Source organism: Hibiscus syriacus, unplaced genomic scaffold, assembly GCF_006381635.1.
Source record: "Hibiscus syriacus cultivar Baekdansim isolate YM2019G1 unplaced genomic scaffold, ASM638163v2 tig00013386_pilon, whole genome shotgun sequence".
Classification (NCBI taxonomy): domain Eukaryota; kingdom Viridiplantae; phylum Streptophyta; class Magnoliopsida; order Malvales; family Malvaceae; genus Hibiscus; species Hibiscus syriacus.
In genome coordinates this window covers 916,890-971,753 of record NW_024062302.1, presented here as the reverse complement: position 1 = coordinate 971,753, position 54,864 = coordinate 916,890, and the positions used below count along the sequence as shown (strand labels likewise).

General features: G+C 33.7%; 4 protein-coding genes, 1 long non-coding RNA gene and 1 pseudogene across 5 annotated transcripts in view; 3 read left to right on the top strand and 3 right to left on the bottom strand.

Annotated features, from left to right (window-relative positions):
* The first annotated feature begins 11,664 nt into the window (after positions 1-11,664).
* Positions 11,665-12,692, top strand: LOC120206167 (autophagy-related protein 8i-like). Its single transcript, XM_039205890.1, has 5 exons — positions 11,665-11,742; positions 11,917-11,976; positions 12,272-12,324; positions 12,380-12,498; positions 12,604-12,692. Exons 1-5 carry the CDS (start codon positions 11,665-11,667, stop codon positions 12,690-12,692), a joined length of 399 nt encoding a protein of 132 aa, XP_039061821.1.
* A 4,034-nt stretch (positions 12,693-16,726) lies between these two features.
* Positions 16,727-18,569, bottom strand: LOC120206166 (annotated as a pseudogene).
* Positions 18,570-21,244: 2,675 nt separating this feature from the next.
* LOC120206182 lies at positions 21,245-22,811 on the bottom strand. The gene is made up of 2 exons (XR_005524085.1): positions 22,724-22,811; positions 21,245-21,787 (listed from the first exon to the last, which is right to left on the bottom strand). It is a non-coding gene; the product is annotated as an uncharacterized LOC120206182 (long non-coding RNA).
* A 5,690-nt stretch (positions 22,812-28,501) lies between these two features.
* Positions 28,502-29,272, top strand: LOC120206165 (protein FANTASTIC FOUR 2-like). The gene has a single exon (XM_039205889.1). It carries the CDS (start codon positions 28,502-28,504, stop codon positions 29,270-29,272), a length of 771 nt encoding a protein of 256 aa, XP_039061820.1.
* Positions 29,273-51,920: 22,648 nt separating this feature from the next.
* Positions 51,921-54,864, bottom strand: part of LOC120206162 (transcription factor BHLH42-like) — a 10,972-nt gene continuing 8,028 nt past the window's right edge. Inside the window, exon 10 of the mRNA XM_039205887.1 lies at positions 51,921-51,968. The gene's annotated coding sequence lies outside the window, so the exon portion shown is untranslated. The remainder of the gene's footprint in view (positions 51,969-54,864) is intronic.
* The window catches only part of LOC120206163, a 3,002-nt gene continuing 251 nt past the window's right edge, over positions 52,114-54,864 (top strand). Inside the window, exons 1-6 of the mRNA XM_039205888.1 lie at positions 52,114-52,812; positions 52,882-52,971; positions 53,045-53,203; positions 53,366-54,344; positions 54,593-54,719; positions 54,839-54,864. The exon at positions 54,839-54,864 is cut by the window's right edge and continues 251 nt beyond it. Of these exons, the coding sequence (XP_039061819.1) occupies positions 52,114-52,812; positions 52,882-52,971; positions 53,045-53,203; positions 53,366-54,344; positions 54,593-54,719; positions 54,839-54,864 (2,080 nt within the window). The remainder of the gene's footprint in view (positions 52,813-52,881; positions 52,972-53,044; positions 53,204-53,365; positions 54,345-54,592; positions 54,720-54,838) is intronic.

Genomic DNA, 54,864 nt, shown 5'->3' with positions numbered 1-54,864 from the left:
CTTATGTGTTGTCGTAAATGGTGGAACTATAATCGAATATAAAATTAAATTGTGATCCATTTATCGAACATTGATTAATTTGCTTCGAATTAAATTAATTACAGAAATTCTTTAAACTCGAAAAGAAATATCAAAATTAATAATCCTCCATCGGGGAAGCTAACTCGACTATTTCTTGTCAATAAAGAATATTCCCTCATTGATAAATATGCAAATCGAATATAAATAAAATTGACGTTTGCATTCGAATAAAAGGAAATAAATAGTGAATTAAAAATAACACATATTGCATTATTAAATAAATTAATTAGTAAAAAGAAAATAGATCTATTTAAGTTCGTATCTGTTCGAATGTCGTATTGAATTACATCACTTCGATCAAGTGGCGCTTTCCACCCCATTCTACAAATATTTTCTCGAAGATATTCGAATAAATAACATAAAATGTTGACAATTAGATTTAACAAATTAACATAAATCAAATTAAATAGCATGGAACAAACATTGGTAATATATATGAAAAGGGTAAAAATAATTTATAATTTATGTATATAGGCATATATGATACAACACTGTATGTATGAAAAATAAAAATAATAAATTAGTACATGCACACAGACATGTGAAACAATATGTACATGCATTTATACCTAGATTAAAATGAAAACATGTAAGCATGGCAGACCCAATAGAAAATTTAAAAAAAATATATAAAATATAAATAATCATATCACAACTTAATAAGAAATTAACCAATTAACCAAAAACAATTAATAGTGTAAAATGACTAAAATAAAAAAAGGATGAAATTTAAAGTTTGAAGTAAAAAACCAAAGTTTCAATTAAGGACTGAAATAAGAAAGTAAAATATCATGATAGTAAAAAAACTTCCAAAGATAAAATAACATAACAACGGGACTAAAATGTACTAACAGAAACTTTAGGGCTTAACCACAATACAAATAATCAGATCCCTAATCAAATACAATAATAAAATGGGTACAAAAATGAAAATAATCCAAAATAATATTAAGGATTAAAATAAGATAAACCAAAACATAAAGGAACAAACAAGCAAATAACCCAGAATAAAACTAAACAGTGACTAAAACATACATCAGAAGATCTCATGAACTAGATACGTAAATTTCTATTTCCATACATAAAATAAAGGACTAAAATATAAGGAAAGTAAAACATATACCAGGTCTCGGTATTTAACCCAGAATACAAGGACAATGACCACAATGTAAATTTTATAAACACAGAGTACAATGTTTAAATGTACAAAATATCAATAATACTGCCAAGTGACCAAAATATAACACTTACAAATGTGAGACATGAAATAAAACAATTAAAATATATCACATGATTATAACACAAAGTTACGAAAACTCCAGGCCCCATTACATAGGTTACCCACACAAAACATAGAAATGCCCCCCTTTTTCACGACATTGTTTAGTGTTCAGCATTTAACCCCCAAAACCAAATAACAAATTAACATTCTCATCACTCACACCGTTCCTTTTTCTTCTCACCAACAGGGAAACCTAAAGGTCCTCTCAAACTCTCATATTCCCTTACGCCCAGACCACCCCTCAATCAGCTCCGGTCACCGTGGTTTGGTGGCCGGAAATAATAAGACCACTCTATGTTAAACCTCACTAGCTCACTATAACCTAAAAGTTAACTCCTCACTCACAAACCCATATTATTTTTAAACAAAATCATTCTTTTCGCAACCCTCACAGCTTTAAAAAAACCCAGATCTATGGTGGAGAAGGATGTACCTTCAAGGAAAAAAGATTTTTGTTTCCGATGAGATGGATTCTCAACTTCTAAAGGGTATGAACCTTCCTTTCTTTTCTTTTTTTTTCGGTTTCTTTGGCTTATTTCTGGTTATTTAGCTAGTTTTTTTTTTTATTCCGAATGATTTCTCTCTAGTTTTCTCTCTTCTGTTTCTCTCTGAAACCCTAATGCTCCCCTTTCTCCTTCTATCCTTTTCCTTTTATCTTGCTTTGCATGATTTGTTGATGGATGTGAGGCCTCAAAAATAGGATAATAATATCCTATATTTCTAGGATAATCATTCTCTGACTTGATGTTGATTCTTTTCACTGTTGGATGTATGTTGTTACTGTTTTGGTGCAAGGAAGGACGACGACGGCGTCAGAAGCTGTCAGGTGAAGCTCGGCTGGAATCTGAAGAGTCACACGGCGGCTGGAAGTCTGAACGGCGGCGGCGGCTGAGTATATGAATAGAAACCCTAAAAATTAGGGTTTCATAATGGGCCGGTTTGGGTATCCAGCTGGGTCTGGTGGGCTGCTTGTAGTTGAGTGGGCTGAGTGAGTGGGTTCATTTGTTGGGCCTGATGTACTGGGTAGGTTTGTAGTGGGCTCCGGGCCTGCAAAATATTGTAATTGGGTTGCATATGTTTTGGGCCTCGATTGGCCTACAAAATGTAAAAAAAATAAAAAAATAATAAAAATAAGCATAATAATAATAATAATAATAAAATAACGATAATAATATTTAAAAAAGACTCGGACAAAAACGGGTGTCTACACCAGGGTTCCGAAACTGAGGTTGAAAACCTAAAGAAGGAAAGTCTAAAGGGATTAGGTCGATCAAAGACGTTGAAAATTTATATGAAACATGGATTAATACTTTCGAGCCATGGTCATCGAGATGATACTGAGAAAGCAAACAATTCTTTTGTTTATTTAACTGATTTAGCACTCTTATGGTGGTGACGTAAATGCATCGAGATGACACCACCGTTAGAACCTGGGTAGAATTTCAATCTGAGTTCAAAGAATAATTTTACCCTTATCATGTCGAGAACGAGGCACAATCAAAACTAAGGTATCTTAGGCAAGAAGACTCTTTAAGGGAGCACATTCGATAATTTGTCGAGTTAAGCCTATAAGTCCCGAGCCTAATTGAAGAGAATGTGTTCTTCACCTTTATGGATAGATTAAAGCCATGGGTCAAAAACGAGTTGGAAAGAAGGGGTGTAAAGAATTATATAAAGTATTGACAACTGTCGAATTCCTCATCGAATTTGGTGTTAAGAAACTCAAGCCTTTCAAATCAAAAGCCGAGGGTCCTAGTAAGAGAAACCAAGATGAATGCAAAAACAAAGCCTATCAAGTGATGAGGAGCCTACAAAAGGCAAATCCTACTGACACAAGTCAAAAGAGAAAGGGAACATCTTTAATTTGTTGTTTCAATAACCATGAACCAAGACACTAATTTGCAAGAGATTGCCCCCACACTGAAAAACTTGTCGCCATTGTCGAGAAGACAACACTTGAGAGGAAGAAATATGTAAACTTAGCTCAATACAATTGTTAAGTTGAGGTAAGTTCCAAGCGACGAAAGGATCACCTAAAATATTAATTACAATTGCCGACGAAAGTTACAAGTGTTTGCAATTTTGGTTAACATAATATATTACTTGAGATTTTAATGATAACTTTTTAGGTTGTAATTAGAATAGTTATACAAATTATAATTTGTTACGAAAAATATATTTTTGATTTTAACCTAAAATATTAAATTAAGTCTGAAGAGTTGCACATTCGATAGGTTTTTAATTACAACGGATGGCGGCCTTTTTTTAATTTTAGATTAACTTATTATTTTTTACTCTTCCGCAAATTACATCACCTGATGTGCTCATATGGGAGAAGTAGTCATTTAGATGTTGAAAATCTTTTTGGGTGTGAGGAACCAATTTTGGGGGTTTCTTTGTTTATTTCTACTTAATAGCTTTAAAAAATTAAACAAAACCCATTAAATGATTGCAAACCCAGTTTTCTCTCTCTCTCTCTCTCTCTAGTTTGAGGTTTGACTATATCATTCCCCTTTTACTGTTCCATTCAATCATTTTTAATTTCCCAACGTAAACTGCAAAAGTTGCATGTGCAAACCACATGGATGAAACTGGTCATCTTCCTTGAATAACATGCATCGGATCCTTGGTCATGGAAGCACTTGGAAGCCATGCAGGGGCGGCGGGATCGTGTTTCGATAGACCTCGTGCACCCTCTCTACACACTACTGTCGTGTCGATCTTCTAATGGCATGATCATTCAGACACCATAAAACATCAAAAGCTCAATGGATTAGAGATTAGTGAACCCTTGGTTAAGCGAGTGATTATATTCGAGGTAGTTTGACTGGCAGGATCTTTAGGCTTTTGGGTCTTAATCCAACAGGCATTAAGTCAAACTGCAGCTTATGGGAGGGTATCTAGATTCAAAAGAAAATCTTGGTCTTAATTAACCAAGTAGCCCAAGATTCCCCCCAAAATTAAGCTGACCTGATTGGAACTTAACGATACAAACAATTCAAACATATTTGTTTATACAATGATAATAACAAAGCACTAGTATTAATCACAAGGGTTATTTTTTTTTCTTTTTTATGGTGGGGTACTTGGTAAAACATAGTGGCTTAAGCAATCAGCAATGAGGCAGGTGACACTGGATGGAACGGGGTCACGTGGTTGTGGAGAAGGGGCTGCCATGAAATGGAGGGTCCAATGCTGTAGGGTTTTTGATTGATTTAGATATAAGATGACAATGATAAAGTAGAAAGAAACGATAAGATTCTTGAGCAGTTAAAATGGCAGCAAATGGTCGGGGTATATGCATTGTATCAAATTGCGGTTGTATATTTTATTACGGAAGCAGTTGCGGTGTTGTTGCGGACGGTATGGACATTAAGTAACGTGTTGCAGCTGTTGCGGGCGTGATTTCTTCCTCAAAAATCACAATACGTCTAAAATATTATATTTACATTTTACAGTTATCTTTTAATATACTAATATTAATATACCCTTTTAATATTTTATTTTGAAAATAAAAATTTAATTTCATAGATAAAAATTATTAAAAACAAATATAAACCATAGAAGTGTTATCATACTGGATAATGAGTAATAACAATTATAATTAATGAATAACATATAAACAATATCACTAAAATCATATCGAATTTTTTATATTGTAACATAAAATGTTCATTTTACATAACATAGAAAGAAAAAAACATAATTACAAATATAAAAATTTTATATCTTACAGTTCACCACCAAAATGAATGTGGGCGAATCTAAAGTATTTTCATCTTCGTCATTGTCTTGGTTTTCATTCTTTCCTATTCTATGTGAAGGAGACATCACATTATCTGCATCATAAGATGCATCATTGGCAAGAAACATGTTGTATGATAATGACGAAAAAATCCATAACTTGGATTTTGTTCAAGGTAAGGTGGATAACATGAATTTGGTTGGTAAGAATGAGAACCATGAGATGATTCACTAATTTCATTATCATTTGTAGCTGAACTATATGATGATGAACCTACAAATGAATAATAAAGTGTCTCCCATCCTCCTATGAGTTCTATCATCACCATCTCTTCTATTTGTGATGCATTTGTTCTATACAAACCAAATTATCATCGTAAGGATATCTGGACGTACCTTGATCTCCATGAAAGCAGTAGAATAAATTGTTCATATTCTGGTTGGTACGTACCTTCATTATCGCCAACATGATCATCACAACCACCAACATGATCATCACAACCACCATCATCGTCGTCGTTATCATCATCATAATTTGACGTCAATAGTTGAACATTTTCCTCATTAGATGGAGTAGGTGAACTGTTCACATCTTCACCTTGAGTTTTTCATCAGTTTCATTAAGTAACTCATCAGGCAACCATGAGAAATTTTGTTCACTATCAAGTGTAGCATTATCTCTTTCTTCAATCCATGCATTTAGTAGGCCATCTTCTTCAAAAATATTTCAAGATTAATCAGATTAAAATTCATTTCTAATTCTTGTGCCTTTTTCTTTGTATGTGTCTCAGCTTCAACATCATATTATAATGGACATAAATCAATTTTTGAAGCTTTTTATGCTTGAGTTTATTTCTCTTCTTTGTATGGATCAACTAAAAGTACTCCAATTACACTCACAATTTGAAGACGAAGTTGTTTGACTCAAAACTTTGACAGCGATGCGTTGATATTGCGGTGCACAATTTTCATAATTAATCTACCATTCAACTACAAAATACATAAATATTAAGATATAATCCATAAAGTATTTATAAATATCTTTATTATTTACAAAACTATAGATGATAATTTTTTTGTTTATCAGGGTTAGTCTTCAAAATTGCAGCTTGAGCTAATGGTGTTCCATAAGAATCCATTTTGTCTCGATATAGCAACAACTAAAAAATAAAAATTAGTAGTTTAAAAATGAAATTTATGATTTTTCAAAAAATTTAAGTATATAAATACATACATGGTTCATTGCAAGAATTTGATCATTCAAGTTGGGTTCTAACCTTTGTATGACATTTCTAACTCCATTCATAGTTGTATAAATCATTCACTTGTGTAATGCCTCCGTAAATTGTGAATTTAGAAAATATACTACATAAAAATAGCATAATAAATATCTAAACAAGATATCACAATTTGAATTTAAAAGTTTTATAACGTACTAGTAGAATGTAAATCATTATGAAGTTTTTTACTTTATTGTCTATCAATTATTTCCCAATATAATAATAAATAAACATATAATTATGATACTTAATGTTATATAAAAATTTAACTTAAATTAATCACGTCAATTTTATATAGAAAAATTCAATTTAAAATTAATTTTAAAATAGCGTTAATAAATAATTTAATTAATTCAAATTAAAGTAACTAATTTTAAACATAACTATTACGATATTATTAATTATATATTTATAATCCAGTTTTAAGAATTAAATTAGTACAATTCATATATGTAATTTTATATTTGAGATTTAAAGTTTGTTGCGGCATTGCGGCGTAATTTATAGCGTGTTGCGGTTTATGTAACGGTTTTTACCGCAACAATCGTGATGCGGTTCCTTTATTTGCGTTGCACCGATAGTGCGTCACGGTAACCTTAAAAAACGTTACAATGCAGGCATTAAGCTATGTTGCGGCCACAATTTAGTACTATGGGTATATGAGAATCTTAAAAAGGGGTCAATGTCTTTTAGAAACCAGCAGGGGAAGGTTCTTACCTATCCTTGCTTTTAAATTACATGGCTTTTTTAACACCCGCCAAGAACTACTTCTTGTGCACGTTGAATTACAGGTAAAATGGTTAACTTCACTGCAGTTTTTGCAAGTTCATTTCGGTTGTTTATTTATACTTGTAATTGTCCACAAGTTTTATGTCGAACGATGGTGATGAATTTGAACATATGGTGTTTAACACTTACCATAGGCATGCATGGTAGATTATTTGAATAAACTCTATAATACATAAATATCAGCGTTGAACCTGTATTCAAAGCTTCATATCAAATGTTAATATACATGTTGGTGTTCTTGTACATTCTTTTCCAGGTTCGAGGCTGGAATAGTTGGGTATCCAAATGTCGGGAAATCATCTTTAATTAACCGTTTGCTAAAGCGGAATATGTGCCCTGCTGCCTAGACCTGGAGTTACAAGAGAGTGAAGTGTGTATTCTGTTGGTTTTCGTGTCCTAACTGTCATGTACATGTGAAAGTATCACAAGTTCTAGTCTTGCTCTGTGAAATCCTAAGAACAGAGTCTCGTCATCATTGACTGACAGTTACTGCAGTTTAGTCTTGTGCTTGCCAGGGATGAAAACTCGATACATGGTTGATGTGGATGGTCAGAGTAGTAAAATGCATGTCTCGATCTGCCACTTTATAGTTGAACTTTAAAAAGCCAAATGATTCCTTTTAGGAAGGACAAGCCAACGAAATAAATTAACAAGTAGCAACCATTGCCATAATAAGCAAATAAAAACCCATCTTATGCACACAGGAAAAGGATGTAATTTAGGAAGTTTCATAAGATGCAACTCCTCCATATATTTCCTTTTACCTGAATTCCTGATTGGTTCGGTGTCATCTTCTGCGTTTTCAGATTTTTAATAAGTAATTTATACTATAGTGTAGCTTTTACAAGCGTAGATGTGATATGTTACAGTGTCCTAAAATTTTAGAGTCCTTAACTTAAAAAATCTATTAATAAAAATTATTTTCCCAAAAAAATACTATCATTCCTTTATTAATTTTCATGATAAGATTTAAAAAAATCTTTTAATTTTCTCCTTTATTATCTCAATAATGAATTATAATCATTTCTTTCTAAAAAAAACTCCACAATAAATGAATTATAATTGTTTCTCTTAAAAAACCTACTAAAATCATGATTTCTAATAGAAAAATATATATTTACGGGTCTCATTTTATAATTTCGTTTTATTATAAAATATTTTAAAGACTTCATTTTAAAAAGTAGCACGGGACCTACATCTTTTGGGACAGCTGTATTTTGTCATTCAGCATCTCATCATGTATTGCAATTACATGTAAAATATTCCTTTCTAGTGACAAGTCCCTTTGTCACCCATTCTATCATTTCTGAGAATTGAACTGCAATACAATGAAAACACATGATTTTACCTTTATCTCAAGTTAACGCTAAGGGGGCTAGTATCATTACAATATTTTTTAGTTTTGTTAAATATTAGAAATGTTTTGGATGTTTATGATTATAAGTTTCTTTTATGTTCTAAATCTAGGGCTACTTTTAAACTATCTTTGTAACCTTAATATTCCTTTTATCGTCAAAACTATTTTTATTAGAATAACGTGGATTGGTTTCAAGAGAAATGAGCTAAACAATCTGATGGAAGACCAAATAGAAATATCCACTCGTTCATGGACCGGAAACATCAAATTAGGCGGAAAGGGTGGATGGATTGAACAATGTTGAAGGCAAGGGCTTACCCACGGTTGTAAACCACAAGCAAGCGGTTCAGATGGGGACAAACTGAAGATCCCTGAATTTTAAGCGAACTCAAAATCTTCTAAGGGAAGAAAATACAGATTTCTACAATTACTCCAAGATAAAGTCAAAGACAGTGCTGATCAAACTGGAAAAAATGAGAAAAAACTTTCTGTGGGGAGGACCCAGAAAACTACTAGAGTTAATTGGGGCACAGTATGCTTGCCAAAGAAAAATGGTGGTGCAGGGTGACTAATATAAAACAAAAACTTTGTTAGCAAAGTGGGGTTGGTAGTGCATCTTGGAAAAAGAAGCTTTATGGTGTAAGGTGATCACCTCTAAGTACAGAGATCTGATCCAAAGCTGGCCGATAGGATATATCACATAAAAAATGTCGCTTTTTGGAAAGGAATTTTGCTCAATATTGCTCAGAAGGATGTGAAAAAATGGATAAATAAATTGGCATTCCGATGGAAACTAGTGGATGGTAAATCAATCCGGTTTTGGGAAGACCTTTTACCTTAGTTTTCCTCGGTTATTTAGATTAATGAAACGATCACGGAACTAGCCGAGCATAGGAGCCTTGATGAAATGAATTGGTCTCATAGTTCCCTAGAACCCTTTTTGATAAAGAAAGAAAATGGGAGGAATCGTTACTTAAATGCTTTAAAGGAGAAAAGATTAAAGATAAATGACGATTTAGTAGAACCGTCCTTCAATTTGACCAAATCTGGAAACTCAAGGTACCTCTAAAGGTAAAAAGTTTCATTTGGATGGTGAAAATTGGCAGGATACCAACTAAAGATTTTCTTTTAGCTGAATTAAATTAGATGAATCTGTGACATTCTGCCCGTGGTGTAAGATCGGTCTAGAAACTGCATATCACTTGCTTATCGATTACATGTTCAATTATTGTTTAGGAACTCTGTAATTTGTGGTCTGTTGGTTGTTCCACTCCCTGCGAGCATGGATGCTTTTTTTGAATTTTGTCTCTCAGTTCCATGGTCTGGTTCAGTGAAATCAGTTTGGCTAATCGCCGTGGCAGAGGGTTTATGGAGAGTATGATTGGTGAGAAATGATGCAGACATGCAGTTTTTGAAAATAAAAATATCACAGAAGATCTGTTGTTTTTTTTTTTGGTTTAATGAGAGCTCTCATATGGATTAAAGCAATAAACAACGCTCTAATTCTCTGCGAAGTTGACTAGTGGAACAATCCTAAGGGGTGTCTATCTTCAAAACCAGATATCGTAGAGTGGCTCCCTCCCTGGGCATGTTAAATTCAACGTTGATGGAGCCTTCAAGGTCAACAGCAGGGTGTGGGGGTGTATTAAGAGACAACATTGGTAACCTAAAAACAATCTTCTCAGAGCCGGTTGAAGCTTCGAATTCGGATCTTACCGAATTGGCAGCAATTAAAATGCTTAGAACTCTTCCTGGAAACTGGTTGGCATGGTCGTTGGAATCTGATTATTGAATCAGACTCACAAACAGTCATGAACTGGATTAGCTCCATATCCTTGAGACCCTGACGATGGTGGGATCAGTTCGACGAGGTTGATAATTTGTTGAAAAAGATTCCTCAAGTTACATTTGTATTCGTTTCGAGGGAAGGAAATGGTTTGGCAGATCAACTGGCAAAACAAGGGTTGTCTCGTTCTAATATATTCAAAGCTTGGTGGGATTAATGGCAGTCGACTGGCCTCATACTCCCAGGAAAAGTGTTATTTGGTAAGTTCCTCGTATGGGTCTGGGTTGCAGCTAATTTGGAATCCCCATTTTGTTTGTAGTATACTTGTTCTTTAGTGGCGCTTTTATATAAACGCCGTTAAATAATATACTTTAGTGGTGTTTTGTATAAACGCCGCTAAATAATGTATTTTAGTAGCGTTTCAAGCACAAACGCCGCTAAATACTATACTTTAGTGGCATTTTAAGCACAAACGCCGCTAAGTGCTCGTTCTTTAGTGGCATTTTTGTATAAAACGCCGCTATATGCTATACTTTAGTGGCGTTTTAAGCACAAACGACGCTAAGTGCTCGTACTTTAGTGGCATTTTTGTATAAACGCCGCTAAATATTGTATTTTAGTGGTGTTTTAAGCACAAACGCTGCTAAATGCTTGTACTTTAGTGGCGTTTTTGTATAAATGCCGCTAAATACTATACTTTAGTGGCATTTTAAGCACAAACGCCGCCAAAGATTCGTACTTTAGAGGTGTTTCTATATAAACGTCGCTAAATACCCATACTTTAGTGGCGTTTTTGAATAAACACCGCAATTTATCAGTATATTAGTGGCTTTTGTAAATACAAAACCACGCAAGGTTACGGTTTCTAAGTCCCACTCCTTTTTTAACCCTTTTTCATTTTTTCTAGAGATGAACCTGGAATACAAATCCAATAAGATGAAACCCCGAGATCCAGCGAAAGAAGCCAAGCTACGTACCCCCAAAAACCTAAAGACGAGTACAAAAGGGGGAAATTTTATTCGCTTCGTCCTTCTCCTCCGTCTGAACCCTAGAAGAAGAAGAAACACCTAAAAGTTCCAGCTTTCTGCTTCTGCTTGCTTTAGAATTCTCTCAAACTTTCTCTGATCTACCATTTTTACCCTTTTACTCTCTTCAATTCCTTTCCAAATCCCTTCCCTTCCAACCTTTCTCTCTCGCCCTTCATTTTACTGCTTAATTTCTCTTCTTTTCCTTTTTTTGTTTTAAATTTCGCGAGGTTTTGGTTTTTATTTGAATTTGACAATATTTTTGTATTCTTTTTATTGGTAGAGAAGCGTGAGTGAGTTGAATATAAAATGCATGTTAGATGGAGGTTCGAGAGAAAGTTCAGCTTCAGTTATGCCGCGTTGAAGAGGAAACTAAACATTTAGCCATGATTCGTGAGGTAACTTTGAACAAAATTTTACCTTTCTCCCATTGTTTCTATATAGCTTATGTTTCACTGTTCGCGGATTTTTATCGTGGGTCTGTGTTTTTAAATGGAAAAACAAGCTTTTGGACTGTTAAAAATGGGAACTTTGTTGGGTTTTTACCATTTTGATTGTTTTTTTTAATATTTACAGAGCAACGACAAGAAGAATCAAAAACTATTTTAACCAGATACCCAGATCGAGTTCCTGTAAGTTTTAATTATATATTTGTCTTAATTCATCCCAAAGCATTACACTATGTGTAATTAAGATAAGCATATGAACTGCAATATGGTCAAGTCTATTGGAATCTCTGATCGAACAAATTTTGGTCCGGAAATTGTTTGTTGGTGTGTGTAACATCACACGAGCTAGGAATTGTTCTCTTCTGATGTTGTTGTGCCAAAAAGTGACTACTAAAGAGCTGCGCTTCGGCTCAATGACACCCAAAGAGATTGTTTATCACCTTTTGCCTGCCTGCCATGTGTTTGTTTATATCTCCAGTTGATGATTGAAAGATATTCAAGGACAAACCTCCCAGATATAGAGAATAATAAGTATTTTATTCTTCTTTTCTTGTCATTTCTTTGTTAATAGAGTTTGAACACCAAGGTTCCTGGTTCCTCGAGACATGTCGGTAGGTCAGTTCATTCACATTCTAACTAGGAGGCTGCAGTTGAGTCCTGGAAAAGCTCTCTTTGTGTTTGTGAACAACACATTGCCTCAAACAGGTAAAAGAACATATGTATTCATGGATGGTTCTTGCTTACCGATCGATTAATCAGAACTTGTTGACCTTTTTTTCATTTTATAATTTCGACCATTAACATCTGCAGCAAGTCTCATGGGGTATGTCTATAATTCTTTCAAAAATGAAGATGGGTTTCTCTACATGTGTTACAGAATTGAGAAAACTTTTGACTAAAACTCTCATCTCTATCTCTAAACTCCAATGTAAACATTGCCAAATATATATATGTACATGTATATCAGATCAAAGTTTTTAGCTTTAACTTACCTTAGTTAGCCTACAATAAGTGTCTAGTTGCTTCATTATCTTGTTCTATTGCAGTAAACATATATATATCAGTGAGATAACATTCGCTTCACATCTTTTTAAAGTATTTTATTCATTAACTTATTAGATTAGCATTCAAAATTAAGCCTAATTTAGAAGTTAATTGAGGATTAAGACACCTTTTGTTATCTTCCATGCTAGTCAATTTTTTTTATCATGTCAACCTATAAATAGTCTTGTTCACCTTAATCATAACACCAACATTAAAGGTCTGTATATAAATACAAGATTAGAGAAAGAGGAACTCTCAATCTATCATCCAGTTCGTCATAAAAAAATAACACTAAAAAACCACTGCAATCTTATTTCTCTTATAAACATTATATTGTTTCAACTAATAGTTGATAGTTTGCTTTATAGATAGCTAGAATAATAAAATCTTTTTTTCTTTTATGGATATGTAAATATTTTTTTAATCTAATATGACAAGACAACAACCACAATAGAGATGAAACAATAAATGCAATAATGGAGCTCCGAAAGGGTTCGTTTTTATACCTCTGTTGTAGAATCTTTTTCTGCCGCAATAAATGTTGTGTGTGTGTGTGCTTTTATCATCCATGTTGATTCCGCTGAACTTTGTATACTTTGGTTGGTATTCTTACTAAATTTTGTTTAACATTGTCTCTTGTGTCCATATGCAAATATTTTTCCTCTATTTGCAGTGCACATACTGATTGTATCGTTACAGAAGACCGGGAAACTACAGAAGTCTTACTGCATCAAGTCACAGGTAAGACCAGCATGTATAATATTATACACACATGCTAAAAAAAGAATAAGAGAGAAATCCCCAACAAAATTTATCATTCCAAACTTTAAACAGTAAATTTTCACTAGGAATTTATAATTTATTCTGAAAGTTATATGCTATTATTTATCTTGTTTTGGCAATTAATACAAAGGTATGGTCAAACGTTTAACCGGGGGAATGTAGTTTTTAAAGTTAGTGGGTTGATTTCCTTATATTGAATCCATATGTTTGAGGCTATTGGTGTTTTGATGTGTTCAATGCAAATATTAATCCTGGCTTTGCCTCTATTTTGCATTTTGATCTGAAAACAACAGTTAGATGATTACCAAGTTGGTTTTCATCAGATTTACTTCACATATCTTTTGCCCAAATGTCATATCTTTTGGTATTAGTGATATGATTGTTTTAATATAAATAAATTGTAGAAAATATGACGAAAAAAAATAATTGCTACGTTGGAGAACTATCTTTGATGTGAAAGTTAGCATTGGAACTGTAAGCTGCCTGTTAGTTTTACAAGTGTGAAACAGAAGGGCAACAAAGTGTATAAGAGATGTACTTACCATATGTATGCATGCATTTTTAGTTTTAATATGTTATAGCCCTTCTACACTACGTAGCATGTTGCATGTAAATCTTTGTTTAACCTTTATAGATGTTTTGAGTCGATATTCATGGATATTTTCCTTGACTTTTGACTAAAAATTTGCAGTTTATGATGGTACATATTTCATGAATCATTACACATGGATCCTGAAGGCAAGAAATTTGGAGGAGGTAATATTGTTTAGAATCATGCTTTTTCTTCTAGTTTATCTTCTTGTAATATATTGTCTTTGAATCCATTGTTTTTCATTGTTGTTTGAATTGAATGTACATTTCTGATGAAAAGAATCAACTAAAGTTGCATGCCAAAAGGAAAATTGCGACTAGAAGATTGTTTTTTATTCTAGTGAACAATGTTTTTATTCTATTGAAAGAGAAAGAACCTAGAATAAATTCTAGTGAACAATCTTGAACTATGTTACATTTTATTTTAATTTTATAAAATTTGATTTATTTTTCAACATAATTGTGTCGTAATTAAATTTTAAGTTATTATTATTAGATAATGATGTAGAATATTAAATTTGCGTAATATAAAGTAGAAAATGACATATGCGAAATCAGTTAACTATAGTGGCGTTTGTAAATAAAAGCCACTAAAAGTGAGGTTCTTTTGCGGCATTTTATGAAGGAAACGCCTTTAATGACCACACATTTGCGGCGTTTTAGAAAATAAACGCCGCTATAAAGCTTGACCTTTTACGACGTTTTAAGAAAAACGCCGCTATAGAGTTTGACCTTTTGCGGCGTTTTAAAGAAAACCGGCGCTATAGAGCTTGGCCTTTTGTGGCGTTTTAAGAAAAACGCCGCTATAGATCTTGACCTTTTACGGCATTTTTCAGAAAACGCCGCTACCTTTTGCAGTGCTAGTTTTAGTGGCGCTTCTTGCGGAGTTTTTATATACGCCGGGAAAGTTTTTAGCGGCGCTTAAAAACGCTGCTAAATGCCTATTTTGCTGTGGATAGCTTTATTCGGGAACTCATTTTCCTTGTGTTAGCTATAGATAGTTGTGTGGAGCTATTTAGTCCGTTGTGTCTCGTTTGTAGTCCTTGTTGGACTCTTTCACCTACGCATTTGGGTTAGTTCTACATTTTGGCTTTGTCATTGGTGTATATCTGTTTGGTTCGTCCTTGTTGTTGTTTCTGTATCCTTGCCCTTGGCTCAGAGTTTGAATGTAATCTTTTCCTCCGTTTAGGTTTAGGTTTAGGAAGATTTTTAATGAGACATTCTTTCTTAGTAATCTTATTAAGTAAAAATCTTCTTGCTGAGCAAAAAAAATTCAATTTATCGCTTGGTTGCATGCCTCGTTAAAAACACCCTAGCTTAGATGGGGAAAGAATACATACAACTAAGAAAACAAAACAAACTGAAGCAAAATCCAATTTCTAAACATCATAACATACAAGCAAATAACATAACCACCAGGTAAAGCCAACGACTAGTCCATCTCCCTTGGCAGAACACAACAACAGTAGGGATAGCGATAGCTCCATCCCCTACCGCAGACTCTGATTAATAGCGATCACCGCCTAGCTTTAAAAAATTTTTTGCCTCGACAACTTATCATTATTAATTTCTTTTAATTAAAAGAAAATTAGAGGTTTTTTTTAATCTTCTTTCCTACTCGTTTGTTTAATCTTCTTTTGATTATTGTTGTTTTTCTTCTTACCTACATACCCTTATGCATGATATCTATACCTACCGTCTGTATGATCATTTTGATAGTTTTAATGAATTTTGCGAGCCTCGGTATCAAAACTTAATAAAACTTATATACTAAGATGGGATATCTAAGCATGCTCAAAACTTTCATACAAGGGTCTAGCATCTCTACAAATATTTGACTGTATGCACTTTTATAAACCTATGCAATTGCTTATTGTATTGGTATTTTTTTTTGCGTTACAAATATGTTCTATATATTAATAATTTTTATGTTTATAATTTATTTAAGAATAAAATCTAATATTTTAAATTTTTATTTTTTTCTAGTATTTTTTCTTATTTTTTGTTTACATTAACTCTGATGTAGGAGTGAGAATATAATTTTATTAATGTGTTGATTTCTACCTGTATAATTTTTAGAAGGACTAAATCTTAATTATATCATTTTATGAGTCCAATAAAAATTTTAACACGTTGGTTTCTAAAATTATATTTTTTTAGAGTTTTTTCTTCATATTTTTACCAATTGAAATAATATCATAATTCCATACAATTAAAGGGGAAAAATTAAATTTAGACATAGAGTTTAAAAATACTTAAATCTTAAAATTGACGAAAACAAAAAAAAAATCAAAAACCCAAGTTAGAAGAAATTATTTCCCAGAAACGTAGACATAAAACTTAAATAAGTTTAACAAACAAGTAGTGAGAAAATAAAAAAATATTTAATACGTATTTCAAATATTATACTATAAAAAACATTTACAAAAATCCTAAAGTTATCCTATGAAAAATGAAAATAATTTAACAACCCCTAGGCCTAATATGATATATATATATATATATCATCCCCCGTTCAATTTTCATCGGCTGTAAACTTTTTCCAGACACGGTGTTTATTCCAGACGGTGTCGACCATGGCATCGATGGGCACATTTTTAGTCTCAGGTAGCAAGTAATACACGAAGATTCCCATGACAAGTATCCAGCCCCCGAAGAAGAAGAATATCAAGGCGCGCATATGGCACAGCATCGACAAGAATGCTTGGGCTATGATGAAGGTGCAAAGCATGTTGGAGCTGACAGCGAAAGCGAATCCAGCCGTTCTAGTCTCGAGAGGGAATGTTTCACTAGGTATCAGCCACCCAAGAGGACCCCATGACCAAGCAAAAGCCGACACAAACAAACACACCAAAAACACGACCACAATTGCTTCGGGTTTTGATAGTGAATCCGTGGCGTTTAGGTCACGTTGAAGAATTACCCCAATTACAACCTGCAGGTATCATATATAAACTTGCTATGAGGACTCAACATTGGTGAAGATTTGGATATCTAGGTTAAAACTGATGGATAGATGCATACCTGACTTATAAACATCTGAACACAAGCTTGAAGGAGTAGTATCCTCCTACCAAACCTGTCGACCGAAACAACCGAGACGAGGGTACAGCAAACGTTTACGAGTCCAGTAATCACCGAGGACAACAACGAAGCATCGTTCTTGAATCCGACTGTTTGGAACAAAACGGGAGCATAAACATATGGCATTGATCCCTGTAAACTGTTGGAAAACTTGAAGCATGACGCCAATAATCAAAGGGGCATGCTGCTGCGGGTCAGGAGTTTCTTGAAAGGTTGCTTCACTCCCTGGGCTATTTCACTAGCTCTCTTAATCTGCTGGAACTCGACATCAACTTCCTTGACACCCCTAATCTTTTGCAGTGTTGTATACCCTGACGACTCCTTTCCATGCTCGACTAGGCTCGCTGGAGTTTCGGTGATGATCAAAGAACCTATGAACAATATAGCGGCTGGTACGCCGGCAATCCCCAAAGACACTCTCCATCCATAGGGGTGCAATTTTGATGTCCAATAGTTGACCATATTTGCAATTAATATCCCTATGGTTACAAATAGTTGAAAGAGAATATTGACGGCTCCACGATGCTGGACTGGGGCTATCTCCGACAGGAACAATGGAACAGCCTGCACAAGTAACTTTTATCAGTCACCGGAGCATGATCGAAGATAAAATTCAATAACATAAATATGTATGATTTGAATCCAATCTAACCTCATTCCCAAAGCCAACGCCAATGCCAAGGAGCACACGTCCGATAATAAGCATCCAGAGATTCGGAGCACCGGAACTTAAGGCAGCTCCGGCAAGGAAAAACAAAGAAGCCGCTAAAATCGTCGGCTTTCGGCCAAATTTGGTGCAAACTTTTGAAGCAAAAAAGCTTGAAACAAGAGCTGCTAGATAGAGTGAAGACGTAAAAAGCTGAAGATATTGATCATCATATTTGCAGTAATTATCCTCCTTTGCATGCATCTTTCTTTCATGGACTTTGGGAAAGAATTTAATCAGAAAGTCATCCATGGCTGTCACCCCACCTGCATATTTTTTCATATTCATTATTAGTATATGAGATCCAATCATGAACATCACATAGAAAACAAAGATTCAAGCTTAGATCTACAATATAACAGCGAGTCAATAATTGGACAAAGATTCAGGGTCATAATATTTTCTTCATATATAAAAAATTGGATATATATATATATATAATGAAAGAAGTTGGCTGACCTGAAATTCCAATGTCGTAGCCAAACATAAGGCCACCAAAAGCAGCAAGAATCCAACATATTCCGACATAAAGAGTGAACTTTGATGGGTAAATCGGATTTCCGCTCATCTTTTTACTTTCTCCTGCCCCAGATATCGAAGACGACTACTTCTGGTTTTCTTTATAGAAAAATTTGTTTGATTTTGGACTATTTATAACCGATCAATTAGTGATATAATAATCCCAAAATTCTTTCGCTGAATACATTAAATAATACTAATTACCCACGTATTTCATAAAAAGAGAAAATCGATAAGGATAGGGATCGCCAATTTCATTCCTCATCAATTTCTAATTCCTTATATTCTTTTCTTACCATATTTAATTGTAGTAATTATAAATTTAAATTTTAAAATATATTAATTATTATAAAGAAAAACTTTAAATTTATTTTTAAAATAAACTAAAGAGTTGAAAAGCAATGATATAAGTACTTTTCTTATATCTAAAATTCATATTAGTGACCAATTTTAATTAAAATTTAGTTTTGACTGAAGATCTTTTTAATAAATAATGAATTATTTTAATATATATTTGACTCACCAATTCCGAAATTAACATATAATAAATTTATATATAATATTTATAATGATTGACATAAGTTGTGAATGATAATGATTATTGTATTAACTCTTATTTCTCTTGAAATCGAAGAGTACAATGGAAATTATTTTTACATACAATTCAAATTATACTAATTAAATAGTAAATATATGCAACTGAAATTATTTTTACATACCATCAAAATTTTCCATTATAGCCGACCAAGTAGGTAACTTTTTTGTCTTGCCATATCTAGTCCTTTTCCTTTTCTTTAGTTATGCATGCATTAGGACGAAAGTGTATATATTCATTCTTGTTATTGAGATTCGGTACAATGTTTTTAATTATTATTATGTACAATGTTTTTAATTATTATTATTATGTGCATTAACAACTCAAATGTATATAAATATCTTTATCCATATTTATCAATAAAATTATCCCATGCCATAGTTTAGTTGGGTTTCAAATTTAATGGCTTGTCTTAAAAACATCTTAACGTGGCATAAGTTTTTATTTTCGTATCTTATTATAATTTTTCATCATGCTTACAATTCTACCGATTAATATATAAATCACTTTGAAGTTTCAATTCAAATGAATTATAAAAAAAATAATGTATTCGATGCTTCATGCGGATCTAGTTCCTAGATAATTTGGTTTGGTACCATTGTCAGCTATTTGTTATGATATTTATATGGGTACTATTTTCCTCTGTATAGGACTATGGAAGTTTTTAATGAAGTCCGTACTCATATCTTCTCGTGTATGATTCCCTTTCTTGATCATACCTTTCACCAAAAAAAATTAAATAAGCATTCGATCGAGTCGAGCAAAAAAATTAAATTTGTTGACTTTATAATTATTGTTTTATTATTCAATTTTTTTTATTTTTTTCGTGTCGAGATAAGTCAAATATATTTGTTTAAATATTTATTTGAATTTAAATATAATTATTTATAATATTATGATACCGGTTAATTCTAATTTAATATGAATATATTCATTTTCATGTCTAAGTAAGATTTGTATTATTATTTATAAATAAAATATAATCTAAAATTATATGATATATTTACAATGTTATTTTTTAAAGAAAGGATATAAATGGAAAAGAATTGATGTATAAAGGACTCGAAGAATTTACGAGAAGAAAGAATTTGTAAAGAATTACAATTAAAGAACAATGTTGAATAAAGTACATAGTTGAGGGATTAAAATGAAAAAAATAAAAAATTTGTTGACAAAAAGAGAATTAAAGTTATATAAATATTCTACAGTTGTAGAGGCGAGTATAATTCAAAAATGATCAAAATGAACTTAAAATAAATGATGAAATGAAGAAATAAGAAAGTCATATAAAATTAAAAGAACTAAATTAAGAGAGAGAGAGAGAAATTTGTTGTCAACAAAAGTAATTAAAGCTACATAAGTATTTCATTGTGACCGAAGAACTTGTGATTCAAATTTGATCGTAATGGACTCAAACGAAAAATGAACTAAAGAAACAAGAAAATTATAGATCAACTCTCAAAACAATCAAATAGTTTAATTAAATACCAAAATAATATCGTTTTAATTTCTATTTTTTTAATTATTCCAACTTTACAAATTTAAAGGGAACTTAAACTCAAAATTCAAACAAAATTTTGAATTGAATAAATAAATCAAATTATTCCTTTTAAAAATTCAATTTTATCAAGAGAAAATGATTTTTGCTCGCCCTAAATACATATGATATATTTTTTAACTTTTATTTATAAAATAAATATTTTTGTTCATCTATATGTACTATAAGATTAAAGCAATCTCTATGGGGTAACTTCTTGACATATAGCCTGACTTTTTTCTCTTGATAGATTTAATTTTTTTTTCGTACCTTTTAGTGTTTTTTCCTTTACATTTTTCTTTATCATGAACTTTTAATTTTTTTACTTTTGTATCTACTGAAAAACTTAGAATTATTTTAGGTATAATACTCAAAAGTGAAGATTGTGATTGTGTATTGTAGTTGACATCTTTTGATTTGAACAAAGAATCACATTTCATAGTTATTGGGCACGTGATCGAAGTCCATATTATTTGCATGGATCGTAAAAATGTCTGGCTCATGATGATTCATTGACAAGCGATATTCATTTTCGATTCAACATTTTCCCAAGGATGATACGATAAAGTTGTCAGAAAGTACCAATGTTCTCTGGAAACATCAAATCGCTGATCATTGATGGTTATGGTCTGTACTACATTTTTGGTAACTCCAAGCAAATTTGTTACAAATGAAGGATAACAACTCATTGTGAATCAAATGTACATAGCGTATCATCAACAAGATAAGCTCGCATACCTTGAAGTTTAAGTCACCTATAGTCCGTCGTTGTTCTTCAATTTGTCGTAAAAGATAGTCGGCTTTCTCTTCCAAGCTCTTCTGTGTCTGGATTGGCTGGTCCTCATCAAGTGGCAAATTATCCTTTTTACCTTCACTAAGAGTTCTCTCTTTCCATATCGTTCAACCATTAACCGATGAATTTGAATGCACAACTTTTTTTAAATAGAATAATTAATCCTTTTGCCTTAAATTGGTAAGAGTATGCATGGGAGTTTAGTTTCAAATAAATAAATGTGATCAGATTAGTTACAGGAAGAACAGATGGGATAAAGAATAAACTTATGCGGCAACAAGGATGAACCATACATGAGTAAAGATAGAGGCAAGCAAAATTGAAGCCACCTCCGAAAGAAGCCTAAAACGTAGAAAGCAACGCATGAATCAATACAATCAATATCACTAAATTGAATCACAATCACATGCGTGATGCTTTATGACTTGTACAAGTAAATTTTATCATCATGTGAAGTATAAAATTTTATGGACTACAATCACGGATGGACCGAGTGTTCTCACTCCCTAAGAATTTCAAATTCTCATATAATTATGTATTTTCTTTGGATTTCCTATTGATCTAATTTCGTGCCCCTGAAATTTTGTAATTTCACACTCCTAAATTTCTAATGAACTTATTAAAAGTTCACACCACTGAGATAAAATCATTAATTCATCCCAGACTACAATGAACCGCATGCTCAACTGAGCTAGCCCGGAAGTTCTAATTCACAAATAAAGACTCTAATAAGGTGAGTTCTAATTAAATAACCCTTGATACAGATGTTCAAAATTCAGAAGAAATCATTTTGTTTTGATGCTAGGAACACAGATTTCCTATCCCTTTATAATGCTTTAGCTGCAATCATTTGTGTCTGCGGAGATGTTAAATTAGGTTATAGGAATAGAAAATGAATCAGAAAGTACAAAATTCTGTATTCATTCAGTCAAACAACCCATCGGATGCTCGGTACAGTACAAATTGACTGCACCAGAAAAACATCGAGGCTGGAAACGGTCATAAGTACCTGCTGTACTTCATCACCTTCATTTCTATTCAAAAGTACCTCTTTATAAGAAAAACATTCCACGCTGCTAAGCAATGCTCATCACAAACATATATTAGTTAAACATTCATTAAAAACGGCATTCGAAGTCAACAATGAGGCTTAACATCAAAAGTTTATTCACATTTGAAATCCAAGACAATTAAACTTATTCCCTTATCCATGCATATCTATCTCTTAACACAAGAAACTTGACAACAAGGTGAAGCTTTTTACAACACATAGCTTACCAGATGCACGGAAAGTCCAACAGATTACTGCCGTGACCACCGGCTGGTCTGGCGAGGGGGCGGAACCAATTCGGCTGGTTATAAAATGATATGAGATGGTAAAGATAGGCTTTTAGGGTTTAGCTTTCTTTAATATTTTAAATAGTTGGGTTGGGTTGGGCTAGGTTTAGTTGAGCTAAAGCCGAACTTTTTGTTCGTTGGGTTGGACAGGATGGAGTGTATATTACTTGGATAATCCTAATTTGATTAATTGGGCTAGATTGAGGCGATTGCATATTCCTCCGAAGATGGTGGAAATCATGTGGAGGGCTTTACAGAGTCTGTAACCGTCAAAGGCTCAGGTTGTTGAGAGAGGCATAGAGGTTATCCTTACTTGCAATCGATGTGGGAGTGCGGAGTGGACGATTCCGGTCATGCTTTGCTGTTGATTGTTGAAATTTTTTGGGTGGGGTCAGGATTTTCCATTACCTGTCAGCTCTTTTGTTGATTGTTTTAAGACCTTGACAGAAAATTATTTCAACAACATTGTGGAGGAGTATTGCATGATCTGTTGTCGGTCCTGGTGGACAAGGAACGAGTTGGTATGGAATAATAATAGTGTTCATTCCTCGTTTGTTGTTAGTAAAATCCTTAGGGTCACGGAATGTAAGATTATCGGTGGGAATAAAAGATTATTAGGGAATAGAATTATTGGGAATGTATTTTGTGTTTGGTTGGTTTAGCAGGAATGTAAGATTACCGTGTTTGGTTAAAGGAATAAAAGATTATTGGAATACATATTTGATTAAATTGTCCTTATTATATATTTATTTTTTTAACAAGTTGAAAAATATTTATATATTATCTTTTAAAAAAAATTAAATTCATAAAATTTATATATTTTTTTTACAAAATTAAAAATATAAAAATGTTAATGAAATAGTAAAATTTTATTTTAACCCCTTCACTTCATATAAAATTTTAATTATAGACTTTTTTTTTATAAATCTAAAATAATTTAAGGATAAATTTGTAATTTAATCTTCGTAGCATTTTTATTATTCAATGACAGAAGAATAATATTTTTAAAAAAAAATTAAGGACATTTAATCCAAAACGCCGGTAATCAACAATACATAAAAAAAATAATATTCCCGATAATATATCCCAAACAATACATTAATAAAACTTCTAGTTAGACTCTTAGATAACTGTGAGTGTCAAAGCATGTTGCCTTGGTTTCCGCTTTAATTTATTTATTTTACTTACTTTTAAGGAATTTGCAATTATATAAATATACGAAAACAATGGAAAAAAGAATAGTCAAAAGTTACGTGCAAGAGAGCGGCTCCTTGGTCTAGGGTTGGATTGACATGTTTGCGTCATAAAGGGTTGGGTTGGGATGAAAAAATGGAAATGTGGTTATTGGGTTTCTCTCTCTCATTACAGTAGGCCCCAAAATTATTTAAAGAAAAAGTACTAGTAAATTATTTTAGGATCTACAGTATTTTTATAATGTAAAGGAAACTTATCATTTTAAGATAACGAGTTCTATGATATATTATTTTTATATTCGAGGATCATTATTTTAATATTTCTTGTCAATATGACGAGTTTTATTAAAAAGTTATTTTTTTCTTCAGATTTTTAATATTGAATTTAGATTTTTTAAAGATAAAACTCGTCACTTCGAGGTGACGAGTTCTAATTGTATTGTAAAAAATATCGTACATCCCGAAATAATTTGTTGGCACCCCTTTTCCCTAAATAATTTTGGGGCCCACGATAATGGCTAAAAAATCGGTTATTGGTGATGGTTTATATGCAAGGGTAGGGCTTAGCAACGAAATCGAGAAAATCGAAAAACCGAAAAACCGACACGAATCGAGTAAAACGGTTCGGTTCGGTTCGGTTTGGCTTTAAACGGTTCGATTTTTGGTTCGGTTTAAAGACTTTATTTTTTTGATTCGGTTCGGTTCGGGTTTTCCACATGGAACCCATTTGTTCCATATTGAACCGAATAGGCAATTTTTGTAAAAAAAATTATAGTTTCAAGTGATTTTTTTATTGAAAAACCGATAAACCGAACCGAACCGAACCGAAAAACCCGAACCGTTAAAAAAACCGAACCGAACCGAAAAAACCGATTTCGGTTTTTTCGATTTTTTAACTATTCGGTTTCGGTTTAAATATTGAAAACCCGTTTATTTCGGTTCGGTTCAATTTTTGATAAAAAACCGAACCGAACCGAACCGAATACACCCCTATGCAAGGGTGAGTATTTGGTCCACTCCAGTTGAATTGAATGAAAAAAATTGAAGTTGGACGTTAATATGCTGACTGAACTCGAAAAATCTTATTACAAAATGGTCACCAACTATTTATAAGTTCTAAACTAATCATTTTAGTTAAAAAATTGCCGACCTTCTAGGCTGGACAATAACATGCTGACTGAAACACGTTAAATCTTATTACAAAAACGTTAAATCTTATTACAAAATCGTTTGCGATGTATTTTATAGAACGAGTATCCATTTACATTATGTCATCAATTAGTGCTCGAAACATTATGTCATCGAGCTAGTGCTTGAAAGCAGCGACGGTGCCAGTAGACATCATTAAAATACGATTTTATAAAATTTCAGTCAGTAAGTTAACGTCCAACTCAAACAACCATTATTTTTTAACAAAAAAAAAAGACTAGTTTGGGATATATGAATAGTCAGATGATCATTTTGTAACTTTTTATAGTGAGGAGACTCAACCAAATTTCGTCTTATAACTGAGAGACTATTTTATAATTTTCAACAGTTAAAAAACTTAATAAAATAATATTTTATAATCAAAGGATTATTTGTGTACTTTATCTTAAATTTTAATCAATGTTAATATTTTCTTTTGTCTATATTAATCGGGACAGATAAGCAAACACGTGTCGGGGGATGTAACAAATAACCAATGGGAGGAGCATGGCACGTTTTCCTTACTATTTTAAAGAAAAAAGGTTTCTTTTTCCCGTTGATTGGTTGGCTACCCTAAAAAGAAAAATAAGAAGGGAGATTTTGAAAGCAATTTCAATGGTTAGGGTTATGAGTGTGTACAATCGGTACATGTTCTTTGTCGGGATAAGTTTAAATCAAATTATTTATTTAAATCTAGATTTTTATTGGTATATAAAATATATGATATATGTTAATTATTTAAATTTTAATATAAAAATAAATGTTTAAATTATATTTAAAATTATTTTTTGGTGTTTAAAGATTTTTCGTTAAAAAATAAATGTCAAATGTTTTCTACATTACACTTTTAGGGGTATGTTGTTAAAAAAACCGTTAGGTGAAACATGTCACGTTCAGTTTTTAAAAAATATATATATACTTTTAAATAATATTATGTTTTTTTTAATATAAATATGATACATGTCACTTAACGATTTTCTTTAACGGTAAGCACCTAATAATATAACGAAGAAAACAATGGGCACCTATTTTAAACCAAAAATTCTTTAAACATCAAAAATTAATTTTGAGTATAATTTTTATACTTATTTTTGTAATAAATCATTATTTAAATTCAATTAGAATTAAAAAAATATGTAGTAATATAAAGTGAAACTTTGATTCGATCTTTCACCATAAAACACAAAGAAATCTGAATTATAGTTTTCTTTTTGTTATTAGGCTGCTTATAGTTTTTCTTTTGTTGATTGGTTGTAGCAAACAGTACTATTTTGGGTAATAAAATCTGAATTATTCAAAAAAAAAAAACACACAGAAAAAAAATCAAGCTAAGAATATATAACTCTGAAACCCTATGATTTCCTTTTCTGTTGTAGGATTTCAGGTGGAAACCTTTGGGAGAAGATCATTGTACAAATGAAAGATCACTTGCAAAAGGAATAATCTGACCACAAAATCAAAGGTTCAGATATTTTATTCCTAAATTCTTGCATGTAGATGGATTTCTGTTGAATGGACAGTGTGCTTCATCAATATAAATGGCTCTTTTTGTACAAAAGATTTTGATTGTCCGATTAGTTTTTGGAAGGACAAGCAGTTTCCATGCCCGCCGGCCGCAAACAAAGCAAATTAGGTGGGATAAAAATCTCACTCGTTCGTACAAGCCTGCTTTGCCTTTGCCCGTCTTGTTGTGAATTTAGCATGGGATTTTTTCAGTTTTTACGAGTCGGTGCTCCGGCGGAGACAGACAAGCAGGCAGACAGGCCTCTAATTTTGACGTGCTTTTGTAAATCACTAATTTTTAATTTTCAGGTACAAAAGTTAAAGAGATTATTATTTAAAAAAATGTTGTCAATGCCTAAATTAAGATGAACAAGAAGGAAATAAATTATAACTAACAATTTTTAATAAAAAAATAATTTTTCATTAAACAAAAGATAAGATAAAAAATAATATATTCTCAATACGAAAATTCAAAAGACAAGGAGAAAAATAAAACCAACGCATTCCTTTAAATATGTGTTTCATTTAAAAAAAATAGTAATTATTAATGATATTTTTGTTTCTATTTAGAAGTAGATATAATATTGATGTAGGCGTGAAGAATAAAAAAAACTAAATTAATTGATTGTTTCGCGAATAATTTTAAATGCATTAATAAATTGTTGCAAAAAGAAATATATCTATATAAAATCATCGATTTTTTCTAACCAAAAGGTGTGTCATGATAAATATAACATGGAATATTAAACTCTAATAGTATAGACAAAATTATATCATAAATACATATGAATAACCATATTATAAAAAAGGTAAAAGAATTATAATTATATTTTATTTTAGAAAAAACTTGACATATTATATGATTACAAGCGCATTGCATGATATTAGTGTTTCTACAACAAAAGTAAATACGATGTTACAAAAATATAATAGTACGTATTGAGGATGATTTTAAAATTTAAATTTAACCGTTAATAATCTCAAGAGTAGGTAGTTAAAAGTTTTCATTTGATACTTCTTTTCTTTCATAGATTGTGATTCAACACCAATTAAGAGCAAAATTTTCCTTTTCCTCTCTTCTAGGTAGGAATTGTTTTAAAAAATAAATTTAATTAGAATTTATTAAACCATTTTAGTGTTTAAAAAGAGTCTTATCGAGAGACACTAAATTCGAACAGTTGTATCTGTAGGGTAAGTATTACTTTCATTTTCTACTAAGTGTGAGCGAAAGGCACGAACTAAAATATTTTAGTGGTTGAAAAAGTCGTCGTTATTCTTAAAGATCATAAGTTCAAACACTAGCAACAATCAAAGTGATTGAGTATTCTTTATCAAATGACTGAAATTATTCAAAAACAAATATTACTTTATAATGACCTTTTAGTTTAATTAAAAAAAGCCGCGAGTGAGAGCAATTGATGGAATCGAGAGCACGACATGGATTGGATGATAAGAGGCAAAAGCTAAGACAAAACTCAGCAATGTCTTTGCCATGTTTCAATTAAAGTTTACTACAATATTTATTCTGCTTTTATTTTCTTTGGAATGTGTGGCATTGTAAAGTTTCAGTGGGTTTAACTTTTTGCCCTCGATTCTCTTACTATAAATAATCCACCACCCTTCATTTTTCTTTCATTGCTCACTGCGTTGTTATTTCCCTTCTCCAAAACCACCCATCTTCATTTACTTCCAAATATCAAACAAAATATCTCTTTCGTTTATATCCTCACTTTCCCATGTGTTTTCAGAAAGCTCCAAAAATCCCCTTCATTTAAGCTCCCATGTTTCTCCTCTGCTTCCTTTCCGCTTGCAAGTTTTGATTTTGGACAAGAAAATGTGCTCAAGTGCTTGTCAAGGGTGCCAGGAGGTGGTTGAATCACGTTTCTTGAGGCTGAAACTGGGCTTCACTGAGCCATATAATGGAGAAACAAACACCACCATCATGGGTGGCTGGAGTTTCCTCCACACCCTGTCTGACGCAAAAGCCCCGGCCGTGAACCAAAGAGTCTACGTGCATCCTCTTCTTAATCGTTCGGGTTCTAGGCTCAGTGATGAAAGCCTCGAAATGTGCACCGAACAATTAGGTAGCGAAACTGGAAGCGAAGGTTCCTTGCTTTCCTTGGAAACTCAAACCGTGGCTTGCGATATTAATCCGTCGAAACCAAGGGAAAGTTCGTCGACCAGAAAAATTAGGCGTGGCTTCAGCTTTCCGCCTCCTTTGACGTCCATTAGCGGTTCGAATGGTGTTCAGATCAAGCCTCATCGGGAAAACGGCCGCTTAATTATTCAAGCCGTTAGTTTCCCTACCTGTCATAGTTACTTCCATGCAGAACGTAGCGAGGGGAGGTTTAGGCTTTCCCTTTTCAAGGACACTACCACAATTCTCGGCATCGAAGACAACAGCGAAGAACAAGAACAAGAAAATGATGTCGAAGTTGAAGAAGAGGAGTTTAGCGGGGAAACTGAGAATAGAGAAGGAAACAACGGGAATGTTGGGGATGAAATCGGGGCAGGGAAGTTGCCAATGCCAAGCAGCTGCAAAGAAAGTAATCGAGGCCACAAAGGCGGCTTGCTTAATTGGAAACCATTATTGGTGACAACTTAAAAAATATGGCCAAAATTGGGAGAATTTGCACCACTCCAAACTGAGAAATAGATTTCTAATTTTCAGTTATTACAAGTTTAAGATTACGTACCATGGATTTCCAAAAATAAGCTATTGTTGGTAGTTATTATCGTTATAGGACCATCCGTGTATGTTTCTTTTTCTATCTTGTTTAATCTTACCTATACAAATTCTTACAATTACTTGCAAAGCAAAGATTTAGCAAACAAAGGACACCAAGCGAGAATTGCCCTTATTTTTTTCTCAACCACCGGGTGTAGTGAATTGTCTGGTCCTCAATCCATGCACGATCGATTACTAGGGTTGACTTTAATTTCTGTGCTCATCGCTTCCATACGGTACATTTTGTTGGACCATCACCATGAAAATGAGAAAAATGGAAATAGCAGGCATCAGGCGTGGACATATTCTAACATACACAGAAAGTCCTACGGTTTACTTACATTATGAAATTATTGAATGAAAACATCAAATAAACTCAGATTCATATATAAGAATGCTTGGTAATTATAGAAATTCCGGGGCCACCAAAGACAACATACAACTGATCATCTCATAATGACAGATCATCCATGTGCTTTGGGTACCTGTTGCTTCCTCAATTATACTCGAATTCTAATCAGTTTAAACTTCTTTCCGACGTCTTTGACAATGAAGATGATAATACCCTGAAAATAAATTGATCTCGTTTACCATTGATGGTTTGTTCCTTCTAATTTGTATCGAGAATCGCGATAAGAGGATGGTCGTTAGCCTATATTTTATGAGAGATAGAATTGTTCATGATAAAGAAGAATATGAAGATTAAATGCGTATATTCGAGGATTCAACATAAGATATAAGATTATTATGACTATTCTTATTTTAGCAATCTAGATAGCTCAATAATCAAATCTTTGATTTTGTCCTATTAGATCAGGAGGATCTGTTGGGGATCTTGTCTAGAGGTCTTATCCATACGTTATTGTATGTCTGAAGGTTAATGGTGTTATCATCCCTGAAAGCAGTGATAGATGTATGTACCGTTTATGGTGGGCACGTGCTATCTTGGAATTTGAATTTCTTTATGTTAGTTGTCCATTTTATTGAAAGTGCCCAGCTTGAAATTTTATTTGTGCTCGCCTCTTATGAAATTTTATTATTATTAATACATATGTGTCTATATTGAAAAATATTTATAAATCTGTCATGAGGTCAGGGATCCTTTAATAACTTACACGGACGAAGGAGTCTACCTAAAACTTTATACTGAAAGAGAGTCGGTAGTTTTCGAAAGTTATCTCCGAAGATATAAAAATCATGAGTTTATCTTATTTAGTATAATGTGAAAGATAATAAATAACCCGACAATTCTCAAGTTACACTTTAAAACGTATGATCCGAACCCATCTTTACGAAGGACAATTGAAAGAATGTTTGAGTGTAATGAAAACGGAAGATCATGAAAAGCATAGATTATAGATGTTGAAAACAAAATTTGTACCACAACAATAAAAGAAAGGGACGTTTCCTTGGGAGGACATTATATACAAAAGGTAACTTTTGGGATACGGGCAATCAGCAAAAGGCTTAGAGGCTAGGAAATTTATTGGTTGGTTTTGGGTAATGCTTATCGAGAAAGTCGATCGTGAGTTGGGTAGTGCTCGACTCGTGCTCGTTAAAAAGTTTTGTTGCTCGACTCGTGCTCGTTAAAAAAAATTGTTGCTCGTTAAGCTCGTTACTTATTAAACTCGTTAAAATTTTGCTCGACTGGTGCTCATTAAGAAAACTTGTTGCTCATTAAGCTCATTACTCGTTAAGCTCATTACTCGTTAAGCTCGGTACTCATTGCTCGCCTCGTTGTTCGTTAAGCTCACCGGAATTTTTACCTTATTTTCTTAACCATATGTAAAATCTACTAATATTATATAAAACTTAATATAAACATAAATTAATAATTTAACCAACAAATTTATCAAAAGAGTGTATGAAGTACTAAAAGATTTTTGAGTGTATGAAATAATTTTTTAAGATAACTACTAAAAGATTATATAAAAAAATTAACGAGCTTATCGTGAACTTATCGAATAGAGTTGAACTTTGTTCGGCTCAACTCATTAAGGTCTCGAGTTGAGTTTAAACCGCTCACGAGTTGCTCAACTCGTTAAGCAGCCCTAATCCTGGGAATGGGGTAACATTCCTGAAAAGAGAAGGGCATCGTCCCACAGTGCAATTGGGGTTAGGTACCCTTTTTTTCTTAAAGTTTTTAGGGTTATTTTCGGGTAATAGTGGGGATGCTGAATTTGTGAAATGTTAGTTGTCCAAAAATGCATCATTGTGTCTTGACGTCCATCATGTGCTTTGAGAACCTTAGAGTGCCTTTCCTTTAATCACACAAATTATTCTCTCACCGTATCACACCCGCAGGCAAGTGAAATCTTGAGGCTATCACCATGTCTCCTCGTATTTATTTCTTACTGTCAATTAAAATCATATATGTTGGGCTAAAAAAAGATGCTTAATTGAATGGCAATAAAGATTTTCGCTACTTAGCTAGGCAGGGGTTGACGAACGATCACCTTCCTTTTCAAATTTCAACGACACAACATCAAGGGGTGCAGCTTGCGGGGATTACTCAACGTGCAAAAAGGAACATAATGTACCGGTTCAAGATTCAAATTTTAATTCTCTCAATAAAAGAGTAATTATATGATGAATTAAAAATATATAAGTGAATGTAATTTAGTGGTCGAAGGAGTCAGAAACTTTACCTGCTTGAATATATTACAAGGTGTACGGAGATGTGAGCATCACAAATTTGGTGGTCCTATTTCTTTTGTTTATAATTTTTATTTCCCGAGTGATCAGTTACATTGGTTGGTTTATTCAACCTAACCCAGCAGAAGCAGTTACTTTGGCTGGTTTTAGTTATGGGTTCAGATTTTCATTCAAATTCCCAACTGTTCATTAGTGTTCCATTTGAAATAAAACTTTGAACTTGATTCCTGTTGATCCCACGTAGAGAACCGGCTGTTGTCTTTCTTCCATTGAAACTGAAGTAGAAAAAGAGATAAGGTTATATTATGTGGAATTCTATTGGTTTTGATTTGTTTAAGTGATCCACTTGTGATTTGGGGTGAAAGTAGGGGGGAGCTTTGTCTGGCCTTGAGGGGGCACTCTCATCTCATCCTCTCAGAAACTTTGGAAGATGAAGCTCCAACACTAGGCAAGAATGGAACTCAGTTTCCTAATCAATATTAATATGATGATAACCATAAGATAATGCAATACACGTATGGAAATATAACATTAATATTCTCGGAAGAAAACGAAAAAGCTGAGAAAATAGAAAAAGATGTTAAAGTCAAAATCGGTGGCAGCTAAATTTGACAAATTTAAGTTGCAATTTGGTGGTTTTCGGTGCACACCGAAATTGTTGAAATTCATGGATGATAAAATTACACATTTAGTCCTTGTATTTTAGGGTATTTACAATATTAGTCTATAAGCTTCAACTATAAATACCCTAACCCATTTAGCTTCAAAACCATCCCAAATCATTCTAACTTTATCCCAACACTAGAGAAATTCGAGAGCTTTTTTAGAGTTGTTTTCTCCTTGTTAGATTAGAGAGGTTCTAATTCCTATTTTCTCGTAGTGAAATTCTTCTATCGTTGTCCGTAATTTTTACCCTATATTATTTAGAGATTTTTTGTTGAAAACATTTTGATGTTTCGATATAACAAATTAAGTATAAATGAATTTTAAGATTTTACAAATGATTTTCTAAGTATATTCGATTTAATTACTCGAATATCAAAATATTACTCTAAGTCTTTCAAGATCAATTTTAAACCCTACTAAATGTGTAAAATTGTGTTTTATACTTAAACTATTTTTTAAACAATTTTCACCAAGTATTTTGAACTAAATTCAAGCCTAAAATCAAATTTTCAAAGTGATGCACCGATGCACCAATCCATGCATCGATGCACCAATGAATAAATTGAACATCGAATGCATTTTATGCATCGATGCACATATCATGCATCGATGCACTCATGCACAAGCCATGCATCGATGCACTCAGGCTATTTTGAAACATCGAATTCATTTCATGCATCGATGCACTCTTAGTGTACCGATGCACTAAGGGTCTAACGATCAAAATATTTGAATTTTACACTTGATGCACCGATGCACCTTGTGCATGCATCGATGCACTAATGCTCCCAACTGATTTTATTAATTATTTTCACACTTAAACGACTCTATTGACTCCAATAAGTATCCCCAACATTCAGAATCAATTGAATGAGTATTTAAATAAGTTCTGAAGCCATTGATCAACAAGAAACAACAAGAAATTATTGAGAAACAAGAGAGAAAGCATCAAACATAAAGTTTGTGCAAATCAAGCCAATTTTCCTTCAATATTCATTTTGCTTTCAAGAACACAATTTGTGCTCATTTGTAATTATCATTGAGTGTTCTTATCTTGTTCTAGAATTGTGTAAACATATTACCTTGTGAGGTTTTCCTTGTAAGTTTGCAAATTTGTGTATTTCTCTTTGAAAAGGAGTGTGCTCAAGAATTGGGGTATAATTCTTGAGGGAGTTGTAAGGTTACTCTTTGTCCTCAAAAGAAAGAACAAATTAGTGAATTTGTTGGAAAATCCTTAGTGTGGATAGCTAAGGTAGTGGATGTAGACTTTGGTTGAGAAAGTCGAACCACTCTAAATAGCTGTGCAATTTCTTTCAATTTTCTGCAAAAGCTTCCACTAACTTTTTAATTGCCAATTCACCCCCTCTTGGTCGATTCCGTCGATCGATTAACTCAACAATTGGTATCAGAGCCTCACTCGTTTGAAGGTTTAACCACCTCTTGAGTCGATTCGGGAAGAGTTAAATCGATTAAGATGGCGTCCACTTCCGGTTCATTCTCCATGGAAGAATTCATACCAATTGACGTGCCTTCTTACTTCAATGGAACAAATTATCGTTGTTGAAAGAGGTTCATGATGATATTTATCCAAGCACATGATATGGAAGCTTGGATGATAATCGAGAAAGGATATTCCTCTCCTACGAAGAAGGCAAAGAAGTGGAGTGATCAAGAACGGAAGAAAGCTCAACAAAATACAAAGGCTATGCACATGTTGTGTTGTACAATTGATCCTAATGTATATAAAGGAGTTTCTTCTTGTTCAAATGCCAAGGAAATGTGGGATAATCTTGAGGAGATCTATATAGACAATGAAGAAGAAGAACAAATAAAGGTGATGTCTTTATTAACTCTCACAGAGCCAAAGGTATCTTCTAACTCAAATAAATTAAATTCAAAATCTTTTAATGAGTTACAAGATGCTTATGATGAATTATTTTCGGAGTTTGAGATCATGAACTCCAAATATAGGAATTTGATTTCTAAATTTATAGCTAAAAATGATCTTCTTTTAAAAGCTAAAACAGACTTGGAAAAACAAAATGAAATGTTGAAAAAAGAGTTAGAGCTTTCAAAACTAAAATCTGAAAACTTTGAAAAAGAAATTTTCAAATTAAACAAACTTCTTCTAGAAACGAAAATGGATTTTGAAAATCAAAATAAACTCTTGAAGAAGGATTTAGAGCTTTTAAAAATGAAATTTGAAAGTATTGAAAAAGAAAATTTTGATTTGAAAGTTAAGCTTGAATGCTTAACAAAAGAAAATGAGACCATTTTAAATAATTCATCTAGTTCAATAATGAAAAATATGTTCACATTGTCATTATCATGGTCATAAGGAACATACTTGTCCTTTAAAGAAAGGAAAAAGATTTAAAATTAGACAAGTATGGGTTCCAAAAGGAACAAGGGGCATTGAAACTAACATTCACGGATCCAAAACAATTTGGATACCAAAATTTACTTAAATGTCTCTTGTAGGTGTGTGGGAGCAATGGTGATGAAGATGATGATATTCAATATGCTCTAGCCACACATGAAAAAGAAATGGGTAACCTCTAAACTTGATGTATTTATTTTATTTAGTTGCTCATTTAGTTTATGCATGCATGAGGTTTTAAATGTTCTAAATGATTATGTGTTATCTCATGTATGTTGAAAGATATTGTATGATGAACATAGTAATTTTTGGTAATGTTTTATAAACTCTAGTTCATCATATTAATTTTTTGGTCAAAATTGTTTTTAAAATGTAATTTATATCTATTTAACAATTGATATCGATTTTTCAAGAACTTTGGTTTTACAAATTTTTGACCTTAAACTTTTTAATGTTTATGCATAGATTTCAAATTTTCAATGATATCAACTTTTAATGCATAACATCTTTAAAACTTTATGCATATGCACTTAATCTCTATAATCATCATTGCATAATGTTTTATATGTGAATGGGTTAAAAGCATAATCTTTTGAAAAATGAATTTGATAAAAGATACAATGTCTTATTTTAAATGATTGCAAAATTGATTGACGTTGCATCTATTTTGATTATGCTTGTTGGCCATAAAATAGGGACATATACATAGTGCATTTAGATTTTATTGATATAACTAATTTATGCCTAGTTGCTAGGGATAAGCATGATAGTTGGTTATGGCATAGGAGACTAGGACATGCTAGTATGAGTGTTTTGCAACGGCTAATTCAAAGAGATTTAGTTCAAGGGTTGCCTAAATTAAAATTTTATAATGATAAAATCTGTGATGCTTGTGCTAAATGAAAACAAAAGCGAATTTCTTTTAAATCCATTAATGACGTATCCACTAGTAGAGTATTACAATTGATCCATTTAGATCTTTTTGGTCCATCTAGAACTACTAGCTTGGGTGGAAAACAATATGCATTTGTTTTGGTAGATGACTATTCTAGATATACTTGGGTTCTATTCTTAAGTACTAAAGATGAAGCATTAGAAAAATTCATCACGTTTTCAAAAGTAATCCAAAACGAAAAAGGTTACTCTATAACTAGTGTTAGGAGTGATCATGGAACTGAATTTGAAAATCTTGGATTTACTGAATTTTGTAATTCTAATGGTATTAGCCATAATTTTTCAGCACCTAGAACCCCTCAACAAAATGAAGTTGTTGAGAGGAAAAATCGAACTTTAGAAGAAATGGCTAGAACCATGCTTTATGAAAACAATTTGCCAAAATATTTTTGGGCAGAAGCCACAAATATCGTTTGTTATGTTATTAATCGAGTAATGATTAGGCCTATTTTGAAGAAAACTTCATATGAACTTTTTAAAAATAAAAAGCCTAATATTAGCTATTTTCATCCTTTTGGATGTAAATGTTTTGTTTTAAACAACGGTAAAGACAATCTTGGCAAATTTGATGCTAAAAGTGATGAAGGAATTTTTCTGGGTTATTCCTTAAATTCTAAAGCTTATCGAGTATTTAATAAAAGAACTTTAGTTGTAGAAGAGTCTATACATGTTGTTTTCGATGATAATCTCCTTCCGAGGAAGGATTCTTGTTTGAATGATGATGTAGGTATTATAAATACAAATGACGTTATACATGACGTTGGAAAACCATCATCAAAGGAAGAAACGAAAGATGAGGAAACTCATGATCCTCTCAAGAATCCAACCATTGAAGAAAGGGAAGTATCTTATCCAAGAGAGTACAACTATGTCAAGGATGGTGAAATTATAGGTGATCCATCAAAAGGGGTAACAACTCGATCTTCTCTTAGAAATATTTGTAATTATGTTGCATTTATCTTATGCATAGAGCCTAAGAATATTGAAGAAGCATTAAATGATGAACATTGGATTATGGCTATGCAAGAAGAGTTAAATCAATTTGAGAGAAGTAAAGTATGGACATTAATTGAAAGGCCTAGTAATAAATCTATTGTAGGTACTAGATGGGTATTTAGGAATAAGCTTGATGAAAGTGGTAATATAGTGAGAAACAAGGCTAGACTTGTTGCTCAAGGATATACTCAAGAAGAGGGCATAGATTATGATGAAACATACGCTCTCGTAGCTAGGATGGAAGCAATTAGAATGTTATTAGCATTTGCATGTTTTCATGAATTTAAATTATATCAAATGGATGATAAAAGTGCATTTTTAAATGGTTTTATAAAGGAAGAAGTGTATGTGGAACAACCTCCTAGTTTTGAAAATTTAAAATTTCCAAATCATGTTCTTAAATTGACAAAAGTGTTTTATGGTTTAAAACAAGCTCCTGGAGCTTTGTATGAAAGATTGTCAAACTTTTTAATTGAAAAAGTTTTTTTTCAAAGGGAAGGTTGACACTACATTGTTTTTAAAGCATAAAGGTAAAGATTTATTAGTAGTTCAAATTTATGTTGATGATATAATATTTGGTTCTACTAATGATGTTCTTTGCCAAGAATTTTCTAAGCTAATGCAAAGTGAATTCGAGATGAGCATGAAGGGGGAGCTCTCATTTTTCTTGGGACTCCAAATCAAGCAAAGAAAAGATGGCATCTCCATCAATCAAGCTAAGTACGTCAAAGATATGCTCAAGAAATTTGGGCTGGAAAATGGGAAACCTCATGACACTCCAATGAGCTCATCAATAAAGGTTGACATAGATGAAGGAGGTAAATGTGTGGATGCTAAATTATATAGGTCAATGATTGGCTCTTTGCTCTATCTAACTGCAAGTAGACCGAACATTATGTTTATTGTTTGCTTATGTGCTAGATTTCTATCATGCCCTAAGGAATCACATTTACTAGCTGTTAAGAGAATATTTAGATACCTTAAAGACACTCCTAGTTTAGGACTTTGGTATCCTAGAGACTCTAACTTTAGCTTGCATGCCTTCTCTGATGCGGATTATGGAGGATGCAAATTAGATAGGAAAAGCACCTCCGGTACTTTCCAATTCCTTGTAAATATATTGATTTCTTGGTTTTCAAAGAAACAAAATTGTGTTGCATTATCTACCACTGAAGCGGAATACATTTCAGTCGGTAGTTGTTGTGCACAAGTTTTATAAATGAAACAACAATTTTTTGATTATGGAATTGAAGTAGGTACCATTCCTATCAAGTGTGAATATACTAGTGCTATTTGTCTCACTAAAAATCCCATCCAACACTCTAGAACTAAGCACATTGAAATTAGACATCACTTCATTAGAGACCATGTCGCTAAGGAAGATGTAGTTCTAGAATTTGTTGATACTTTGCACCAATTAGCGGATATCTTTACAAAACCTTTAGACAAAGAAAGATTTTGGACACTTAGGAGAGAATTAGGTTTAACTGACCTATCTTCACTTAGTGTTTAAAATAATTTTAGCACTTTTGAGAATAAATGAAAATTGCTTATAATAGTAATTTTTATTGCATTCATTACTATTAGTTAGGGGGAGTTTATATTCTTTGGTGAAAATTAATTTTATGTTCAAATGTAGTTTAAGGATTAATTTGATTGATTGAACATGATTAATTTTCAATATATGAGTTGCCAATATCACTAGAGCTAATTAATTTAGCATTTTGAGTGTTTAAAATAGATTTTTGACATTTTTGTGCTTCATGCATCGATACACTTAACAGTGCATCGATGCATCCTTTGAATGTGCGTCGATACACCATGAAGGTGCACCGATGCACGCCTTGAATGTGCATCGATGCACAAGGCCATGCATCGATGCATCAATCGAGTTTTGGGTTTAAAAAGGCTTATTTTCTTATTTATTTTAAACCCTAAAATTAAACCCTCTCTAGTCATACGCCTCTCTTCCTCTCTAAATTCTCCTTTTACTCAAAATCAACAAAAATTTGTCGGATTCTTCGAGCTTTTCATCTCTATATCCTGCTACTATCATTAAATCATGCAACACAACATTACATTCCTCTCAAATCCGAAATTTTCAAGGTTACATTCCTTATTTCGATTCTTTAATCATGTCAAACCCTAAACGTCCTAGGACTTCATCGAGTCATTCAATCTGACCTTCTAATCCCGTTCCTCCTCCACCTTCAAGTCTTATAGGATTGTGTTTTAATATGCCTGAACATCGTAGAGATGACCTGTACCATAGGTATATAAATTCTTTCCAATCTTATAGAATCCGGGAAGAGCGTATTCCTTCTGTTCAAGCCATGATTGGTATTGACTTTGAATACCTTCCGATTCTCAAAACATGGAAGTTTGATAAAATTTCACCTCAAACCAATCGTCTATCATCAGTTAGTCCTATTTTCTACTCTAATGTGGTATCTATTCAAAACCAGACTCAATGTGGAACTATAGCAATCAGATCCTACCTTTTAGGACAATATATTAATATTGACCCGGAAACTATAGCTTCACATTTTGGGCTAGATGACGATGGTCTTTATAATGAGAATGAAACTGTGGAATATCCCTATGTTCCAAATGCTAGTGTTAGTACTCTACGATCTCATCATGATCATCCTCTTCATTTGATGATCTCTTGGTGCTTTAGACCATCCGGAGGTAGATACTCCACTCTTCGTATTAGGGATTTATGGTGGATGCACTGTATCAAGAATAAGAACAAAATAAATTTGCCACACATTATATTTAGTCAGCTAGTGGATATCATAAACATTGTTCCTTCAAAACATGTCGAAGCATTAGTTTATGGATGTCTTCTTAGTAACCTTTTTATCAAACTCGGTCTAAACGTCTCTCTTGACAATCTCATTCCTCTCCAAAACCAAATCAATCTTACTTCCTTGAAGAAAGCAAGATGGAAAAAGGATAAGGAAACGTGCCAATGGATTTATCATCCCGAACTCAGAACTTTGAATTATGAAACATTTTGATGTTCATGGATTGTTTTATTTTGGATGTTTGAATTTGTTTGATAATTGGATATGTATATATATATATATATATAATCAATTGGCTATGTTTTTCAAAACCTTGTTTAAAACGTTTTAAAGTCTTTTTTATTTAACAAAAAGGGGGAGAAGTGTAAAAGTGTTAACGGGGAGAAGTGTTAGAGTAAGGGGGAGTAATTTCAAACTTGATTTCAAAATCTTAAAATTACTAAAATGTTTTGTTATATCAAAAAGGGGGAGATTGTTGAAAACATTTTGATGTTTCGATATAACAAATTAAGTATAAATGAATTTTAAGATTTTACAAATGATTTTCTAAGTATATTCGATTTAATTACTCGAATATCAAAATATTACTCCAAGTCTTTCAAGATCAATTTCAAACCTTACTAAATGTGTAAAATTGTGTTTTATACTTAAACTATTTTTTTAAACAATTTTCACAAAGTATTTTAAACAAAAATCAAGCCTAAAATCAATTTTTCAAAGTGATGCACCGATGCACCAATCCATGCATCGATGCACCAATGAATAAATTGAACATCGAATGCATTTTATGCATCGATACACTCAGTGCATTTGATGCATCGATGCACAAGCCATGCATCGATGCACTCAGGCTATTTTGAAATATCGAATGCATTTCATACATCGATGCACTCTTAGTGCACCAATGCACTATGGGTCCAACGGTTAAAATATTTGAATTTTAAACTTGATGCACTGATTCACCTTGTGCATGCATCGATGCATTGACGCTCCCAACTGATTTTATTAATTATTTTCACACTTAAACGACTCTATTGACTCCACTAAGTATCCCAAACATTCAGAATCAATTGAATGAGTATTTAAACAAGTTCTGAAGCCATTGATCAACAAGAAACAACAAGAAATTATTGAGAAACAAGAGAGAAAGCATCAAACATCAAGTTTGTGCAAATCAAGCCAATTTTCCTTCAATATTCATTTTGCTTTCAAGAACACAATTTGTGCTCATTTGTAATTATCTTTGAGTGTTCTTATCTTGTTCTAGAATTGTGCAAACATATTGCCTTGTGAGGTTTTCATTGTAAGTTTGCAAATTTGTGTATTTCTCTTTGAAAAAGAGTGTGCTCAAGAATTAGGGTATAATTCTTGAGGGAGTTGTAAGGTTACTCTTTTTCCTCAAAAGAAAGAACAAATTAGTGAATTTGTTGGAAAATCCTTAGTGTGGATAGCTAAGGTAGTGGACGTAGACTTTAGTTGAGAACGTCGAACCACTTTAAATCACTGTGTAACTTTTTTCAATTTTCTGTAAAAACTTCCACCAACTTTTTAATTGTCAATTCACCCCCTCATAGTGAAATTTTTCTACCGTTGCCCGTGATTTTTACCCTATATTATTTAGGGGTTTTCCATGTAAAATTTGTTTATTTTTTATCTTCATTTTTATTTTCTCAAATTATCAGTTGTGATTTTCCTCTATCTGATAGCCGTATTCCGCAACAATTGGTATCAGAGCCAGATTTGAGTGTGTAATATCTACTTATTTTCTTTATGGTTGCCACCAAAAGGTGGATCCTCTAACATAAGAAAGTAAGAAGATATCACCCATTCTTTTAAGGTCCCAGAGAATTATTCACTATAGTGAAATAGTGGGAGCTATCCGTAATATAAGCTATGGCAACGAAATTTGATATTGAAAAGTTCAATGGGTGAAATTTCTCATTGTAGAAATTGAAGATGAAGACCATCCTGAGAAAAGACGGTTGTCTAGCAGCTATCAGTGAAAGGCCGATAGATTTTACATATGACAATAAATGAATCGAAATAGATGGGAATGCTATAGCAAACTTTCATCTAGCATTAGCAGATGAAGTATTGTCAAGCATCGAGGAGGAGAAGACAACTAAGGAGATATGAGATTATCTCACCAAACTTACGAGGCCACATCGTTGCACAATAAAATTTTCCTTAAGAGGAAATTGTACACTCTCTGGATGCCAGAATTTACTTTAGTGACGGAGCACTTAAACACGTTGAATACTTTATTTTATCAGCTTACATCCTTAAGATGTACAATAGGAGAACAAGAACGTGCTGAACTTCTAGTTCAAAGTCTACCTGATTTGTATAATCAACTCATCATCAACTTGACAAACATTAATGTCACCAGTCTAGTCTTTGATGACGTTGCAGCTGCTATTATACAAGAAGAAAATCGGCGTAAGAACAAGGAAGACAGACAAGTAAATCTGCAACAAGTAAAAGTATTGACAATAATGAGAGAGAGATCAACAGAACGTGGCCAAAGCAGCAGTCACAAACATGGTAGATCAAAGTCGAGAAGAAAAAAAAAATTTAAGTGCTACAACTGTGGAAAGAAATGTCACTTAAAGAATGATTGTTGGAGTCTAGGCAAAAACTCCAATCCACAAGGCAATATCGCAAATACTTCAAATGATGGAGATGCTCTATATTGTGAAGCGTCAACCACCGTGGAAGACAGAAATAAATTTACAGATATATGGCTCATTGATTCGAGAGCAACATATCACATGACCTCAAGAAGAGAATAATTCCATCATTATGAACTTGTCTCATGAGGATCTCTGTATAGTTGCAATAATCATGTCTTAGAGATCGTTAGCGTGGGAACCATCAATTTGAAGATGTATGATGGAATAATTAAAGTTGTTCGAGATGTGTGGCACGTGAAAGGCCTGAAAATTTTTTTATTATCCTACGGATTGTTGGATAATAATGCAAGAAAGATTGAAACACGGAAATGAATCATGAAGGTGTTTCATGGAGCGCTTGTGGTGTTGAAATGTGAAAAAATAGCAGCAAACTTGTACATGCTGAAGGGAAAGACTTTGCTAGAAGCAGAAGCCTCTGTTGTCTCATGTAGTTCAGATTCTGCAATGCTATGGCAACATAAACTTGGACACATGTCAGAACAAGGAAAGCTACTTCTAGGCTTAACAAATGTATCACTTACTTTGTGTGAGCATTGCATAACAAGTAAGTAGCACCGGTTGAAATTCAACACGTCAAATTCTAGAGGTAAAAGTGTTCTAAAATTGGTTCATTCTGACTTATGGCAAGCACCAATTACATCCCTAGGCTGAGCAAAATACTTTGTCTAATTTTTTATGACTACTCTAGGAGATGTTGGGTGTAACCTATTAAGAAGAACTCAGATGTGTTTTCAACGTTCAAAAACTTCAAAGCTCGGGTGGAACTTGATTCTGGAAATAAGATCAAGTGTTTCAGAACAAACAATGGAGGAGAATACACAAGTGAAGAATTTGATGACTTTTGCAGGAAAGAATGCATCAAAAGACAATTCACAGTGGTGAACACTCCTCAACAAAATGGAGTAGCAGAGCGGATGAACATAACCTTGTTAGAAAGAACAAGAGCAATGCTGAGAGCTGCAGGCCTAGAAAAATCATTTTGGGCAGAAGCAGTCAATACCGCCTGTTATTTAGTGAATCGAGCTCCATCAACTGCAATAAGGCTGATAGAGATGGATGGTAAACCAGCTGATTATTCAAACCTCCATGTATTTGGAAGTATTGTGTACGTGATGTATAACTCACAAGAAATTTCAAAGTTGGATCTAAAATCCAAGAAATGTAAATTCTTGGGGTATGCTGATGGAGTAAAGGGGTATCGCTTGTGGGATCCCACTGGCGGTAAAGTGATCATCAGTATGAATGTTATCATTGTAGAAGATAAACTAAAAAGAAAAGAAGACGATGATAGTGCTGAAAAGTCAGAGACTACACAGATACATGTGGAAAATGAGTTTGAACAAGGAGATTCTTCTGAAGCAGAACCAGCACATGATGAACAAGAACCAGAGAGTTCTGAAGCTCCAATAACTCATCAATCAGATTGTGTGAGAAGAATGAAATATTGCATAATGCCTTTTAGCAGAGGATGGCGAGCCATCAAAATTCTATGAGGCAATAAACAACTTAAATGCTTCACTTTGGATGATGGCGATGCAAGAAGAAATCGAAGCCCTTAATAAAAAATAATACATGGGACATTGTGCCACTACCATAAGGAATGAAGCCAATTGGTAACAAATGTGACTTCAAAATCAAGCGAAATGGTGACGATCAAGTTGAAAGGAATCGTACAAGATTGGCGGTCAAAGGATATGCTCAAAAAGAAGTTATTGATTTCAATGAAATCTTTTCTCCTGTGGTTAAACTAACAACAGTTCGAGTAGTCTTGGCAATGTGTGATATATTGAATTTACATATAGAGCAACTAGATGTTAAAACAACTATTCTTCATGGAAATCTTGAAGAAGAGATTTACATCCTCCAGTCTGAAGGTTTTGAAGAAAAAGAAAAGAAGAACTTGGTTTGTAGGTTGAACAAATCTTTGTACGGTTTAAAGCAGGCTTCAAGGTGTTGGTATAAGAGATTTGATTCCTTCATTATGTGCCTTGGATACAACAGACTTAATACAGACCCTTGTGCTTATTTCAAGAGGGTTGGTGATAACGATTTTGTTATATTGCTGTTGTATGTGGATGACATGTTGGTTGTAGGACCCAACAAAGATCATATTGAAGAATTAAGGAACAACTGGCTAGGGAATTTGAAATAAAGAACTTAGGATCAACAAACAAGATTCAATGGATGCAAATTCACCGAGACATAAGTAATAGGAAAGATTTGGCTTTTACAAAAGAATTACTTGAAGAAGATCTTGTCACGATTCAACATGTAAGATTGTAAGCCAATTTCTACCATCTTCCTATTAACTTCAAATTATCCTCTAGTACGAGTCCTAGCAGAGAAGAAGAGATGATAGAGATGTCTCGAGTGTCGTATGCATCAATAATGGGTAGTTTAATGTTTGCTATGATATGCACAAGACCAGACATTGCACAAGTAGTGGGAGTGGTTAGTTGGTACATGGCGAATCCAAACAAAGCATTGGAATATAGTAAAGAGGATCCTATGATACATCAAAGGGACCTCAAATGTTGCATTATGTTACGGAGGATCAAACTTACGTATCAATAGGTATGTCAATTCTGACTATGCAGAGGATTTGGATAAAAGCAAATATACAACATGATATGTGTTCAAAGTTGCTGGTGGAGCTGTAAGTTGGGTTTCAAAATTACAGTCAGTTATGGCTACATCCACAACAGAGGCAGAATATATAGCAGCTACACAAGCCAGTAAAAAAGCAATCTGGTTGAATATGCTATTGGAGGAGCTTGGACACAATCAAGAGTATGTCTCTCTGATTTGTGACAGTCAAAGCGCCTTGCATCTAGCAAGGAATCCAACATTTCATTCAAGGACAAAGCACATACGAGTTCAGTACCATTTCATTCGTGAAAAGGTGGAAGAATAGACGGTAGATATGCAGAAGATCCATTCCAAAGACAATATTGCATATTTCATGACGAAGGGGATCAATGTTGATAAATTTACTTGTGTCAATCCTCTTGTAGCCTGACAGAAACATAAGCAACATAAAGGTACAAGGTAGAAAGAATTGTGTGAAGATATGATTGTTCCAATCAAATCTTCAAATAGGAGATTGTTAAATTCAAAATCGGTGGCAGCTAAATTTGATAAATTTAAGCTGTAATTCGGTGGCTTTCGGTGCACACCGAAATTGTTAAAATTCATGGATGGTAAAATTACATATTTAGTCCTTATACTTTAGGGTATTTACAAGATTAGTCCTTAAGCTTCAACTATAAATACCCTAACCCATTTAGCTTTAAAACCATCCCAAATTATTCTAGTTTTCTCCCAACACTAGAGAAATTAAAGAGTTTTCTTAAGAGTTATTTTCTCATTTTTATCAAGAGAGAATTATCATTGTTTTCTCCTTGTTAGATTGAGATATGTTGTAATTCCTTTTTTCTCATAGTGAAATTCTTCTACCGTTGCCCGTTGTTTTTACCCTATATTATTTAGGAGTTTTCCACTTAAATTTTGTGTCTTCTTTATCTTCATTTTTATTTTCTCAAATTATCAGTTGTGATTTTGTTATATCCGATAGCCGTATTCTGCAACAAAAGAGATATTAAAATATTCTATGGGCTCATTTAATTTATATTTTACACTACGTATTTATTGAATTCAATGAAAAATTTCAATAGTTAAAAGAGAATATTAATCTCTCTATAAATTCAAATTTCAATAAGTTAAGATAATATCTTAGAATGGTCTCATATTATTCAAAACTCACGGGTTTAATTTTATTCTTTTACAAAGGCAAGACGTACGTACGCTAATCCTACCACTTCGAGCAAGATCCACCCAGCCATCTTTGGACAGCAAAAAGAACACCATATATCCCACTTTCAAAACTGACCAATGAACTCGCGACTTTTTGTGTATTTAATTTCCCAATGGAAATATAGCTAAGATCCAGTTGTCTCTGTTGCTATACGGATGACTACTGACAAGGCAAATTATATATCCCCCAAGATGTACCACATAAATGAACACACTCGACAATCTCACGGAGGACCGCACCCGCACCCATTAACAACCTTATATACTTGAATGAGTCAAGAGCTTTTTAATTATTTTATAAAGAAACTTTCATATATTATATATCAAATAATCGACCGTGAACAATAAGTTTAATGTTATGTGTAAGGAAATATTTGTTTCCCCCACCAATTTTTTGTGGTCTTCCACTTATGTAACCTACTTTGCTTACGTGCTCTACTTCATTGCCCTCCACATGTATTTGATTGCAACAATTCTATACATGGATAAAGTCGTTGACATCCATGTCACCCAATTAATCCAATTCATATCGCTTTAAACTGTCTAAGTTTATTTAAAGATGGATGCATGATTTTTAAGATGGTAGAATGACCCGAACCCGACGGGAAAACCCGATCAAGTTCGAGTCGGGTCGGGTTTGAATAAAATCAGGTCGGGTCGGGTATCAGATATTTTTTCGGGTTCGAGGCAAGGTATCCCCACCCCAATTATATATATATAATATTTTTAATTTTTATATTAATTATATATATAATATTTTTTTTATTTTTTTATTAATTATATATATAATATTTTTTATTTTTTATATTAATTATATATATACTTTTTTATTTTTTTATATTAATTATATATAATATTTTTTATTTTTATATTAATTATATAATACAAACCCTAAACATTTAAACCATAAACCCTAGTTTTTATAATTATGTATGTGTTTAATTATATATGTGTTTTATTTTGGAGTTTAGGCAATTATTTATAATTGGGTTTGAATTTGTGATTGTAGTTTGAATTGTAAATAATGTAGACTAATTTTCATTTTTTGTGATCGTTTTTCCTATTTTTTAAATGAAAAATACGGTTTTTCTCGGGATCGCGTCGGGTTCGGGTACAACATTTCGGGTCGGGGACGGGGCAAAAAAAATTTCTGACGGGGATTAGGGCGGGGACGGGGGGAGAAAAACCCGCCCCGTTTCCATTCCTAATGATTTTTTGTTAGTGAGTAAACTTATAAAATTTTAAATGATAAATTTTATGATACTAATACATGATGTGTGTCACCGAACAATATTATCTCTTTGCTGCGTGTATGTGTGATCGTTAGCTAAGTTAATGTGTTGATGATGGACGTGGTAGCTGTTCGAAGTTTCTTCGGAGCTTTTACAAGGGCATAAAAAACAGAAAATTAATACCACTACTTAATTGAGTGGCTATACCTTTTTTTCGTGATGAAATAGGAAGGATAGTTACTTGATCACGTAAAGAAAAAAAAGGCAATACAAACAATAATACTTTGTTTCAATATTCATAGTTCTTATCGTGAATGATAATAGGCAAGAAATGCTACCATGGCTGTTGATGAACAGACAATCTGTCATGGAAATACAATTTTAGAATGCTTGTATTATGCCGCAGAGAACACGTTTCTGGAATCTCTTGATTTCACACCTGTAGGGGAAATTGGTGCGCTTAAAAGAAAATTTGAGATTTGTTACACCAACCCAATTAGCTAAGGGTTAAAGTCCACAAAGCCCTAGTAACAAGATCTGCTAGCAATAAAGCAGCCCAAACGAGGTATCTTTCTGCATCTCTTTCAACTCATCACATTACTATTGACACCATCATTTTTACCATTTGTCACCGTCATCATATACCCTGTTGTCCCTTGACAACCTTCACTTACTGATGACAACCCCTATCCACGCCAAAAAATCTGTTGTCCTCTCTCGAGTTATTTTCCCTCACATTGCTCACAACATCGAGCCCCAACAAGCACAGCCCCTGCCTTCACCTAGCTCACCAGGGACCACCAGACTTTCACCCTCACATTGCTCAAACCATTGAGCCCCTACGAGCACTGCCTGAGGCTTCACATAGCTCGTAACGACCTGGATTTTTTACTCAACATGAGGATTGATCCGAGGGGTCTATAGAATAATGTGAGAGTGTAGTTAAAATTGTCGGACAAAATGTAGGCCTAATGATTATAAAAAGTGAATTTTTTAGTTAAAGAGGACCACATAGTAAATTATTCCATTAAAGGGAAACAAGACTGAATTCCCTTAATTATGCTTATATAATACGTGAGAAATCTGGGGCCGGGGAAAAGTTTAATGCTTTTTCACTCCACTCTGCTTCATCTTTCCTTTCTCGTTTCACCTTTATCTTCCTAGCTTTAGAAATCCCATGGCTCAAGGTGCAAGCTTGGTCATTTTTGTGAGGACTTGGGTCAAAAGAAGATAAGTTTTAGTTCTAGAATTCATAGAGCTTGAGTTTAAGTTCCATATCTTTTATGGAGTATGGTGTAGAGCAAGCTTATGATTTCTTGAGGGTTTTGACCATTTGAGTGTTGTGAGCTTCATTCATAACATTCACGAGCTCTAAATTGGTTCTTATGTTTTCCTATAACATGGTGTTTGATTAGAATCCTCTTGTCTTGCTTGTTTGATTAGAGAAAGAGATGAGAGACGATGATAGCCCTCTTGTGTTATAAGAAAGGAAAAGCTCTGAGCAAGGTCGTTTGAAATTAAAATGTTTCTTTAGCTTCATAATTGTGACGCCTTGTTTGCTGGTGTATGTGTGTTGAATGTTCGAGTGTCGAGGATAATTTTTGTCTGCAATAGGTGGCTTTTAATTCTAAAAACAAGTACGGCTCTTGCATAGTGGATTTGTCTGCTTGGATAGAAATCATATGTAGATATCCTTGAGGCTGGAGACGATCTAGAAATTTAGAAATGGAATCTAAAAACTATAATATTTTTTTAGTATAAGGGTATACAAATTTTCTTATTTTTTTTTCTTCCTTTAATATATGAGAAAATAATCTCAGTGACAAAAAATGTCTTATAATATACGATTTTAACCAACTTTTTTTGGATTTGCCAAAATGACCAACTAAATCGCAATGCGATCGATAATTCGCAACGCGATCTACGGTATCGCAAATCAGTTTTCAGATTTGCAACGCGAACTTTGACTATCGCATTGCGATTTATTCCAAATTCGTTGCGATAGTCGAAGTTCGCATTGCGATTTATTCCAAATTCGTTGCGATAGTCCAAATTCGTTGCGATAGTCGAAGTTCGTGTTGCGATTTATTCCAAATTCGTTGCGATAGTCCAAAATCGCAACTACTTGTGGTATTGCATTTGTTTATTAAGAATTTTCTCTAAAAAGATACTATTCGCGCGGACGTGTCGAAGACACGTATGACCACGACCCAACCCGAGACGGACGGTGGCGGCGGCGCGCGAGAGTCCCCCTTGTTCTCTATTACTAAACAAGGAAGTGGGAAAGCCAAGCCTTAAATATCATTCCCAATAGTATTTCCAATACTATGTGGGATTGAGCATTACCAACACTTGTTCCCAATACTATGTGGGATTGAGCCTTAAATAGTGATATTATTTTTGAATGTTTTGCTTAAAATTACAATAATCGCGATTGATTGTAGATTGACTTTTAATTATGATATATTTAATCGTATAATACTAATGCAATTGGTTGTTGATTCAGTTGTTTTAAGGTGCATGATTGTGAATTGTTTCCTGAATAATCACATAGTATTGGAAACAAGTGTTGGTAATACTCAATCCCACATAGTATTGGAAAAACTATTGGGAATGGTATTTAAGGCTTGGCTTTCCCACTTCCTTGTTGAGTGATAGAGAACAAGGGGACTCTCGCGCGTCGCCGCCGCCGTCTGTCTCGGGTCGTGACCGTGGTCGTGGTAATACGTGGCTTCGACACGTCCGCGCGAATAATATCTTTTTAGAGAAAATTCTTAAGAAACAAATTCAATACCACCAGTCGTTGCGATTTTAGACTATCGCACCGAATTTTGGAATAAATCGCAACGCGAACTTCGACTATCGCAACGAATTTGGAAAATCGCAACGCGAACTTGGACTACCACAACGAATTTGGAATAAATCGCAACGCGAACTTCGACTATCGCAACGAACTTGGAATAAATCGCAACGCGAACTTCGACTATCGCAACGAACTTGGAATAAATCGCAACGCGAACTTCGACTATCGCAACGGCGAACTTGGACTATCGCAACGAATTGGGAATAAATCGCAACGTGAACTTCGACTATCGCAACGAATTTGGAATAAATCGCAACGCGAACTTCGACTATCGCAACGAATTTGGAAAATCGCAACGCGAACTTGAACTATCACAACGAATTTGAAATAAATTGCAACGCGAACTTCGACTATCGAACCGAACTTGGAATAAATCGCAACGCGAACTTCGACTATCGCAACGAATTTGGAATAAATCGCAATGAATTTGGAATAAATCGCAACGCGAACTTCGACTATCGCAACGAATTTGGAAAATCACAACGCGAACTTGGACTACCGCAACGCGAACTTGGACTACCGCAACGCGAACTTGGACTACCGCAACGAATTTGGAAAATCGCAATGCGAACTTCGACTATCGCAACGCGAACTTGGACTATCGCAATGCGAATATGTAAATCACAATGCGATAGTCGAAGTTCGCGTTGCGATAGTCGAAATTCGCGTTGCGAATCTGGAAACTGATTTGCGATACTGGAGATCGCGTTGCGAATTATCGATCGCATTGCGATTTAGTTGGTCATTTTTGCAAATCCAAAAAAAGTTGGTTAAAATCGTATATTATAAGGCATTTTTGGTCACTGAGGTTATTTTCTCTTAATATATTGAGCTATATTTAATATATAATCTAAAATAATAGGTATGTATTTGGCCCCTTACAGGTAAATATTTAAATATCAAACTTACGGTATATTAAATATCAAACTTCATTTTTTTTGGGTGGGGGGTGGGGGTTGCATGTTAGAATTTACACGTGCTAGGAAAGTAATTTGTTGTGAACGATTTTGCAGTTACAGTCAGTTAGGAGGTTAACACTTGTGTATAAATTGCATTGTGGTGGCAATGAATAACCTTTTCTGCATATGAAATGTACAAAGAAAAGAAAGTCAAAGAAGTAGGAAAACTGACAATGCAGTTCCTAATAAAAATGGCTCAACCGAATGATAAGATCAGGTGGCAGTGGTAGGAAGACTCTACTATCACAAGAAGATTTGGAGAAGATGGAAGCATGCATGAAATGTTGTATTAAGTCTCTTCTCATTTACACTAGAAAACAAAGGGAGTACCATGAACAAATTTTTGAGTCTGCAACGCACAACTTAATCATCAGGTTGTCCTACTTCCCCAAGTTCTGTAAAATTCTGGAATTTTGTCAATTAGGAAGAAGAACATCGAATGCTTAATGGCACTTACAAGTTTAATCATTGTACTTGAACAGGTTTGTTTCCCTCAGCGTTTCTTTTATTTTTATGTTATATTACCGATAATATTAAATCAATAATTAGACTGACATTTCTGGGCGACGATGAACTCTCTCTGGGCGCACGTTAGCTGGACTAATGGGTTTTCATGCTAGCTTCGTCGTTGCTGATTTCTCTTATTTCTTTGTTGATTATGAGTATCGAGAGTCAGTTGAAGTTGTTGGGTTATCAAATGGCTTCGAATTTGGATTGGAAGAAGTTATTTGGGGGAGTTAAAGAACAATCCCTAAATTTCTTTCCACCTGAGGTCGAGGAGGGGATTTCCATTGTGAAGCCTCATTCTACTGTGATTGACGAGGGAATTGCTGAATGGAGATATGCAATTGTCGGACAATTCACAGGGGTAGCTCCAAATTTTGGCTCGATGCAAAGAATTGCAGAAATCATGTGGGGGAAAACCTCGTCTGTAAAGGTCAGTCTCACTGGTTCAAATCTCTACATTTTCTCTTTTTCGAATAAAGATATTAGAGATTGGATACTCGAGAACGGTCCATGGCATATACAAAACAAGCCGCTTGTATTGAGAAAGTGGGAGCCAAACTTAGAGAGGCTTGATTTTGATTTTAAGCATATCTCGATCTGGATCCAGCTGTATAGTGTACCCCTGGAACTATACACTAGGCTGGGCCTTATCTACATTGTTAGTGCTATAGGGCACCCATTGTATATGGATTCTATCACCGCATCTAAAGAGAGGCTGGAGTACGTTAAGGTATGCGTGAAAATTGGAGTAGGTGCTGAGATCAATGAGCTTATCCAAGTTGTGCTGAATGATGGAACTGTAGTGAGAGTCAGGGTTTATGTTCCATGGCTGCCTAAGTCCTGCACGAGATGTAAGGTCTTTGGACATCATTATAATGCATGTGCAGAGGTATCATCAACTGTCGCTTTGAAGAATAAAGAAACTCTGATCTGGAGGAAAAAGGCTATTCCTTTTTAGGTTAAGGGAAAAGAGGCTGGCTCTTCTACTTTTCCTAGTTCTTTCAGTTCTGATGCTAGGATTGAGTGCCCTGGTAGTACTGAGCTACAGGTTGGTGCTGCTGAAGAAATTCCTGTGGAGGCCTTCTAAGAGAGGAATGATTCTGCTCCTTTGGCTGTCGTAGATCATGCTCAGCTGGATCAAGCCCTCTAGTAAAATGGAATTATTGGCAGCTGGTGGAGGTTGTGATAGTGTCAGGAAGCCCCAAGCAGCTTCTTTGGGGGTTACTATGATGCTCAATGAGATTAAAACTAAGAAAAATGACATGGGTGAGAAGGCTAAGGTAAGTGTGATTGGTGTTGGGGTTGGTAGTGGTGGTCCACCTATTCTTCCTTGAATGATAATCTGTTTCAGGAATGTGAGGGGTATAAATAGTACCCTCAAGCAAAGTACGGTGCTTAGAAAACTTGATAATTTAGGGGTGGATTTGGTTTGCTTAATGAAGACTAGAATTAGAAGTATAAATGCTCCCAAGCTGTCTGCTGTTATTTTAGATGACTGGAATTATGATACAAATTACCAGTTCATTGATGGTGGTAGACTTTGGATTTTGTGGAAGAAGGGTATGCCCTTCACTGTGATTAGAGGCTGTGACCAGACCCTGACCATCATGGGTGATATTGCTGGCCACAGTGTGGTTGTTACTACACTATACGGAATCAACAATAGTCAAGCAATGAGAGGCCTTTGGGATTACTTGAGGACTTTGGAGGAAGAGATAGGCTCTAAGTCTTGGGTGATTGGGGGTGACTTCAATGTAATTGCTAAAATCCAAGAGAGTTCTGGTTCTACTTCCTTGGATTCCTTTTCTTCACCATATATGGAAGAATTTAAAGATTGTATTGAAGATATGGAGATGCTGGACCACCCTTTTACTGGACCACTTTTCACTTGGTCAAAAAAGCAAGAGCAAACTTATTTAGCTAAGAAATTAGACAGAATTCTCATCAATTCTCAATGGTTGTTTGACTTCCCAGACTCCTATGCAGAATTCAAAGCTCCTGGAGTTTCAGATCACTGCCTTGGGATTCTTTGGACACAGAAAGCAGCTCAGGTCCATAAACCAAAGCCATTTAAGTTCTTTAACTACTGGACTACAAATGATAATTTTCTGAGAGGTGTTAAGGACTCTTGGCTTGTACACAATGATGGTAATGCCATGCAGGTGTTGTTTAACAAGATGAAAAGATTAAAGCCAATCTTGAAAGAGTTAAACAAAAATTACTTTTCTGATATTTCTGCTAGGGTTGTTGCTAAGAGGGTTGAATTAGAAGCTATTCAACTCTCTAACCTAGCTGGTATTAATCAAATTGGAGTGGAGGTGGAAAAGAAGACCCAGGCAGATTTAGTGGACCTTAAAATGGCAGAACTGGAATTTTACAGACAAAAAGCAAAGATACACTGGTTGCAAGAAGATGACTTAAGTAAAAAATTCTTTCATCAAAAGGTTGAGTCAAAAAAGAAGAAAAACACTATAAGAGTTATTAAGAGTGAAAATGGGCAGTCTTTTAAGACATTTGATGACATGGCTAATGAACTGCATGATTTCTAAGTAAGCTTATTGGTGCTGCTAACCCTAAAGTTATGAGTTGTTCTTCTGAATGGCTTAAGGACCTCCTAGGCCATTCCTTGCCTGCTGATGCTATGAGGGTCCTTGATTGAGAGATCTTAGATAGAGAAATCAAGGAAGCTGTGTTTAGGCAAGGGAAAGACAAAAGTCCACGGTCAGATGACTATACCTTCTGGTTCTTCAAGGTTGCTTGGGAAATTGTGCACAAAGACTTCCTCAATGCAGTGAGGTATTTTTTCCAGTCCTCCTACCTTTTTCCTGCATTCAATGTCACCACCTTAGTCTTAGTGCCTAAGTCTTTAAATGCTTGTATGTCCAAAGAATTTAGACCCATTTCCTGTTGCCTAGGTGCGCAATTAAAGTGGATCTGCAGA

What these genes read in the sequence shown, in the direction of transcription:
- LOC120206167 (XM_039205890.1), top strand. Translation starts at nt 11,665, where the DNA reads ATGGAGGTTCGAGAGAAAGTTCAGCTTCAGTTATGCCGCGTTGAAGAG. An exon ending in ATTTAGCCATGATTCGTGAG is followed by an intron (nt 11,743 to 11,916) that starts GTAACTTTGAAC and finishes TTTTTAATATTT; the next exon opens with ACAGAGCAACGACAAGAAGA. An exon ending in CAACACATTGCCTCAAACAG is followed by an intron (nt 12,499 to 12,603) that starts GTAAAAGAACAT and finishes TAACATCTGCAG; the next exon opens with CAAGTCTCATGGGGTATGTC.
- LOC120206165 (XM_039205889.1), top strand. Translation starts at nt 28,502, where the DNA reads ATGTGCTCAAGTGCTTGTCAAGGGTGCCAGGAGGTGGTTGAATCACGT.